Source organism: Pipistrellus hanaki, assembly GCF_964339955.1.
Source record: "Pipistrellus hanaki genome assembly, chromosome: 3".
Classification (NCBI taxonomy): Eukaryota; Metazoa; Chordata; class Mammalia; order Chiroptera; family Vespertilionidae; genus Pipistrellus; species Pipistrellus hanaki.
This window is the reverse complement of record NC_140505.1, coordinates 179,386,941-179,447,888: the sequence shown is the minus strand read 5'-3', so window position 1 is coordinate 179,447,888 and position 60,948 is coordinate 179,386,941. Positions and strand designations below refer to the sequence as shown.

Genomic DNA, 60,948 nt, shown 5'->3' with positions numbered 1-60,948 from the left:
TTCAAAGAGGAAGGCAGAGGGACAAACAACGATGATGAGAATCACTGATCGGCTGCCTCCTGCATGCTCCCTGCTGGGGATAGAGCCCAGTATGTGCCCTGACTGGGAATTGAACCGTGACCTCCTACTTAATAGGTCGATGCTCAACCACTGAGCCACACCAGCTGGGCAGTAATTAAATCCTTGAGGACAGTGTCTAGTCATCCATCACTACACCTAGGATACTTCTTGGCACATACAAAATGCTCATAGGTCTTTGTTGACTGACTGACTGACTGACTGAACATGATCTGGTGTCTGTAAGGGTCCAAGGATCAGCAGAAGGATCTCCAGAACAAATACAAAAAAGACTATGGTGTTCCAGCCATGAGCTCCCCAAAGGTGATTTAGAAGACAAACAGACACTAGCTATGTTGAAATAATGTTTAATGTTTAAAATTCAACAGTGCACACAATACATGTCATAGCAGTAGAAGAATGAAAATGTATGTATGGTGTTTAATAAAATTGACATTACAAAACAAGACCATGTTAAGAAAACCTTAATAGTAGAAGTAAACATTTAGGTAAAAAACCAAATAAACAACATGCTAAGAGATATGATGCAAAAATCCTAATAAATGTAGTTGCCTAAATCCAGACTTGAGACGTTGAGATTTACTTTGCCACTTTAAAAAAAAAAAAAAAAAAAAAAGCAAAAAATAATAATAAAAGCAGAATGCCCTTCATTTAAAATGCATTTTTTAAAAATGTTTGCACATTGTTTTTCCTGCTGGCAATCGCAGTATAATCAAGTATATAAGAATACCAGCTGGATTCCAATCTGATAATTAAAAAGTGCACCTGGTCTTTCTGATAAGTATACAGTTCACCTCAGCAATAACAAGAACAAAAAAATCACACAATACATTACTTTGCTATATTAGACCTCCGCTGCTGCCCATGCCCCAAAATGAGCAGTTGAAAACTTCAATTTAAGAGAAAATGAAAACGAAATTTTCAGCACCTTATGGTTTCTAAGCATAGAAAAGCCCAGGCAGAACAGGAGTACAGGAAGAGGGCGTGCTAAGACCAGCGATGTGCTCCTCTGTAGGTTTCTACTTATAAGCCCCTGCTGAAATGGACAGACTGGATGATTTCTGTATTGGTCATTGTGTGAGAGAAAAATGACTTTCAAAACTTCCTCAGATTTTGGCAGATCCCTCCAAATTGGAGATTGGAGATAATTTATTCACACAATCATTTCCTAGAACTTTGTCGGATAAAGGAGCAGCGCCATCCTGGTGGAGGTCGTGGTGAGGCAAAAGGGGTGAGGAAGAAAGAACTTTCCAGGTCATACCCGCTCTTCCCCAGCAACCTACTGAGTCCTTAGAAAACAAAGCCATCAAAAGGTATTTTAGCAAATAAAGCGCTTTCTCGATTGAGTCCACCCAAATTGAAATGTTTCCTAAAACACTTCAAAAAAATATGCAAATTCCATGACAAGCAGCTTTCTCTAATGACAACCAGTGCCGACTTGGCAAAATTGTTTTATGCTCAAGAATGTCAAATGATAACGATGCTTAGAAGACCACCTAAGTCATAGCAGGGTATGTGTCTAATTAGCACAGAAGGCATTTGCTAGGGAGTTATGTGCTTAAAAAAATCCAAAGTTGAACTCCTCTTTCGTGAACTTCACTGAGAATGGGAATCTCCTGGCATTTCTTTTTCTTGTTAAACTTCCCTTCTTCTTATAGGTAAACCAAATCAAACCATTCCTGCCTTATGTAAAAATATTAAAATCTTATACAAACCTTACCAATGGCCTGAGAAATGCAAAGACATTCACTAAGAGATTTGTGCAAAAATTGTTTCTCTCAGAGAGCAGGATACATTGCAAGAATAAACCAACCTCCAGAATAAAATCTTAGAAGGGATTAGCTTCTAATTTCACTAAATGAACAATGGAGGTTTTATTTAAAATTTGCATACAGCTTTAAAATATATTTAATAAATTTAAATTCTACACAAATACTGACAATTGGTATTATAAAATGTGAACTGGCACAGTTGAGGAATTTTAGGACTTACTATGTAAGTTTCTATTACACATTAATAAAATTTCCTTGTACGTGTCTTTTTTGATTTATTGTTTTTTTCATTGTACATTTTAAATACAATTATGCTTACTTTACATCATGTATTCAGAACATCAATCCCCTTGGTTATTACCACAACTTTCAACCTTTTAAGTTGTACCAATATTAAAATCATTAGGTTTGATAATGACAAATGAGGAAATACAACTCCTTAAAGGTTGAATGAATAAGCCAGATATAAATGTTTAAGAAAACACAAGTATTAGGTGGGTAATGTAATTAATGACAAATTGCTTTCTGATCATGAAAAAACTCTCTTTGAACTTGAAAATGATGCATGAGTAGGGTGTGTATGAGGTGCATGTCTCCTGCCATTCTAACGTTACTGGGTTACACAGGATTGGGCTAACACTGCACCGCCAACAGGACTGAGAATGTTCCGCGTCCGCAAAGCCTCTGATGGAAACGGACTCCGTACTGAAGCCCGTGTTTCCCATCTCTTGTCTGGTGCCAGTTCCTCTTTAGTTAGCAGAAGATGAAGCATCTGTCTTCCCAGTGGCTTCCTCACCAAAGAGCAGCTTTCGGAGTATATTTGCATAAAATGGTCCATACACTTGTTTGTTGAGATTCACAATGTTAGCGTATTGACAACCTAGCACTTCCAACTCCTGCTGAATGACAGCAAGGCCTCCGGGCATGGGAGGCAGGCATTTCTGAGGGCTGGGGAGACCAAGGAGGCTCTTCAAGTATAGCTGGATTCGTTTATCTGGGAGAAAAGAAGATACCTTTATCTGTCCCGTTACTAAAGCACATACTTTTTAAAACATGAGAATAGTAATTACGGTAGGTGGGCTATAATAATATTCCCAATTCTTTACCCTCCTTATATCCATGCCCTTTACAAGGTAAGCTTTGCAACTCTTCCCATTACAGGTTGGAGTCTGTTCCCCCCGGTTTTGAATTGTAGCTGGCCTTATGAATTCCTTTGGTCAATACAGAACACAGCATAAGTGCTGGTAGGTTAGTTCTACACAGAGGCCTGAAGAGGCAAGGTTTGCATCTGCTTTCTCTACCTACCAGGTGAACAAGCCTGGGCCTGATGGAAGACCAGTGCTTCTATGTGAGGCCATTCTAGATCAGCCTATAGCCAACCAACTCTCACACACTTTAGAGAGCCCAGCCAACATCAGCAGGGCTACTTGTCCAAGCCACAGCTGGCCATGGATGCACGTGTGAGTCCAGCAAAACCAAAAGAACTACCCTGTTGCCCCAAAGACTGGCGAGCAATACTACATATTTACTTTTTTGATTAAGTTATGGAGTCTGAGGGTGACTTGTGTGGCAATAGCTAACTGATTAAAATGCAGCACACTTCTGGGGTAAGGCAGGGAATATTTTACAAGAACTCAACATTTAATGCTTGTCACTTTAGTTATGTACACTGAAACAGACTTTATAAACTGGCACTGCCAGTTTGGTCCACATAGGGCTTTTAAAAAAATAAATCACTTAAGGTAAGAGGAATTCATATAGAAACCCAAATTTCTGGTTCCTCTTGAAAAATCTAGAGATCTGGTTAATTTGGGGGCCCAATTACCCCAGGGCAAGGGTGACCACACATCCAGGTTTTCCCAGAGCCGTTGAAGCTTCCACCTGCTGTCTTGGCATAATTAAAAAGAGCACTCTCAAAAGTGTCCTGGTTTGGACAAAAAAATCGTATGTTCACCCAACACGTGCCCAACGATCTAAAGGCACTGAAGAAGTGTCACCCCCAACAGGCACTCCAATTTGCCATCTTCTTCACCCTTTCTGTCCCACTGCTTCAACAATCTACATATAAGACTACTTCACAAAAGCAAGCAAGTGCATAGGTACATGGGGCTGTAGAAGTACTGGACAAACCAGACCTGCCACAGCTCATGCTGCTCTCAGGCCTTTCCTTGGCCTTGGAAACAGAAATCTCACAAAGAAGGCGCACTAAAGAGAATAAATGCCATCAAATGCAGACAACTGGTTTTAATAAAATTCCTCTGAATGTTTCTTCCAAAAGGCACACATTCTAGTCAGATCTGTCCTGGAACTCAAAGTTCCCAATAGCCCATGTTCATGTCTTAGCCAGAATTGCTTCCTCTTACTAGAATGTTCTTCCATCTCATCTCATCTCATCTCCGTCCCAAGTCAAAAGCATCCTTCAGTGCCAGGCCTCAAGTTATTTCCTTCTGTGGCTTTCCCTAACATCTGTCAGACTATCATACCATATTATTGTTATCCGAGAATGTGTCTCTCTCTCTGCTTAGGTGAGCTGAGGGTGAGGGCTACTCTTTATCTTTACTAGAGGCCCGGTGCATGAAATTTTTGCATGGGAGAGGTGTCCCTCAGCCTGGCCTATGCCCTCTCCAATCTGGGATCCCTCTCACAATCCGGGACTGCTGGCTCCTAACCGCTTGCCTGCCTGATTGCCCCCTAACTGCTCTTCTGCAGGCCTGATTGATTCCTAACTGCTCCCTTGCCAGTCTGATCACCTCCTAACTGCCTTCCCCTGCCAGCCTGATCACCCCCTAACTGCTCCCCTGCTGGCCTGATTGCCCACAACTGCCTTCCCCTGCAGTGAGCCGCCTCCTCTACCAGGATGCACCTTCTCTGCACGAGGTGGCGGAGATGCTGGAACTGGCCTCCTCTGTGCTGTTCAGAGCCATGGGACACCTAAGCTTCACTATGTGGAGCAGCTGCTGGGTTCTGCCTCCGCTGTGCAGAACCTTGTGGCAGCCACCTTGTGATGACGTTGTGTGAGGGCGTGACACCACCTGGGCTTTTTTTTTTTTTTTTTTTTTTAATATATTTTATTGATTTTGTACAGAGAGGAAGGGAGAGAGATAGTTAGAAACATCAATGAAAGAGAGTCATCAATCAGCTGCCTCTTGCACACCCCCTACTGGGGATATGCCCGCAACCAAGGCACATGCCCTTGATCGGAATCGAACCCTGGACCCTTCAGTCCCCAAGCTGACGCTCTTTCCACTGAGCCAAACCGGTCTCGGCCTGGGCTTTTATTATATAGGATACCCTAGTCTAGCATGTGGCAGGCGTGTCACAAATGCTGACTGAATTTAAGAAAGAATGGAATAAAAAGGGTCTATAAAGATCAATGCCAAACTGAAAAAAGGGGGAGTCAGGGAAGAAAGGGGGCTGGAAAAGGCAGTCAAAGGTAACTTGAGCCTTTCCCATAATTTGTCACAAGAAGAAATTACTCATGTATGCACAGCCCATGCAAATAATACACAGTAGATAAGCCACAAATAACATATACCTGGTTTTTGGTATGCATTTTTTAAACATTAGCTTGAAAGACAGCTTTTCTAATTATCTTTTTAAAAGTCTAAGAACACAGCTGAAACCGGTTTGGCTCAGTGGATAGAGCGTCAGCCTGCGGACTGAAAGGTCCAGGGTTCGATTCCGGTCAAGGGCATGTACCTTGGTTGCGGGCAAATCCCCAGTAGGGGGTGTGCAAGAGGCAGCTGATCAATGATTCATCCATGTTTCTAACTCTCTATTCCTCTCTGTAAAAAAATCAATAAAAATATATTTTAAAAGTCTAAGAACATGGTAGGAGTTGTAATTGCCTTGTAAATAAACAGCACACCAACTAGGAACAAAAGAAAGCAGACCATGGTGGGTTCTGTGCGCAGGGAAGGAGAACCATGGCTAATGCTGGTAAAGCCCTTTTATGTCCTCTCAGGCTGCATTTCTCCTAACTCCTCTGTGGGCAGGACATGAAGAATCAATCGTGTACTAATATCCTGTTAGACTGGTTTCCTGACTCTCCAGAGCCCAGGTCTACTGTCATCACAGATATGGTCCAAATAGTTTCCCTCAAGATTGCTTAAAAGATAAAACTCTTTCAAAACTGTTACTATGCTGAGAAGTGGCTCTGTCTCCACAGTGGATGAGTCAGTTTTTAGGCCAAGACTAAAATGACAGAAGCATTTGTCCAGTTAGAAGCAGCCAAACCGACTCCCTGCCAAAGGCGTGCTCTTGGCTTCTAGAGTCGCAAGAGAGTCGCTCAAGTGAGTCATTCAAGTTGCTAGGCAACAATACTTTGAATGAGGTTTAAAAAACGCTTACATTTTTAAAAGAACGGGAAAGTTGGGCTGGGGAGAGAGGTGGAAAAAAGTCGCTTTACCAGCTTCCTCCTCTCTTATGGAATTGTGAGCACCTCCCTTACATGAAGCAAGGGCACAGAGGACACTTGGATGGTCCGGCCACCTTGCCAACAAGCAGCAGGGCTCCGGCTCCGACCAGAGCAGTAAAGAGCATGAGCTCTGGTGTTTCACAGGCTCAGCAAGACTCCCTACTCTGCAACCAGCTAGTTATGTGACCTTGGGGGAGAGTCGCTTAACCGCCAAGTCTCCTCTGCCTTCGTCCTTTCCATAATATTTATTGTGTCATCTATGGGCGCAGCATTGGACGAGGACACAGCAGTGTACAAACATGCACCCCATCCTGAGGCCTGCACACCTGTGGGGGACAAGCGACATGTGGCAGAGACTGCAGTGTCTGCCCCTCTTCCTCTGAGGAACACCATCTCCCAGGTATCAGCTCTTCAGCTAGAGGTAACGGGCTGTACAGACAGACTTGTCCCAGTGAAGGTTATGCAGCAGAGGGCTCAGCCACAGGTGGCTGTGGTCATGCCGTGCTTGTTACTGTGACCAACTGCCCCTGCAGCAGCCTGCGGTGCTGCACACCAGACCTCTCTCTTCTGGGGAGGGCTGAGGCCTCGAGCTTTTAAGTGGCCTGTGTAGCCTAGATCTCAAGCATTCTGTGTCTCCAGGGATAAGGATGAGAGAAACTATTTGAGAGCCTCAAATAAACAATAACAAGTATCTGTATTCTTAGGGAAGACAATGTTGTACTTAAAAAACTTGCAGATTAGTCCCAGAATGTAGTTGTGTTCTATGCTACACTCCCTTCTTCCTTCTAGTCTTTATTTCTCACTCTTGATAGTAGACACTTGCTTTGTGTCCCATCACCTGCTCCCTCTTCTTTTGACCACAGCACTCGATTTTGTTTGGGGAAAACCACCTGTCCCCTATTCTTAGACCAGGTGTTATAGCAAAAGTGACTCACCCTGGCTCCATGGTGAACATGTGTCATGGACCCTAAGTTCCTTCCCCTCTGGCCACCAAGACTCAAGAATGGGACATGACCCACAATCAGGCCAACTGGAGCCAATGAGCTGTCAGGGAAGCCAGCTCCTTGTTTTAAACAGGGGAAGAGTCCTGGCTGGTGTGGCTCAGTACCAAAGGGTTGTCAGCCCATACACCAAAGGGTTGCGGGTTCGATTCCCAGTCAAGGGCATGTACCTGGGTTGCAGGTTCCATACCAGGCCCCAGATGGGAAGGGAGGTGTAGAAGGCAACCAATTGATGTATCTCTCTCCCACCGATGTTTTTCTCCCTCTCCATCTCTTCTCCCCTGCCCCCAACTTCCCATCTTCCACTTTCTCTAAAAAGCAATGGCAAAGATATCTCTGGGTAAGGATTAACAAAAATAAATAAATAAAATGGAAATAAACACGAGAAGATAAAGGCTTGGGCTGAAGCTGTCTCACTGTGTGGGAAGAGACGGCCTGTGAGGCAGCCAGCCCCGAGGAAGGCAGTGCCGAGGGCTGGAAATGGGGAAACCAGTGCTGGGGACACAGTTTGAGCTCTGGTTAAGCTGCACCTGCAGACAGCCCTACCTCTCGTCTTTTCAGTTACGTGAGAAAATACATTCTCTTTTTGCTTCAGCTAGATTCTTAGTTACAAGCAACAGAAAATGTCCTACTTGATACATCCTCCACTTTCCCATCTTACCAACACAGCTTGACACCCAGATATTCATGTTCTTAGCAAGCAAGTACAACAAAAGCCCACCCATTATGCCTCCCGGTTCCATAGTGTTCTCCTTCTTTGTCTCCTTATGCCTGACCAAGAAAGGGGCTTTGGTTGGCTGAGGCTAGCTCACTTACTACTGATGTCTACTTTCATATAGATCTAGATTTTAACATTACTTGGCAGCATTTTGTTATTTTCCTCGTAAAAATCTACTGTCTGCATAGTAAGATAGAAGGCTCTGAAACATCCCTTACTCCACTACATATATACACAGAATCAGCAGCAAGTCCCAAACCTTTTAAGATATTAATACTATCTTCATATTTTCAATATTTATTCTCCAAAAGGAGCAGGTAGATTGTTTAAAACCAAATGTTGACTGACAGTTAACATTAGTCAAAACCAGCAAGTTAAAGCAAATTGGAAATGAAGAAGATAATGATAAAAATATGAGGACCCACCAATCAAAGACCGGATAGGATTGTCGTCCTTTTCAATGCTTGAAAATTGACCTATAAGATTAGCTTGAACCTCTGCATTTAAAGTGGGTAGGCCTCTCTCCACCAGAGTCTTGTTAACCTCAGCACAAGTCTGAACACCAACAGAATTCAGGACTTCCTTCAAGTTAAAGGTCCTACAAAACAGAAAACAAAACCCCATCAGAAACAATTTTTGTCCCCCAGTTTATTGTTGTTGTTTTTTAAAAAATATACCAACATGCCGGGCCAGCGTTACTCAGTAGTTGAGCTATGAACTAGGAGACCACAGTTAGATTCCCTATTAGGGCACATGCCCAGGTTATGGGCAAGATCCCCTGTGTGGGACATGCAGGAGGCGGCCGAACAATAATTCTCTCTCATTATTGTTGTTTCTATCTCTCCCTTCCTCTCTGAAATCAATGAAAATAAAATATACCAACTTATTTTAAACATTTACCCATTTTTTTCTTATACAAACAACAATTATCTCTATTAGAATGAACTCAGACTATAGTAACTCCTCCCAATCACCAACACTTTGTAGTTAAGATTTTACATGCTTAAAACCACTTAATTCTCTACATAGTGTTTATATGGGAAAGCACAGGCAGAAAAATGTGGTCCCTGAAAATAATCCTATTTTTATCCAGAGAGCTATTAGAAAAGGAAAGAAAATGCCAATTCTTAAAATAAATCTTTGGTCTGAGTGGATTTCATTCATAATGTTTTTAAGCTTGGAAAATGAGGTAAAATCAATTCCTTTAGCTATGCCTGAGCTGTAACATCAATCAAAACAAGAAATGAAGATATTTAGTGGTCAATTCCATAAAAGGCAAATTACCTAAAACTCTTGACCTATCATGACCCAAGATAAGAAGCTCCTTGTCGCCGAAACCGGTTTGGCTCAGTGGTAGAGCGTCGGTCTGCGGACTGAAAGGTCCCGGGTTCGATTCCGGTCAAGGGCATGTGCCTTGGTTGCGGGCACATCCCCGGTAGGGGGTGTGCAGGAGGCAGCTGGTCGATGTTTCTCTCTCATCGACGTTTCTAGCTCTCTATCTCTCTCCCTTCCTCTCTGTAAAATATCAATAAAACATATTTTTTTTTTTTAAAAAAAAAAAAGAAGCTCCTTGTCATTGCTACTTTCAAGCAACTGATCAATAATACAGAGTTCAGAAAACTGTATAAAGTAATTAGCAGTTGGTTATTTAATAGGTAAGGAAAAAGGTAGCTAGAAAGTGCATTTGTTGGGTCTACACTATTGGGGAATAATGACTGAAAACTGCATCTCACTAACCAAAAAGGATCTTTAAAATAATGCTGTTCAAAATAGGAATTAAAGGATGATAGGAGGCAATGTATTGTGGTTATAGCATAAGCTGTGGTGTCACACAGACCTGGGTTCAAATCCTGACTCTAACGCTAAACTTGCAATGACATTTTATTAGTTCTTGGCAAACTGTCAGGCACATAGTAAATGCTTAAGAAGAAGAAGAAAAAAAAGACTTTATCATTATTGCCATCATGAACAACAATACGAGCCTGGCCAGTGTGGTTGAGTGTTGACCCATGAACCAGGAGGTCACAGTTTGATTCCCAGTCAGGGGACATGTCCAGGGTGCAGGCTTGATCCTCAGTAGGGGGTGTGCAAGAGGCAGCCAGTCGGACCAGGGCTCGGACCTTGCTTTGCCCTTTTCTGGCTGTGCAGCCCAACGCAAAACCTTGGGCTTCTGTTCAAAATGAGAACGTTGGATTTTGTAACCACTCAGGATCCTTTTGGCCCTTAATATTCTAGGATTTTCTCAGGTAATTTATGTGCCCTTTGAGTAATGCGCAGGAATATGGAAATAGGTGCATCTCCCTCCAATGACAGGAAGAGAGCCCGTGTCCCTGAAAACACCTTAAAGAGGAAGCAACCAGCAGGAGGCGCTTAACCCATACAGGACCCATGGAAAGGTGGCCACTGACTAAGATTAGCAGTTTTCTGACTTGGACAAGATTCCCAGCAGGATGACCTAATTGCAAAATCTCAAGGGGATTCTAGTATTCAATGAAGGTATGATTCTGGGAAATGAATTTCACAAAAACAAAACCTTCAGTGAACTGGTGTAACATCTCTCAAGGACAGAGAGGTCACTACTTCTGAAGACTTCACAGCTCGTGGGATCAGTAAAGTTGGCAGACACTTTATTACAGAAAAATGCTGGTGGCAGAACTACTTAATTGGAAAGCCTCTTTGATGGGGCATCCTGAAGACTGAGCCAGTTGGATTTCTGGCTTTTGTTTGTGGGATTTTTTGTGTGTTTTTTCTCCAAAGCACCGTCAAAGAAGGGCTTTTGCACACACCCATCCTCAGTGGAAATACTACACTCACCCTGGCACTTGTCATGGAAAAGACCTCTCCCTTTCGATGAAAGGACACCCAATTCTCCAGAGGTATTAAAAGAAATTCTAGCGCGGCAGGCGTGGCTCAGTGATTGAGCATTGACCTCTAAACCAGGAGGTGACAGTTCAGTTCCCGGTCAGGTCATAATGCCCGGGTTGCAGGCTCGATCCCTAACAGGGGGTGTGTAGGAGGCAGCCAATCAGTGATTCTCTCTCACCATTGATGTTTCTATCTCTCTCCCTCTCCCTTCCTCTCTGAAATCAATAAAAATATTTTTTTAAAAGAAATTCTAGAAAAAGGTATGAGATAAGCTTCTCTAAAGCACAGTTCTGAATGTCACATCCAAACGTCCAAGGTTACTCACGTTCTCTGAAATGCATGCAGAGCCTAAGGGGAACAGAGGAAAACACGTGGAACTTACTCTTTATTCATGCCTTCGAGCAGAACAGCCGAGACCCTCTTTAACCGGTCTGCCAGCTCAGGGAGGCCTTCTGTGATAGCACCCAACATATTGTTGGTAATGAGGGACAGGCAGGCAATAATTTTCAACTGATTCAGCTTTTCTGTCAGTTCCTGAAGACGTGCTTCATCCGTGATCAGTGTCTAGCATATTTATTTAAAATGGAAAAGTAGAAAGGGAAGTTCAATACCATGAAAGTGTGAAATAAGCAATATTCCATCCACACTCCCGTTTTTATCTGATTTCAGTGAAGTCATTAAACCACCTGACAACACAGACAGACTAGCTGATTCATAGTTATAATGGAATGAAAATAATGGAAAATTTGAGGGAAGAAAAAAAAATCACTCACCTCTGGAAATTCTTTTTTCTGGTAATCCCACTGCAACAGTTTCAAATAACTGTTGTTTAGCACCAGTGTAGGGCTCAGGTGTGGCTTGGAGCTGGTTCCGGCCCCAGGAGTTAAACCGGTCTCAGAAACAGAAAGCAATTCTTCATTTATGGATTCTTTTATCCACTTGGTAGTTTTATCCAGAGCACCTACAAGTGAAAAGGCCACACATTTGTCCTACAGCGGATGGACCGCTACATTCGTGCATTCTTCAGACAGATGCTTGTTAGGTGCTGGCACGAATGAAGACAGTCATGGCCCTCAAGGAGCTTACATTCCAGAGGGGAGACAGACCTGCACACCAATAATCACAGCAGAATATAAAGACTAGAAGGCACAGCGGGAATGGAGGGAGCAGAGGATGCCCAGAGCAGAGACTGAGAGAAAGAGCAGTGACACTGGAAGACACACAGCAGACAGAGGAAAGGGCTGTCACCCCATGCCAGGAGAATGGTCCATACAAAACCCGAAAAAGTGAGAGAATATGGCACATTCTGGATGCTACAAGCAAATCTGTTACCGCTGGTTCATAAAGAATTAAGGGAAAGAGAGTGGTAGCACATGGCACTGGATGAGCAGACTTACCAGCTCACACACGACCTTGCGTTTTGTGCAGAGAAGGTGTTTTAAATAAAAGCATTGATTATTAAACGTGTTGGGGTCCTGAACACCTCTCAGTGTCTGATTAGAGCTGTCTTTCCCAAAGTGCATATGCATGCTGCTGTGTACACTTTATTTTACTTCCACCCAGTCCTAAGGTTTCCCACTGGAATCAAGTTGCTTTTTATATATTACCTACCTCTCTCTCTCTCTCTCTCTCTCTCTCTCTCTCTCATTAATGTTTACTGTTGAAAGTACTATAGATGTCCCCTTCATTTGCTTGTTTTTTTCAATTGACCCCTTCCACCCTGTCCTAGCCCCTCCCAGGCCTTAACCACTCTATTCTCTATGTCCATGGGTTATGCATATATGTATATAAGTTCCCCTGTTAATCACTTCGCTCCCACCCCACCTCCCTTCCCTCCGAAATTCATCAGTCTGTTCCATGCTTCTACGACTCTGGTTCTATTTTATTCATCAGTTTATTTTGTTCATTAGATTCCATATATGAGTGAAATCAGGAGATACTTAAATCTTTCTCTGACTGGCTTAGTTCACTTAGCACAATACTGGATCTCCAGGTCCATCCATGCTGTTGCAAATTGTAGTTCTCTCTTTTTTTTTACAGCTGTGTAGTATTTCATTCTGTAGCCGTACCACAGCCTTTTTACCCACTCATCTGCTGATGGGCACTCGAGTTGCTTCCAAATCTTAGCTACTATAAATTGAACTCCTATGTTCATAGGAGTGCATATTTTCTTTCTGATGAGTATTTCTGATTTCTGAGGACATATTTCTAGAAGTGGGATCACTGGGTCAAACGGGAGTTCCATTTTTTATTTTTTGAGGAAATTCCTTACTGTTCTCCACAGTGGTTGCACCAGACTGCATTCCCACCAGCAGTGCAGGAGGGTTTCCTTTTCTTCACATCCTCATTTCTTATAAAGCTACTGGAGCCCAGCGTGCGATGAGCCACCCTGCAGGGGGCTGGGACCCACACCTGACTTGCAGTGTCCCCCGGCCATCCAAGCCACTGTGCAGGCTCAGGCAGACATGCCTCTGTCTCTGTCTCTGTCTCCGCCCTGGGCCTCACCTGCGCACGCAACCTCCTCCCTCCTGTCTGGTAGGGAGTCCCGGCCTAATTTGCATATCGCCTCTTTATAATATAGATGTATTTAATAGAATTCATCAGATGGCAATTGCTTAAAAATACAGCCTGAGAACAAGTGCAGATTTAAAAATAATAATAATCCAGAGAACAAACTAAAGAATAGTCACCCTGAAATTGTTCCTCAGACCCAGCACTTAAATAGGGGTAATTTATCAGCAGCTCTGTTTGCCACACTAAGAGAACACCACCCCCAGAATTTCACAATTTTGTTTCTCCTCAGTTGGCAAATGTTGTTCTTGTTTTTTCTATTTCTGTTTATAATGATGCAAATTACTTGCGGTCTTTTATTTAAAAGATACCCAACAGAGAGTGTGTGCAGAAATCATCATGGATATAATTACAATGTGGCAACAATAAGCATTTATACTGCAAGCGTAATCATTTACAGCTGACACGTTTAAAAGGCCATTTAGTTAGTTTAAACAAAAGCAAGAGTGTAGCATAGTGGTTCTCAATCCTTGCTGATTTTAGAATCATCTGGGGAGCTTTACAAAGAGAAAAAAATGATCCTGGGCACAGCTCCTGGAGATTCTGATTTAATCAATCTGAGATGGGGCACAGGCATCTCTGTTCAAACACCCCGAGTGATCCTATTATGTAGCCAGAATTGAGTATAACTAGTAAAGCAGTAAGAACACGAGTTCAGAGTAAAACATCAGGTTTTTCCTAAGGGATCGGCTGAGTCTTCACTTCATAAGCTAGTAGCCTGAATGCTGTATGTGACTCTAAAAGCAAGGTCAACTCCATGAGGCATTTATACCGAGGTCTTCCATGTGGACAATAATAAAAGCCTCTCTATCCACTCATTTAACCAATGGTAATTGAGCACCTTTACACGCCAGGCACTGCACCAGTGCTGGAGAATCAGAGGTGAGTCAATACAGTCCCTGCACTCAAGAAGCACCTAGTCTACTTGGAGACAGAAACACAAGAGCAGGCAATGGCTTTATAGGTGAGTTTACCTGAGAATTTTCCAGGAGCAGTGGAGGCCTAAGAGCACTTATCCATGATATTTGCTCTTTCATGCCTAGCAACACCTCATCTCACTTCTTTTGGTAATCATTTTATTTGAGAAACCATTGTCTCTTGCTCCATGCTTTCTTTTGTGATTATGAATTGAGAGGCCCTTGACCAGCAGTTGGACTGAGCTAGATGCCCAGACTTTTACCTAGACTCTGAATGGTGACTACAGCTTTCAAGGATGACCTGTTCGTGAACTACACATAAACCATCCAGTCTATGGAGCCCAGGAGTCTTCCTTTGGTTTTTTTTTTTTTCCAACCCAGATTCCTGACACTCTCCTGGTTTCTGGCCTTGCTCAGGGTAGGTAGGTAGGTATTTATTTATTTATTTATTTATTTATTTATTTATTTATTTTTATTGATTTCAGAGAGGAAGGGAAAGTGAAATAGATATCTATATAATAAAAGTCTAAGTGACTGTTAATGGCAGAATGACTGGTTGCTATGATGCACACTGACCACCAGGAGGCAGACACTCAACACAGCAGCTGCACCCTGGTGGTCAGTGCACTCCCACAGGGGGAGCACCGCTCAGCCAGAAGCTGAGCTCTCAGCTGGCGAATGCAGCTGCCACAGTGGGAGCCTCTTCCAACTCCATGACAGCACTACTGAGTGGTAGCAGCAGGACCAGTGGGCCAGGATGAGAGCAAGCAGCACGGCACTCAACCCTGATTCGAGCTCCTCCCTGGCTGCCTGCTGCTTGACACACTGCTACATCCCTCAGGGGATGTCCGACTGCCGGTTTAGGCCTGATCCCAGTGCCATTCTCTGTAGAAGGTAGTCAGTCTGAACAACTCAGTGACTCAGGGAAGCACAGGGAACTCAGGGTGAGCCTGTGTCTACGCTTGACTCCCCCACTCGATGGTGTTTGCAGGACAGACCATGGTGGCCCAGCCCGTGCATGTGCAGCAGCTGCTGAAGCTCAATCAGCAGGCTGTGCAGCAGCAGAAAGCCATCCAGCCACAGCCAGCAGGTGGACTTCCCCAGAGGGCTCCCAGACTGCAAGAGGATGCAGGCCAGGCTGAAGGACTCCCCCGCTCAGTGCATGAATTTTGTGCACCAGGCCTCTAGTAGAAACATAAATAATGAGAGAAAATTATTGGTCAGCTGCCTCCTGCGTGCCCCACACTGGGGATTGAGCCTGCAACCCAGGCATGTGTCCCAACGAAGAATGTAACTATGACCTCCTGGTTCATAAGCCGATGCTCAACCACTGAGCCACACCCACTGGACAGGGTAGGTATTTTAGCTTTAGCCTCCATCCTTCCATTCACTTCCTCTTTTGTTAATTCAGCCAAAGCTGGTTTCTGCTGCTTGCAATATAGCCCAGCTGATCTAACACAAAACTGAATAATCAAGTTGCCAAAGCAACAGCTTGGTTTAATCTTGGCTTGGCTATGGGAGACCTGGCTTCCAGTCCTAGCGCCACTATTTATTTGCTGTGTGACTCTAGCTTTGGGCAGGTCATAGCTAAGCATCGCTTTGCTCATTTTAAAAATAAATATATCCTGAATGTCCTGTATGCCAGGCAAATACAACCATAATGCAGTATAATAATGTATTTAAAAAATATATTTCTCATAGAATTTTTTAAAAAGCACTTGAAGTTCATGAGAACATTTTATCCAATGTAAAATATCTAAATTAGTAAAACCTTTTTCTTTCTGAGTATCTTAAAAATTACCTGTGGTAAGGCCCCCTCAGTGGTAATTTATTACTCTTTCCACAGGTAATTTAGTTTTTGGATCTAATCTGATTATCTTCCTGATTCTTAATACATCACCCAATCATTGCCAAAGGCCTTCTTGGGTGTATTTTATTTCATTTTTATACTATCCCATTCTTTCTTTTATTTTAAATATTTTTACATACAATACATACATAATTAACATACAATAAACTGCACATATTTAAAGTGCACAATTTTATGCTTTGATATATGTATACATATACACAACTATGACCACAGTTAAGATAATGAACATATGCATCACCCCAAAAAGATTCCCAGTGGTCTTTCTAATCACCAGTTCTCCCTCCCTCCCATCTCTCCTCACTACCCCCAAACAGACTGATCTGTTTTCTGTCACATCAATTCACTTTGTCTACAGTCTTATAAAAATAAAATCACATATGAACTATTTTTACAATGTAGTGATTAGATATTTATATAACTTATGATGTGATCATCCCATTAAATTTAGTACCCATCTGACACCATACATATAGGGTGAGGCAAAAGTAAGATTACAGTTGTGAATACATGAAACACAGTTCATTCTTTATATTATTATTTTTAATCATTATATTATTTTCCATACGAAAAACTGTAAACCTCCTTTTGCCCCATGTGGTAGTTATTACAATACTATTAGCTATATTCCCTATGCTATACTTTACATGCCCATGACTACTTTTAACTGCCAATTTGTACTTCTCTTTTTTAATCCTCACCTGAGGATATGTTTTTATTGATTTTAGAGAGGAGAGAGAGGAGAGGAGAGGAGGGGAGAGGAGTGGGGAGCGGAGGGGAGAGGAGAGGGAAGGGGAGAGGGGAGGGGAAGGGAGGGGAGGGAGGGGAGGGGAGGGGAGGGGAGGGGAGGGGAGGGGAGGGGAGGGGAGAATTCTCAGTTGACTCTTGTTTGCACCCTGACCAGGGAACAAACCCAAAACCTAGGTATGTGCCCTGACCAGGAATTGAATGCACAACCTTTTGGTGTACGGGACAATGCCCCAACCAACTGGTAAGAGCCCAATTTATACTTCGTAGTCCTTCCCCTCTTTAAAAAAATATTTGTGCCGGGACAGGTTTGGATAGAGCGTCGGCCTGGGGACTGAAAGGTCCCGGGTTCGATTCCGGTCAAGGGCATGTACCTTGGTTGCAGGCACATCCCCAGTAGGGGGTGTGCAAGAGGCAGCTGATCGATGATTCTCTTTCATCGATGTTTCTAACTCTCTATCCCTCTCTCTTCCTCTCTGTTAAAAATCAATAAAATATATTTTAAAAATATATATATATATATTTGTATTGATTTCAGAATGTTCTCTGTATCTATGAGTTTGTTTCTGTTTGGTTTGCTCTTTTACTTTACTTTTTCTTAGATTCCTCATATAAATGAAATCTTGTGGATATATTTTTAAGTAAGGCAGATATGTACATATAAAATCTCTGTCAGTGAAATAAAAAAATTTTTGGAGTCAATTCAGAAACTTAGTACTTCTCTATATGAATTTTCCAATAATTATTTCATAAAAATCATGTACACACAAAAATCCAACACTTTTATCTTTCTGTGTGATACTGTGAGGCTCTTATTTTGATACCAGGGCACAGTGGCCGACTTTTGGCAGTCACTTAAGGATATAATTAACACCCGACATACACTCCGCTCCTGGACTCTTGACTTGTCTGGGAACAAATCTGGAGCCTGGGCAATAATGACCTATATGCACAGCAGGATTTATTCTATTCTTAAATCCCTGAAAATATCCAAGTCAATGTGAAAGGTGCAAGTGAATTACAGGTCACTAAGCCTAGGTTTTAAGGAGAGAAGTAAATCATTTAAGATGAACAAAACCATAATTTAACCCTATATTAAGGAATTTGCTCAAAATTCCAAGCTATTTTTATTCAAAATATGAGACATTTGTACATATGTGTACATGCACACATACACAGGCACACAAACAAAATCAACCACGAAGTCTCAGGAAAGCACTGCTAAGAACAAACTATTGCTCAGATTCAGATTCAGGTTCTATGTGGGGTTCTAGCTCCCTCAATCCTTCTCTTGCTTTGAAACTAAAACAACATAGCCCTGAAGTCATAGCCTTTTTGATGTAGAAGGATCTTGAGAAGTCATCTAGTCTTATATACTCCCTAATGCCACAGCTCCCTCTGACAGGCCCCCAAAGACATTCAATACCGTGCTGGGAGAGAGGCAGTGTTGCAGTGTTCTGGGGCAGAAACATAACTGGGTTATCCAGGCTTTACCATTTACTAGTAGTCACCTAGAGTTAAGCATCTTAACCTTAATTTCTTCCTTTGTAAATAGTGGGTGATAATAGCACCAGCTATTATGAGCTTGAATGGGTTAATAAATGTAGTGTTTGGCAAATGTAGTATAAGGACTTGGTACTTAATAAGTGCTCAAATAAAACATAGCTAATATAGACTACTATTATAAAAGATCCACTCATTCCAATATTAAAACAGTTCTAGCTGCTACTAAAGTCAAAACTGGCTGGCTGCTGCTTCCCTCCCATTGGTCCTGCTCGGCCCTACAGAGCTTAACCAAAATCCTTGAGTGACTATCAATAGGGCAGAGCTCATGGCCCACCTGAGTCTCCTTGTTGCCATGCAGAAGTGCCCAGCTCATCGACTGTTCCTCCTGTGATCTTCCGTGACTCATGCCCTCTTTCCTAGACGTTTACAAGTGGCTCCTGCCTGGCTTTGTGTACATGCTATCATATTGACTATCTTGACAGAAAAGCTCAGTCCACAGGGGTGGAATGAGGTGGGTGGATGCCCTAACTCAGCCTTAGACTGTGGAGAATAAAAGTCCAGAGAATGGTGTCAAGGGTTTGCCAATGAGAGAACCAGTTAGCCCGTCTCTTGCCAGCTGTGAAGTATTAGTTCCTCGCCTGTGAAATGAGGGTATAACAGTATGTACTTCCCTGAGTAATTGTGTGGGTTCAATGAGGTAATACCTCCTTGACTCCCATTCTTTCTTGACCAGTTTTAAGGCCCACTAGTTCACTGACTGCTCCCATCAATGTTATCAAGGTACCAAGGATCCTCATGTAGTCACATCCAGTGGTCAAGCCGTGGCTCTCATCTTTCTTGACTACTTAACAACACTTATCACAGCTGCTAACTTCTTTCTCTTCTGAACACTTTCTTCACGTGTCTTACGGGACACCAGTCTCTACTGGTATTCTTTAATTCTGATTACTTCTGCACAGTTTCAATTGCTAGATCCTTCTCTTCAGCTCCAAATGCTCTAGAGTCCTAGGTCAGACCCCTTCTGTATCTACACTCATTCCCTAGGTCATCACACCCAGTGTAATACTGTGGATAAGAGCATGGGCCGTGGAGCCAGACTGCCTAGGTGAGTCCCAGCTCTATAACGTACAAGCTGTATGATGGAAGCAAGTGATTTAACCTCCCTGTGCCTCAGTTTCCTCATCCATAAAATGAGGAGTGATTTCCTAAAGTTACTGTGAAGATTAAATTAGTTTCACAGGAAAAGAGCTTAGAATGTGGTAAGCTTTTATACATGTTATCTAGTTCCGTGGCTTCATCTACCATAAATATGCAGGTTCCCAAATATATATTCCCATTCTCCAATACTCTAGGCTCATATCTAAAAGCCCACTTGACATCTTCATGTTGATGTCCAACAAGATCTTAGTGATCATATTATCTAAAACTAAACATGATTCCATAGCTTCCCCCAACCTTCTTTCCCTTTATCTCTCCCATCTCACTAACAGGTATCACTGTTCACCCAGGTGCTCAGGTGTGACCTTAGAGTCATCCTCAACTCCTCTCTTTTTCCCCTCATCCAATTTTCAGGAAATCTTGTTACTCCATTCCAAAATACATCCAGAATATTACTTCTTCTTACTACTTCCACCACTACCACCTGACCAGACCACCATCATTTCTTGCCTGAGCAACTGCAATACCATATAAATGGTACCCTGACTTCCCTCTTTGCTCCATGGAATCTATTTGTGGCCTAGTGCATGAAACTCATGCACTCAGGGTGGAGGGGGGTCCCCCAGCCTGGCCTGTGCCCTGTCACAGTGTGGGAGCCCCACGACCCATTGCCCCAAAGAGGTAGCCCTGCCCACCATTCCGGGGCTCCTCGATTGATTGCCCCAAAGAGGTAGGCTGGAGCAGGGAGAGGCCTGTAGATTCCCAGGTCAGGCCTCCATGCACCTGTGGACCCCCATTTGGGCCCGCAGGAGAGGGGCCTCTCTGGACTCCCGGGCTGGCGCAAGGGGACGGGGACACAGCCTGCTGATTGGCCATTTCATGACAGCACCCCAACCAATTTGCATATTATCCTATTATTAGATAGCTTCTTTACCCAAGAGCCAGAGTATTCTTTAAAAATGAAAATTAGATGATGTTTCTCTGCTCAAACTCTCCAAGGACTTCCCATCACTCTTGGCATGACATCTAAATTCCTCTCATTTCCTAATAAGGCTCAATGTGACCTGTCTACCTCTTGGCCTCATCTCCAGCCATTCTCTCCTTGCCTACTCTATGCCAGCCACGCTGCCTACGTATGTTTGTCCAACGTCACAAACACATTTCTGCTTCAAGACCTTTGTGTTTGCAGCTACTTCTGGCTGGAATATTCTTCCTTCACATCTATACATCCCCTTACTCATTCCTTTGCAAACTCTGTTGAAATGCTACTTGTGTGAGAGAGAGAGACCTTCCCAGTCCACTTCATCTAAAAAACAACAACAAACACTCCCCACTTTTATTCCTGCACCATTCCTGTCTGCCCTTTTATCTTATTTTTCTTCATAGCACTTAACACAGCTGATAATATAAATTTGCCTACTAGAATATCTGCTCCTTGGTGGTCACAACTTTATTGTTTTGTTCACTGCAATGCCCTAAGCAGTGTCTGGGATACAGCAGGTGCTGAATAAATATTGTTTTCTATGCATCAAGAAATGAATAGTGCTGGCACAGTTCCTGGGACATAGTACACAGCTATATATTTGTGATGTTAAATTTAAAAGTAAAAAAAAAAAAAGTTGAACAGAAAGGCCAAAATTATTTAGTGACATTTCTTAAGATGTAAAAAATAAAATATCATATTTTCACTTAATTTCAATATAAATATACAATATCTTGTACTTACTTGGAGTTTCTTCTAAAATTTCCTGGAACTTGGTTCTCTCATAATCCACCAATTGGCGTTGAAAATGTGGTCTAAAACTCCTAATGAGAAAATTGGCCATATCCATATTCATGAGGTCCAGGACATGGAATATTTGCCTAAAAATTTTAGAGTTAAAATATTTAGCGATGTGATTAAGAAATTAATCCAAAATTCATTAACTTTTACCTATTATCCAGTCTGGCAAAAAAAAAAAAAAAATAAACATCCCCAAAATGGTTTTTAAAGTCCAATTGCCATTTGGCAAAGTCATTTTTCATAGAAGGCATTACACATGCATTCCAAATGTATTCTGAACAGCTCTCAAGAGTACTTGTTTTAGCAAATATACTTCCAGCTGAGCCATTGCATCCAGTCTTCAACTAACAGAAAGAAGCTAAGAATTGTATACAATGAGTCTTAACAATGAGACAAAAAGGGTTCAAGAAGCAATTTTCACTTGAAAGCCCCTGAAATGTTAAGGAGTCTAAACATACTGTATATGGTTTTTATTCCTAAGAGATTGAGAAAAAAAAGAAAGTAAAGGATGGGGGGATGAGGTATAGGGGGAAAAATCGTTCCTTTTAGAGTGGGGCAGCTTGGTGCTCAAATCCAGCCTGTGGCCAGGCCCAGGTTAATCTCTTTGAGCCTGTTTCCTCACCTTTGAAAGGATAGGACAAGGTCAACCTTAAAGGCATGTTGTGAAGAGTCAATGAGATAATGAATGTAAAATGTAGGGGACAGTGGCACCCAGTGGGTGCTCAATAAATGACCCAGGTGAACACCACAGATTTGCTATTACACGTGATAAGACAACTAGAAATGAAGATCCTACATCTGAAGAATTCCAATTTGCCAGAGCTGAGCACAACTCCAAGGATACATAAAACCCATTTTACAGGTGGGGAAAGTGACTTTGAGAGCTTATCACCCAGTTACCTGCTACATGCACTTTCCCTTCTTCTATCTTTCCAATACTACAACCTAAAACTTACATATCAATGTGGCCATATTCACACACACACACAAAGAAAAGTTCCCTTCAATCACAAAAAGTGATGCAGACTTCTCATTCCTCTGGGCTCACAAAGGAAGTGAGAATCTAATATGGCTTTGCAGATTAGATTCTCACTTCCTTTGGGAAGCTGTGGCAGGGATGGTTAGATCCACAGTGTGGATTTGTGGCTGGGAAATGCGTTCCTAGATGGCAACCACATTTCTCAGGCCTCCTTTAATCTAGGTGGGACCATGATACTAGTCAGTCCGTACTAGAAGGTGTCACTATGGGCCGAGGTGGTTGAACACTGGGTATACTTTCCCCATGATCTCCTCCCCGTTTTCCAGCTGAATGTAAAGGATTCTGAAAGGTGGAGCCAATGCAAGAAGGAACCTGAGTCACTGAATGGCATGTGGAAGGTTTCCTGACCAAAAAAAACCCTGGCCTGGATTGTGACATGAAGAAGAAACAAATTTTTATTGGTTAAGTCATTGAGAATTCATGGTTATGTGTTATGACAGCTAGCATTACCCTAATAAAGAGACCTTTCTAGATCCTTGACTAGGTCCCCCTGCTGGAGTCTCTATGAACCCTCTACTTCCCCTTCCACAACACTTATCACAATTGTAATTCCTTATTCAAGGTCTATCTCCCCACTTGACTGTAAACTCCCTGGGGTCAGGGACTGTCTCTGTCTTTTTCATCACTGCATCCCTGATGCCCAGCACATGTCAACTAACAAGCCTGTGAGATCATTCTACCTGAAAACTCTATGGACACAGCAAGTGACTGACTTAAATGCTTGTTTGTTTTCCTATGACCAAGGAGTCCCGAGAGGCCAATTATTACTCTGTCCCTCAATCCCCACACGTCCTCTCAGAGGTACTCTAAGAAAAGGCAAGCAGCACAAGTGCTAACCTCAGCAGCTCCACGATGTTGCCAGTGGCCTTTAGCTTTCTGATATCGTCATCTCGCACTGGAGCGCACAGCTTGCCCATTGTGCTGATGATATAGTTGGCCAGGCCTTGGATGTCAACGGCACCATGCTCAGCCTGCTGCCTAATGAGGTCCGTGTCCAAAACTTCACAGATCTGGTTGCGAAGCCGGTTTCCACTACCAGGAATCAGAAAGGAGAGAAGAATCTACAAGGGGAAAGGAAAGAAAAATTAGCAGCAGCATTACATGAATAAAGGTTGCCACTTTTTATCTCAGTGTCTAGATGACCAAGCTCCCACCCCGTATTTTAATGCCCTGGATGCCACAGAAGTTTATAGGAACTGGGTAGTAGATCAGAGCACTCTGGTGTCTCAACCCTAAAAAGAAAGATCTAGCTTCTGAATTAAAGTCTCTACCTCTCCCCCGCATATCCTCAGCTTCCCTGCCCCTGCTTTTCGTGGAAAATTACTGATTCTCTCAGAATGAAAGCAACTAGTAAGGAAGCAATGTTGCTGAAATAACTTCCAGAGAGTTATAGATAATCTGTGCAAAGAAAGAACAAGTTGCAGATCGTGGCTCCAAAAGAATCCATTAAAGAAGAGCAAATGGAATCCTCCCATGGGCTCCATTAGTACAATATATTCAGTACATAGCGGTCATGGTACTTATACACATAGCACATGGGCAGAGCCCTCTGAGCCAAAGTGCCTTGGTTTCCACCCCTCAAAGCTGTGTGACCCTGGGTAAGTGCTGGAACTTGGTTTCTTTACATGAAATGACAGGTGTAACTACCTCACAGTGTTATGGTAAGGATAAATGGACAGTCTACTGCTTGGCACAGAGCAAGTGTCTGGTTAATGTTGGCTAAAACTGTAACTGTCACTTTATTTAGTCCCTACAACTACCTTGTACGTACTCAGGAAGTAAGACATAAAGAGGGAGAGGCTGTCACCAAACCAGGACTATCTAAGTCCAGAGTCTGTGGTCTTAACCACTATTCTGTGCGCTAAGCATCACCCCGAGTTCTCTCTACTGCCCTATTTTCCCAGCCTCCACCCTACTCTAGGAGGTGCAGGAAAATCCCTCCCAGTGAGGGAACTTGCTTAGTTTTTCAAAAAGAGTCTCTAATACTCTTTGAAGTACATGAAAATAGTCTTGGGGGGAGGGGGGGGGGACAATTACTAATTAATACAGACAATGTCCACCTGCCTCTCTGATTTCTTCAAACAATTTGATGGCGTGGTCATACTCAGGAGGGTCAGCATTCAGTTCCGACTCCAAGACATCCCAGTAGGCCTGGTGGACGATGCGCTTCACTCGGCTGGCCAAGCTAAAGAAATGAAATGGACTATTTTTTAAAACGAGCACTGTTTTGCCTGTTTATAAAAGGAATATATTCATGGTAGAAATCTTAGAAAATGGAGAAAAACAGACAATAAAAATTGGCCATCATCCCACTATTTCCATTTTTTAATGTATTGTTTTAACATAGAGCACCTAGGATGTACAATATTATGTATTTGTTTCATTGAATATTCTGTCGTGTTTCTCCTAAACTTTTTAAAAATATATTTTATTTATTTTTTATAGAGAGGAAGGGAGAGGGACAGAGTTAGAAACATCTATCACCTGCCTCTTGCACACGCCCTATTGGGGATATGCCCGCAACCAAGGTACATGCTCTTGACCGGAATCGAATTTGGGACCCTTGAGTCCTCAGGACGATGCTTTATCCACTGAGCCAAACCGGTCAGGGCTCTCCTAAACTTTTAAAATGCTTCCTTATAGCATTCAGTAAGTTCATAAAATTCTCATCTAAGGAGATGTCAGAATTTACCTATCTATTCTTTTACACAGATTCTTAGACTTGTTCTAGATTTTTGGGATGAGATGGCAAAGTTGCTCTTTCCTCAACAGCTGAGATTTCATGGCACAGAACAGAACAGATTGGCCCCAAGGAGACATATATTTGAAAGCCTGCCAATTCCAGCTTCCATGCCCCATTTAAAGTTAGCCAGCCCAAACTGCTGAAATAGGAGCTTCCTAGGGAAAGCTCACAATAGAATAGATAGCCGCCTTGCTTCACCCTTATGTCAATGCCCTAAAACAGGTACACACTAAAGCGCACATCCCTCCTGAACGACACAGCTTTGCAACAGCACCTATTTCCCTGCCCTGGAATTACTTACCAGTCTCTGCCCCGCTCACCCAGAGCTGGTATAAACAATCATGATGAAGTGCAGGTACCATAGAAAACCAATCAGACACACCTACTTTGGCCAGTTATCTTAAACGATATTAAGAATTACTAGGGCAGAAACCGTTTGGCTCAGTGGATAGAGCATCGGCCTGCGGACTCAAGCTACAGACTTTAACAAGGGGATGTCATGCCAGTGATTCCGGTCAAGGGCATGTACCTTGGTTGTGGGCACATCCCCAGTGGGAGGTGTGCAGGAGGCAGCTGATCGATATTTCTCTTTCATTGATGTTTCTAACTTTCTATCCCTCTCCCTTCCTCTCTATAAAAAATCAATATATTAAAAAAAAAAAAAAAAGAATTATTAGGAACAACATCCCCAGGAGCAGGAAGACTATGATCCACATTTTATATTTTAAAAACTTGTTTACTACTGTCCTACTTCAAAACAAACAAACAAAATTCTGAATGGAATAAATTATTATAAAGTTGGCTTAAGTGTTAGAGAGAATGCCTCTGGGTTTATAAATGGCACTCACTGTGAGGTTGAAGGCTCAGTGCCATTACCTATGAGCCAACTTGGCCTCTAAAGATGATTTAGCTGTAGTCATTGCCACAAGCCTTTCTCCTCGTTGGCCCCACCACTGAAGCCAGAGAGGGTGAGAGAGGGGATAAGAGTGTCCGTAACTGAAGGTGGCTTGCCGTGTGGGGAGCCTGTGCAGCTGTGATTCCCTCATCCAGAGGCTTCTGGGTAGTCTCTTTATAGCACTTTGGCAACTCAACCGCATTTCTTTAACAATGTAAATACCAGTTTTTAATAAGTTGATCTGCATATATTTCTTGTACATGTATTATATGCCAGGTACTGTGCTAGGTAATAGGGATAGAGCAAGCAATATAGACATAGTAACTCCATTGATGGTGCTTTGGGTCCAGAGAGAAAGACAGGCATTGAACATAATATTGTATCTTAACAATGGGGAGTAGAGGGAGCTACAGGAGACTTTAACAAGGGGATGTCATGCCAGTGTTTCCCAAAGTGTGGTACACGTACCCCCAGGGGTACGGGAAGAGTTTGGTGGGGGTACGAGTCGCACCGGAGTTTGGTGGCGATATGCACTGCACTGTGCTTAGCTGCGCCTAATTCTACGTTCTCATGAGTACGAGGGGAACTCAGCACTACAAAAATTATAGAAGGGGTACACGTATGTCAAAAGTTTGGGAAACACTGAATGGGCTCAGGAAAGTCAGGTAAAGCTTCACCCAGAAAGTGACATAAAAGCTGAGTTCTAAAGATTATGGGTAATACATACCCCAGAGGAATGGTTTTAGATTCAAGTACAGGGCTTTGTTAGAGAACCAGATAATGTTTACGCCCATTCGACCTTTCACAAGGATTTCCAGGAATCAGTGTGAATATGTGCGTGCATGTATATGTGCATGCGCACACATACACACACACAATCTGTAGTACTGTTTATGCACAACAAACATCTCTAGGTTACCTGTTCTCAGGGAGGGCATCCTTTTTCAACTGAAAGTTCTCATTTACAGCAATTTCATGAACAAGAGTCATGTTTTCTAAGTTCCTTGCTGCACCCATCACTTCATCAAAGGTTACAACCCTGGGAGGGCTTGCTGCTGAGAAAAAAGCAAAAACCAGTGAATGTAGTGGAAGAGAAGTTGTCATCCAGCGAAACTTCCTTATGCAACTAGAGTGTAAGTTATTCCAACATATATTTTCAGGGTTTTGTAAATAAGGAGACTATATACTAAAATAGGTGGATTCCCCTGCTTAATATTTAAGACTTCAAAAATTTAAGAACTCCTTTGATAGCTTCAGATACTGAATTGATTAAGTTTTCGATGTTTTTGAGATGATCTTATTAACATAGGCTAAGTTAAATTTTAAATTAAATCATATCATGTTTGTGCCTATTACATATGTATTTATTACATATACTATATAGGAAATTGATGACTACTTTTTATTTTGTAATTCATAACTCTCATTAATTGAAGCAGACTTAATATGAAATAATTTTATAAAACTGTAATTTCTAAAAATACAGGCAGTATAGCAAAATGCTTAGGTTTGGTTCTAAGTTTTGCCGATTGGTAGTTACCATTTGACTTCACTGGGGCCTAACTGACCTCCTCATAGGGCTGATCTGGGATGATTAAATAAGGTAATTTTGGTAAAAAAAAGAACACAGTAAGGACTCAATAAATGCAGATAATTAAAATAAATCTAATAAGCTTCTTAATGTACTTCTCAGAAAGAAGTACTAAATAATCTATTTCTAAAGATTGTTCTTTAAAAATTACTCTAATAAATCATGCCCTTATGAACTCATTGTTGGAACTCTTAACTCCTATTAGCTAAAAATCATTACCTCACATAACAGTACTGACTAGCAATATTTTGCTACCTAAGATAATATTAAGAAGAAAAGGATGAGGAGGGGGAAGAGGGAATGGTGATATAGAGAATTAGTAAAAACCTTCTTCAGAATTCTTAGGTACCTGTTTAGAGGCATCAATCCTGCATTTAGTATAAAGAATATGAAAAGGCACAGAAAACAGGGTGGCTGCTTCTTTTGCCAATTCTTTTGCCAATTCGCTGTCCCAGTAAGAAATCTCTTTAAGCCCTAGCTGTTTTGGCTAAATGGTTAGAGCATCGGCTTGCTAACCGAAGGGCCGGGGTTCTGTTCCAGTCAAGGGCATGTACATTGGTTGCAGGCTCCTCTCTGGCCCGGGTCCTGCTTTGAGAGCATGCAGGAAGCAACCAATGGATGTGTTTCTCTCACATTGACATTTCTCTCTGTCTTTCCCTCTCTCTTCCACTCTCTCTAAAAGTCAATGGAAAAATATCCTCGGGTGAGGATTAAAAAAAAAAAAAAAAAAGAAAGGAATCTATTTAAAAATGTCTGCACCCTTTGGCCCAATAATCCAATTATATCAAAAGAATTCCTGAAAAGGCTTTATGCACCACCAAGATATTCATAAAACACTGTAACAACAAAACAAAACAATAAGACAACAAAAAACTAAATGTCCAATGATAAATCAATGACTAAATAAATATAATCATATTCACTTGATAAAGTAGTAAGTAGTCATAAAAACAATGTTTTAAAATTATAGTATTATGAGTAAATGCTTTAGTTATAATTCAAAATGAAATGTCTATGTGAAGAATGAAGATAAGACTGAGCACTGCCAGCGTCATCTTCAAATGGTATCATAGGCACTGTTTTCTTTTCTCTATACTTATCAACTCTCCAATTTCTAAAAATGAGAATGCACAAATTGAAAATATGATAAATACAAATGAATCAATTATTTTTGAAGTGGGCATCTGATCTTATTAAACATTAGTTGTTTTTTTCTGCATTTGCTTTGTCAGCTAAAGTGTTCTATTTTCTATACAAAATGCCAATTAAAAAAAAAAAAAAAAGACAAACTCATCTGTTTATACATCTCTAGCTTCCACACACAAAAAAAGGGGAGGAAAAAGATGTTTCCCTTCAGCAGGGCCACTCGTTTTTCTTTTCTTTTAAAAAAATCTTTATTGTTAAAAGTATTATATATGTTTTCTTTTTCTCCTATTGGCCCCTCCTAGGCCCCACCCCCACCCCAGGGTTTCACCACCCTATTGTCTGTGCCCATGGGTGGGGCCGCTCTTTTACTGCTTTCTCACCCTCCTAGTGTAGTAATTCTCCTCATGGGCACTTTTCTGGGGGATTTGCACAATAGTTTTTGAAATTTCACTTCCTCCATGACCCTTGAATTGGGGCAACTTTCCTTTCATGTAAGTCAGAAATGATCAGGAAAGACCAATATGAATTTATCCTTGAATGTGATCCAAGAAGTCACGTCAAGGACTGTTTTTCCACTTTGGAGAAAGACAGGTGGGGTGGATTTATAGTCAAACAATTGTGCTAGTATGGGTTCACTGAGTGTCTTTAAACCTGAACCAAAGCAGACCAGAGTGAGCAATGAAAGAAAAAAAATGGGCAGGTTGTAAACTTGCATGGCTATTTATTCCTGAGAGTCTGCACAAGGCCCCTGCAGTGCTATTCGAGTAGATCTAGAAAGAAGGGAAGTGTGCCCTCTGATTGCAGGCATTTCTTAGTGTTAGAATCCAGCACGCGGGTCTGGACCCTCCCCAGCTCCGGCCTCTGCCCCGGCCTCTGCCCCGTCGGCTTACAGGCAGGAGAGCTGGACTTGCTGGAGGAGTCGCTTGTGAAGCTCTGCCTGGAGCACTCGTAGTCACTGAGCGAGGCCATGCTTTCGGAAAACCGGGAAGAATCTGAGTCGCTCGCCTGGTCCTCACCCACACACCGCTTCTCGCCACCATTGAAGGGCATTTTGTGTCACTTGAGTGTGGGGTGGAGATGGTACCTGCGCAGACAAACAGACCCTGTGTCAGTAGTCTGTGGTGGCACTTCACCTGTGGTGCCTCCGTGTCGTAGTGTCACAGCGCTGGAAAGGCTCCCAGCAGACGGCCCCATGCTCCCCATAGCACCCCAGCCAGGCTATCCACTGGGCCTTCAAGACCGCCTTCCGGAAGAGGGAAACCACAGCCACAGGTGTGAGCTCGGTGTGCATGTGGACTCAAGTCACCACAGATCCTTAAAGCACAAAACACAGAACGCCATCTTTGCGCCTGGGCTGCGGAATCACGGAAGGCAGGAGTAAGAGTCTGGGCTCCATGGTCAGACTGCCGCTTAGTATAGGAATAGTTATAATGACATGAAATGTCATAAGTAAGACATTTATGAAGGTTCGAAGCTCCTTCAGTCTTTTGTCATGTGGCTCTGAGAGAGCCACTGAACTACCTACCTCAACAGTAAAACTGGGCTGGAAGACTAATCGTACGATTACTTGAAGATGAAACAGGACTCATGAGAAAGTGTTCTGGCCCTGGCCGGTGGCTCTGTTGGTTAGAACATCATCCCATCCCATACACCAAAAAGGTTGAGGGTTTGATTTCCGGTCAGGGCACCTACCTAGGTTGTGGGTTCTATCCCCGGGTCAGGGCACATATGAAAGGTAGATGGTCGATGTTTCTCTCTCCCTTTCCCCCACCCGTTTCCCTTCCTCTCTAGAATATTAATGAAAACATATCCTCAAGTGCGGAAAAGGAAGTTCTCAGTACAGCACTCAAATGTTAGCTATTGCTATTGTTCCTATGTCTTTGTTTGAAATAAAATATTTTTATAATCAGCCTCATTCCTTGTCTGTGAGCCTCCTGGGCAAAGGAGAAGGCTAATTAAAACCTCCAACTGGCCAGTCATTATGTTCTTCTCCATTTTCCCATGAACTGCCAGGATATCAAGAGTAAGGCCTGGTAGTTGGTCTGTACTTGACAATGTACAAAGTGCCCACTACATCCACAAAATCCCTGATTGACAGGCAGGGGGAAGAGACTCTGAGGGACAAGAGGACTTACCCTGCCCTAAAACTAGTCCCTTGATTCTACACTCCTAGGGGGTGGCCGGGCCCAGCCACCCCCTAGAAAGGAGATCCTGGGCACACGGGATGCCCAGGCGTAAGCCCAGGAGCCTGAGCCAGGCCCGTGAGGAAGCTGGCCTTCATATGAGAGTGGTGGCAGCTGACACCGAGGGGAAACCTGGGCTCGAAGAGAAAGGCATCTCAGATCCTAAATGGACAATTGTGATAGCACGGGTTCACCAAGCGTCTTTAAACCTGAACCGGCTCACAAAATGAGGTACCAGGGCTTTCAAAGCTGCCAGAACGTGAAACCACAACTACGCACAGTATGCCTAGAAATGCCGGCACAGTTTCTTCAATGATTCCTTTCGTATTTATGGAGTGCCTACTTGTGTGCACTGGGAAAAGTAATAGTGAACAAAACAGACAGGGCCCTGTTCTCATGGCTCTCAGGTCCAGTGACCGAAACAGTGAGTGCCAGATGCCAGAAGACAAGAAGAGGCAAAATACGGCATTGCTGAGGAAACATGAGAGAGGAGAGGCAGGCGGGGTTGGGACTTACGGGGAATCTAGCCTTTGTTGAGAGAAATAATGCCACTCTTTATCTCTTGGGTAGTAGAGACAGGGATGGGCCTGAAAGGGACTTAAGGGTCAAAGCCATTTGCACCTGAGCTCACCCAAACAAACGTCTTTAGACCTGCCACTCAGAAATGCACCCTTGCTTGGCCCACCATTTTCGAAAACAGAAAACCACTGACTCGGAGGCAGCCTCTGCAGACCGAAGGGCAGGAAGTTGAGTATAGCCGCCAGGAAGCTACCAGGTAAGAGAGAGTCACCTTATCCCGGAGTCCCAAGGCCAGCCACCGGACCACCGGTTATAAAATAGCCCTGAACCCCGGCACCCTCCCTTTCCCCGTGCAAACTAGATTGGACTTGAGCTTTAATTCCCACCGGAGGATTAAAAAAAAAAGCCTGTCTAATCCTTTCACTTCCATCAAACCCCAGATCCGAAAGGGAATGAATGCTTGCCTTCCCTCTAGCGTTCCTCTTTGCCAATATTCTACTTCTCATGGATGGCATTTCTTGAAAATGCTACTTCCTCCAGGAAGCCTTCCCTCCACTCCTTGGCCAGTTTCTTTATACACCTTCTTTATACATTTGTTTCATCTTCCTGTATCTCCATGAGACACACCTGTTTCATTTTCCTGTATCTCCATGAGAGTGGTTAGTCCCTCATACAGTGACTTTCCTCTCATGGCTACTTCCAACTCTCCTTCATAAGGCAAGGGCTGTGGCCCGTCCATGCCAGGGTCAAATATGTGACAAGTATTCATTCAGTGTCAGCTGAATTGGAGTCACTGAATCCCATCTGGTGCAGCTTCAACCAGAACATTTGCAAACTGATATCACGACACATTTACAGGCCTGGTGCTGCCCAAGCTCAAGCACTAGAATAGAGAACCTGCACCAAGACCTACCTCACTGGGGTTGAGACTTAACATTCCCTGGTCCTTATCACACTCTTATCTGAATATTTTAATATATATATATTTTATTGATTTTCTACAGAGAGGAAGAGAGAGGGATAGAAAGTTAGAAACTTTGAGATGAGAATCATCGATCAGCTGCCTCTTGCACACCTCCTACTGGGGATGTGCCCGCAACCAAGGTACATGCCCTTGACTGGAATCAAACCTGGGACCTTTCAGTCTGCAGGACGACGCTCTATCCACTGAGCCAAATCGGTTTTGGCTTATCTGAATATTTTAAACATTGTTTCACTCCTCTCCCCTAAGTCATTTCACTGTAACTATTGTGCCATGTATTGGCCTGCTCTTATTTCTCTTCACTTTGGCTGTCTTTTCCAAGTAAAGGTGAATAAAAGCTTCCATCCACTGGAATTCATAAATTAGGTTCATTCATATATTAATCTATTGGATTTATTTAACCATTAGAATTTATGAGTGGTCCATTTTTCCTACTCCAGCTGAACAGCACACTTCATAGGTTTTTAAATTGTTTTACAAGGCAGAAAGTACAAAGATTTTAAAAAGTGAAGATCTAGGAGTGGCTCAGTTGGTTGGGTGTCGTTCTGTCCACCAAAGGATTGCTGGTTTGAATCCTGATCAGGGCACATGCCCAGATTACAGGCTCAATCCCCCATTGGGGGGCATGGCATGCAGGAGGCAGCCAATTCATGTTGCCCTCTCACATCAATGTTTCTCTCCTTTCCTCTCTCTCTAAAAATCAATGAACTATTTATTTAAAAATAAATAAATGAACAAAAAGTTTAAAAAATAAAAGATCTAAATTAGACATTGGAAGTCGAGGAGATAAGGCCTGCTCTGCCATTAGTTTCCTGTGTGACTTCCCGCACATCACATCTGCTCCCTCCACCTTGTTTGTCTGAGGGGGTTGAGCCAGGTATTGAAGTTCTATTTCAGTGAGGAATTGCTAACATGCTAAACCCAGAGTTCCATGAGGTATCACTAGAAGTTTTGAGAAATTATGTTCTCATGGCAGACAGAATTAATAACATGCAACTATGCTTTCTTCCAACAGTTCATTGAAGGTAGAGCTCTTGGCACAGGGAATACAAGAGACAATTTAAAAGCTTCAAAATGTTTAGGAACCTGTTTATTTGACAGGAGCCTCTCTTGGGTTTTAGTGGACCTCAGCAGAAACTTTTCTTTAAAGCCAAAAGGCCCATCATTACTTTATTAGGCAATTGCCTGTTTCCTCATGTAGGCATACTAATACTACCTAGCTCATAGGGTTGGTGTGAGACTTTGTTTAGCCAGTGTATGGAGAGAGTTTGGAGCAGTGTCTGACCCAGTGTAAACAGGATCCAGATGTTTGCTATTATTAATAGTATTTACATTTGTTGTTTATTATTATCATTATTTTAGGCATTAAAAACTTTAGAGGGAAGAACAGTTGTATCCCAGGATGAGAAAAGCATGTCCCCCTACAGCAGGCGTGGGAGCCTTTTTTCTGCCAAGGGCCCTTTGGATATTCATAGCATCATTCAGGGACCACACAAAATTATCAACCTAGCCGAAACCGGTTTGGCTCAGTGGTAGAGCGTCAGTCTGCGGACTGAAGGGTCACAGGTTCGATTCCGGTCAAGGGCATGTACATTGGTTACGGGCACATCCCCGGTGGGGGGTGTGCAGGAGGCAGCTGGTTGATGTTTCTCTTTCATTGACATTTCTAGATCTATATCTCTCTCCCTTCCTCTCTGTAAAAAAACAATAAAATATATATTTTTTTAAAAATTATCAACCTAAAAAATCAGCCTGCTATATTTAGTCGAACATTCAATTAACTCACCCCTAATGCCTTGGCAGGGCCAGACCAAGTGGTTTCTTGGGCGGACCATATACAATCCGGAGTCAGACGTTCCCTACTCCTGTACTACAGATAAAGAAGTCTGGGAGTTAACCTAGGACAGAACTACTGCACGTGTTTGAAATACAAAAGCCAAAAACAAACAAAACAAAACAAAAAGTGGCCATCCTGGTATAAATGGTCTTCTGTAGTAAGTTCCTTCACATCTGTTCTTACTTTTCTTGGTCTCGGGTTTCCATGTAAGTCATCTAGGGACAATGCTACTTGATTCAAAAAAACATTGAGGGTAATTAGGTTGCTTTGAAAACTATTTTGGATTCCCTCTCAGAACAAGTAATAATGAAAGCAGGCTGATCCAGAAACTTAGACCTTCAACACTACAGCTCACAAGCAAATACAACTTTTCTGGAACAATGCATCTCAAACCAAAGATAAAGTCAAAGGTGAAAACAGAAGATCACTCCAAGCAAACCTCCCAATACTACACTGGGTCGATATTCAAGGAGGATCACATTTTTTATTGCAAGTGTCCCATATTTAATAATAATAAGTGCAATATTCTTTCATTCCTCCCAAGGCCAAAGACTGGGATTCAGCAGACACTTAAGTATTTTCTTGTTGAGTGAATAAATAGATGAATGAATGGCGGATGACCACTAATATTTTAGAGAGGAAGGAATGGGTACAGGAACCTCAAGGGTTCATAACAGATAGAGGGAAGACAGGTTTTAATTGTTGTGAAGATAATTTAAATAGTCAAGTACTTAAGCTCCTAGTAATAGATTATTGACTATTATGTTATTCTTACTAAAAAAAAAGTTATGAATTAGGAAAATGTCAATGTTATAAAAACAAAGAAAGGCTAGAATATGTCCCAGATGAAAAGATACTTAACAGTGAGTACAATAGATGCTCCTAGACTGGATCCTGCACCAGAGGCAGGGGTAGAGGATGGGGAGAGGACATTATTGGGTCAATTGAGAACATTATTACAATACTTGAATCTACCTCTGTATTACAGCATTAAATTTATTGAAGTTGATAAATGCACTGTGAATATGTATCTATATATATAAAACTCTAATATGCAAATAGACCCAATGGCAGAATAACCGAACAACTGGTCACTATGATGTGTGCTGACCACAAGGGGGCATGTGAAACAGAGCTGGTGTTGGCCACAGTATGATGGTGGAGCAGGTGAGTGGGGGTGCCAGACCAAGGCAGGGTGTCAGTCTCTGTCATCAGGGCAAGCTTCTGGTGGTTACTGAAAATTCTTTTGCCCCCATGCACCACAGTCACTGTTGGTGCTGCAGGAGTTGCTGCTCACACCCACTGCCATCACCCAGTGCCAGTTTTGATGGCTCAGGGCTGTCATTGGGTGTGAGCAGCAGCTGCTGGCTCCAATCATTCCTGGGGGCTTCTCTACCTCCCCCTGCTCCTGAGGGGCAATTAGGGCAGCAGCTGATGGTACTGGCCCTGCTCACATCCGCTGCTGGTGCTGGCCCCAATTGCTCCACGCTGTCAGTGGATGCTAGTGGTGCTGACACCATCAGTGCATGGGAGTGTTGGCAGTGGGAGCAGGGCTGTTGGCAGACAGGGTAACCAGGGAGCCATTGCAGGAGGGGCCGGGTGAGGGTGTGGAGGATGGGACAAGACCCGCCCCTATGCCCACTGCAGCCTCATGGCCCACAGTTCCTTTCAAGGCCACAGATTCATGAAATGGGCCCCTAGTTTAGAATAAAAGGCCATAATGTATGCAACTTTCTCTCAAATTATTCAAATGAGAAAACAATAAAACATATGGACCAAAATGTTAATAGGTGAATATAAGTAAAAGGTAGACAGTAGGGAGTGCCTTGTATTATTCTCCCAACTTTTTCTATAAGTTTGAAATTATTCCTGAGGAAAAGGTTAAAAAAGACGAAAAAAGTACTACACTGAAACTTCAAATAATTCGAAACAGTCCAATCTCCTGCAGATTTTAGATTTTGGTTGCTCCCACCACTGTGATAGCTTAGGTACCACTTATTACAAAAGTCCTTCTACACAGTCCAACTTGTCCCAAAGTCCTTCTTGAAAAGTGGCAGAGAATGAAACAGGAAATAGGCCAGAGCCCTTACAGAGAGGAAAAAATAAATCATCCTTTTTAAGAGTCCTTGCCATGTGGTTTTCCTTCTCTTAAGAAGTCTCCTGGCGGTGGTTTATAATCCATCTGTGATCTGGCCTCTGCCCACCGCGTCCTGGTACCGCTCTCCAGCTAACCCTTCCTGCTCCAGACACACGGTCTTCTTTAGGTTCTGCAGACAAGCCAAGCTTCCTACTTTAGAGCACTTGCACCTGCTATTCTCTCCTCGCGGGATGCTATTCTCCCTGATCACACGATTGGCCCCTTGTCATTCAGATTTAAAATTAAATGTTACAACTTCAAAGTCACTTTCCCTGATATCCCCACTCATTCCATCTAAATGAGCCGCCCTAGGACAGATAGAGAGCTCCATGAGTATCATTGAAGGACAAATTGAGCCACGCCTCTATTCATGAGACACCCTGGGGTTTCCTTCTGTTTGGCCTCACTCGCATTGCTTCTATTTTCATTATGCGGTCACCTAAAGTACTATGGTTGTTTCCGCATTTCTGTTTCCCCACTACATTTTAAGCAGCTTGCAGGAAGAAGCTGTGTATCTGCTCTCTAATTCCCAGTGCCTTAGAAATGTGTTGAGTTTATAAGGCACCAATAATTCAAAGTAGCAAAGACACAATTACATTGTGTCTTTCGCCCTCTCAATACTCAGTGGTAGCAAATAATAACAAGTAAAGCTAATGGTGAGTAAGTGCTTATTTTGACCCAGCCCCCATGAAAAGGGCTTGAAATGTTTTATCTCCTTGAATCTTCACTGCAGCCTTGCTAACTGAGGTACTGCTATTATCCCCACTTTATACATAAGAACCTAAGGCTCAGAGAGGTTAAATTTCCTGCCCAAGTATTCACAGCAGTAGCAGCAGCACAACTCAAATCCAAGTAGTGGATCCCTAATGCCCATGCTTCTATCACTCTAGGACAGCTGGAGAAAATCTGGTGTGCCGCTCATTCTTTCCACTCCCCATTTTGCCATATCGATCTACCTGTCACCACGTGAACATGCGCACATGTGGTCGCAAGCTGACCTTACCCCAGGGTGGCTGCTCAAGTGCCATGCGGTGAAGGGCATCTCTGCATGAGTCTATTGTCCACAATAACTCTAACCACCCCACTGGAGTGACCAAAAGTCCTCCATTAGGGAGTCATTCTTTAAGCACTGCAAAATCCCGAGTCAAAATGCAAATATCAAAAGGGTTAACTGCTTTCAAACCAAAAAGAGTTTGGAGTGGATTGATTGTTCAGATTATCCAGCAGGGCCCTGAGGAATGAAACCCATCCCCCCTAAGGTTATCACAGAACAAGAGACATTTCTAGAAACATCTAATGGGCATCATCTTTGAAGACCCAATCAAGGCCAGGTGCCAGGACAAACATTCACATATGTGTAGTAAGGAGGAAACATTGCAGATGGTGTGGAAAACCTCCGTCTTCTGCAAACCGCTGCTTTAGAACCAATCCCACACGGCGGCTCTAAAAAGTATTCATCCTTAGCAAAGCAAAAGCCACAGAGCAAGAGAGCTAGGTGCTTGCTCCAATCAGCTAGAGAATCCGGGTCCTCACCAAACTAGAGACAACAAAGAGCCAGATAAAAGACAACAAGCCGGTCATTGTCTAACACGGCAGATGTTCGCACTACACATAACATGACAGCATCAGGGAAGAGGATTTCTAGGCTCTTTCCATCCTTGAAAACACTGCTCCTCCCACTCCCACTGCCCTGTTTTAGTACCTGTGCCCTCTGGGGCCCTCCCCCCTTCTTCCCCAATGGCAATGAAGGCGCTTCCACACATGACTGGGTATCTTTAGCCCTGGGCCACTTCAAGTCAGGCCACCTCTGCGGGCTGCCAGGGTGATGTATGAAATCCCTGGAGACGAGAGGAAAAGAGAGGCAGGGAGCCCCCTGCAGTGGCAAACACGGCCATAACCTCATTACGGTTGGCAGGTAGCCAAGGGCAAGGTCTCTGGGCTGGAGGATCAGTAGACCACGGGGATCCTGGGGACTGGGGGGCCCCTTGGGGACAAGGACCGTTTGTCTCGTTTCTTCAAAATAAAAGGAACAGGACAGCCATCCAAGGCCGTAGTTCCCAAACTTGAGTCATTTGGGTACCACTCTTCACGACGTTCCCATGTTGTCACCCTCCCCCCATATGCTAGTTTATCCATCACTCCTCTTTATCTCCGCTAGATTTTTGCATGTAAACACATTCCGTTGAAAAGGAAACTTTATATCGTTGTGAAATCGCTCGTTTGATGGAACAGCTTTTCCTAATACTGAAGAAAACGCATAACCATGTTTGTCCGCGTGCCATCTCAAATCACCACTGTTAACCCCGGAGGTGCCATAAGAGGGGCAGCTTTGGGAAGCTCACGCCACCCCAGGAGAGGTTAAGGGGTTGGACTCCGGGGCCGGAATGGCATTCCCGCCTCTTTCCCCTAGAGAGGGGGAACCTCGAGGGGTGCGAGGGGTGCACCGGAGTCTGCACAGGCTACATCCCCACCCCCACCCCTCACAGATCCTCCGACTTGCACGTTTCCTGTCAAAACAAACCCTTGGGGGAGGGGACGGCGGAGGGCCAGCCGAGTGCCAGGGAAACCCCGGCAACAAACCCTAAACAGACACTGCGGGGCCCGCCTGGCCTTCCCCGAGGTTCGGTTCGCTCACTCCAGCCGGGCCGAGGGGTCGCAGGCGAGAGGGTGTCCCTTTCCCGGAGCCCAGATGGTGGTGGGAAGCGGCTGGCAGAGCGGTCGCTGGCTCGGGCCCAGCAAGATGTACCCAGCGGCCCAGCCGCAGCGACCCGGCCGCCTCCGGGGCCCGACGCCCGCGCCCACCCGGACACCCGTCGTGGCTCCTCGGCGCCCGCGCCCCGCACCCACGCGGGACGGCGGTTCGAGGTCAAACAAGAGGATTGCGATTGCGGGGGGAGCTTGATCGCTCTGGCCCTGGCGTCCCAGGACTGAGTTCTCACGTGGGACAAAAAGCTCCGGGCTGCCCCACGCCAACATGTCGCCCCTCCGCCGGCCTGGGCCCAGCACCCCAGAGCCCGCGACCCTCCCCCGGGGTGGATACGCACCGGGCCAGCGCGGAGACAGCGGAGGAGAAGAAAGGCGACTGAGTGAGCCCCGGAGTCAAGGGTCTCCGGGCGTCCCCTCACCCAGCACACGGCACAAGCACCTGGGAAACTCACCCGTCCAACCACCCCCAGCCTCCCCGACCCCACCCCCCACGCGGTATTTAAAGGGCCGGGACGGACTCTAACGAGGCAGCCACGGCGTGGCCACAACAACACCGGAGAGTGGGGGGGAACAGAACGGGGGAAAGGTGGGGGAACCAGGGAACTCCTGGCTCCGCCAGCAAAACTCTGACAGATCTCCCAACTATAAGCCACATTTGCGCACGTTCGGATGAAAGGAACTGAGGAGATGCTTGAACTGACGGTGTTTTAGATGCATGGGAAAAGCCACCCCCCCTCGTTCTAGAAGTGGTGCAGTCCGGGCGCTCCGAGGGGCGGGGACAAAAGTGTTTACGGAACTGGGGCAGCGGTGCGGCCGAGAGCCGCCAGCGCTGGGGGCGGGGACTAAGGGGCGGGGCCTGTCAGGGCCTAAGGGGCGGGGCCGAGACTGGTGAGCCAAACTGGGGGCGGAGCGGGGGAGCTGGGGCCGCGGCGAGGGCACAGGCGGCTGGGCTCCTAGAAGCGCCTGAATGACCCCCACCTAAGGGAACCCCGGGTGCGCAGCAGCATGTGGACATTGCTGCAAGCAAGCTCCTCTGCCGCGGGTGGAACTTTTACTGCCCAGACACCCCTCGTGTAGACGGGCCGATCCAAATGAGGTGCTCCCTGTCACACCGTGGACACAGGGACAGCCCAAAGGACGTGGCTAGTGTGTTTCCACGCGCGTCTGCAACCGACAGTGTCACCCACGTTTGTGTCTCTGCACCTCCACATAAACACGGGTCCAGATTTGCATGTGGCTGGACTAGAGACGATTAACTCCTGGGAGTCACGCCTACGCAGGCTCTCTGGGGAGTAAACTTGTGTGTGTGCGCGCAGAAGATAAAGCATCTTACTTCCTCTAGGGTTTTTTGGCAGCACCTAGCTCTACGGTCCGGGAGACATTTCGACACTGGCTAATGTAAATAAGCAGGGCCAGGATGGGCTCTGTGCGGGCAGGCCAGCTGCTCAGCCCTTGTGGGGCATGCTTCAGGGATCCTCAAACTTTTTAAAGTGGGGGCCAGATCACGGTCCCTCAGAGAGCTGGAGGGCCGGACTATATGAACTACTAATTCCTACTGTAACACCTCGGCTGTGCTCACTGCCCAAAAAACCTGGTGGGCCGGATCAGACTCCTCTGCGGGCCGCATGTGGCCCGCGGGCCGTAATTTGAAGACCCCTGCCAGGGTATTCAGAAACACCCTTCCCGATTGGAATGGGGGGTTGAGCACAAATACGTGATACCTTAATCAATAAAGAAATTTAAAAAAAAAACCTTTCCCCAACCTCACCCATGAAAAACCGCTCTGTCTTTAGCCAGGTATAATCTGGTGTTATTTAGGAGATAGTTTCCTGCAGGGATATAAATGAGTTTTATATAGACTGACGTATTTTTATTTAGTGCTGAAATCATATCTGGATTGTGGAGGCAAAATTGGTTCTGGAAACAAACCAGACAGGCAACATTTTAAAGGAGGGTAGAAAGCCAGTTATCCTGGATGGGAATAATTCAGTGTTACAATAGGGACTTGTCTTGGATTCAAACCCTGGCTCTGATAATTACTACCCAGGCGATATGACCAATCAGGGGCCATGACAATGGTAACTGTCTCATTGGGTTCTTGTGAGGAGAAAATGAAATAAAGTATGCGAAGTGGTTAGGGCTGTAGAGAGTAAGCACTCCATGAGTGTTAGTTATGGAAACTGTTTGACAAACCACTCTGAACACACTTCTCTGGGGATCTACATAAAGCTGTATTTGTGTCTCCTTACGCCATTCTCTCCTCCCTCCTCTAAAAATATGCCAACTTGATACAAATCAAGAGATTAAAGAGAAAATGCTGTTGCCACCCAGGTCCTTTCAGGCCTTTGTTTATAAAGGTTGCTGGAATCAGCAGTCAGGATAACAGACGCCTCCAATTTTCAATTCTTGCCCAATAACCACCACACAACCACTATCAACACCCTAAAATCTCCACAATAGAAAGATTAACCAAAAATATCCTTCAAACTTCTGGACACTGTGACAATGACACATTCCGTTTTGCTTCCTTTGTTTAGCTTTGTAGGAGCTTAAATGTTGTTTTTGCTCTGTTACATAACTTGGAGCAGGTGAGCATGAGTCAAGAGAGTTGACCATTCTTCCTGGGTGACCCAACTGCCTGACCCTGGGCATGGCACTTATTTTAAAACCCACATATGTAACTCTCAAGACCACAAGGAAGCAATTTTTGTCAAATCAGGTGAGTCAAGTTTCAACATGGTTTGGGTTGAGAACCTTGAGGTGGGAGAGGTTGGGTCACATTAGAGACCCGAGCCAGGGAGAGAAAATATCCTGGAAACACGAACTTCTGTGAGTTCGACATTAAATAGCTTGTTACCTGGAGACCTTTTGGTCAGTTACCTAACCAACTGCCCTCAGCCTGACTTGGATATAAAAGCCCTTTGAAATAATATATATATAGCCCTAACCAGTTTGGCTCAGTGGATAGAGCATCAGCCTGTGGACTAAAGGATCCTGGGTTCCGTTCTGGTCAAGGGCATGTACCTTGGTTGCAGGCACATCCCCAGTGGGAGGTGTGCAGGAGGCAGCTGATCGATGTTTCTCTCTCATCAATGTTTCTAACGCTCTCCTCCTCTCCCTTCTTCTCTGTAAAAAAAATCAATAAAATATATTTTTTTTAAAAAAGAAAAGAAAAGAAAAAACATATATAGTGCTGCAAAGTATTAGGCAGATCCTTTACAAAATGGGCTTTGTATCACATTCTTGCACAGAGAGCTCAGGCAGTCATAGAATAAAATCCTCATTGCTCAGATTATGTTCAAGACCTTCTGGGGGGGGGGGGGATGTCTGAAAAGGCCACCTCTTTAGCAAGTAGAATGATTAACTTTTTATTTTAAGAAGGTATTATCACACCTAATTTTTCTAGCTTTTTTGGGGGGAGGACCACTTAGAGAACTCATGGTAATGCAGCTTGTTTTTTCCTATAAACCACATCTATTTTAAAACTTGATCTATTGCTTTTGGCAAGTAATTAAGGACCGGTCAAAGTTTTTGCTTAGTAAAGAAAAGTAAATACGAATTATCTTTTTACACATCCGAGTTTTAACATTTAAGTTAAAAGGAATCCTTGAGAATATATAGAAAAAAAATCTATAACTGTAGTGTCACTGTGGATTTGCAACTTCTCAACCCCTTGACTTGCCTAATGGAGCTGCACATTGTGCTGATCTAGCATAATGTACAATAAGTTGAACTATACTGCGCAGTTGGGAATGTGGAGCACAGAGAATACTTCAAACTCTGACAGTGACCTTGCCCCTATTCTCTGTATGGGAGTTCTGAGGCTTCTCTTCCTGAGTTGACCTCAGTTTCTCATTATGTTCCAAGCTGCTGACCCAGGACTGGCTTCGTGGATGTACAACCTGTAAAGCTGCACAAGACTCTACCCTTGGAAGACCCCTAAACTTTAATGCTCTGCTAGTGCAGTCTTGACATCCGTAATTTTTTAACAAGGAGACCCACATTTGCATTTTGCATTTGGACCTCACAAATTATGTAGCTGGTCCTGATCTCACCACACAGATGATGAATCTAGTGTTTACAGATGATTATTTTCCTTTAATCTGTCCCCAAATGCAAAGCAATTATTTTATCTAGTTGAAGACACATACATCTGTTTCAATGCTGTAGATGTATCCCAGGACTCATGGCCCATTGAAGGAACTATCAAGGATAATTTTGATTGCAAATAATTTTGACCTTACACTGTTCCTTTAGAACCTAACCCCTCACATAAGATATGACTCCACTGTAAGTAGGAACATGGGCTAAATGGAACCTCATCTCTCTTTTTCTCCCCTGTTCATTTTAAGGTACTAGGAAAGGTTAAAATTCAGTAAAGGGGGGGGGGAGAGGAGGACAATATAAAGTGAAAGAAATAAAAATAATTTGGCTAATACACAAACTAGAAAATGGTCACTGAATGTACAAAATGTAACCACACCTTTTTGGCAGATTTTTGTCATTTTCTTCTTTTTGTCTTGAATATAAGGCAGAATTAGATCACTGACCAGTTTTGAAGTTAATAAAAAAAGTTGATACTTGATTAAGTATCCAAAGCACCAAAACCAACTTTTCTCTGACTCCACTGAATTGAATTAGTATAAAATTGGAGGTTATTTCTCATTCCACTTGTTTGTATCCTCACACCTAGGACATAGCTCCGGATCCTGACCCCTCACATACTAAGAGGGGGAAAAAGCATTCTCAGTACCTTCCCTTCACCCTCCACGGGCCCCCTCCACTTACCTGGAAACCACTGTTGTCCCCTAGAAAGCAAAAAAAGAATGAGGACCAGCAGCAGTGGAGACAACTGTGGGCAGGAAGTGGGAGGGGCCAAGCAGAGCTGATGCTCACAGGAGCACCTAGGAGAAGCCAAAGAGATGATTCAGAGCCCTGACCAACACAGTCATGCTCTTTATCCCACCTCTGAGCCATCAGGCAGTCCTCTTCTAAATGCCTTCATAGCTCAATCATGGTTGAATAATTTGATCTTCACTTTAAACATCAATTGGAAAACCAGAGGGGGAAGAGCTCCTAAAATAAAGGGCACAACTTAGAAGACATAAAGGAAAAGATTAAGAAAGGTGTCTTCAGATAGCGTGTTCAACATAAAAAAAAAACCACTAGTTAGAACAATGATTATGTAGTGATACCATTTATAACTCGAGAAAGAACTTGTACTTGAGAGCACAAATCATGTATTTTATACATAGGAAATGCAGAGAAATGGATGAAAACATTACCCTCCAAACGGTTTAAGAGGCAAGTTGGGAGAAGTTTCTTGTTTAGTTTATATATATGCAAATGGCTTATTTCTTTTCCAGTAAGAATGTATTCATTCAGATGTCACTAATATAATTTCATGGTGCTAATACAACCACATCACTTTTATCATTGTATGCTCTCCTAAATATACCTTAGTGGTGGTGGACCCTTAACACTCACAATAAATATTATAACTTTCCCATCTCTCTTTTATTCATTTTTTTTAAGTAAGTCATAAAAAACAAAAGGAGCTTTTCATGTAAATTACAGAAAGGGATATATTTGCAAAGGATCCTTATTTTAAAAAGATAAATTAATTTACAATTCTATGGTATGTCAGCATTACTTAAGCTGGGTGGGAAAATACTGATTTTTACTTTTTCAGTAGTTCTTCTCAAGCTCAGTTCTTATAACGTCAACATGTATGGCATTTACTTGCATTTTTAAAACACGTTTTGCCCAACGGGCGACTTCTAAGAGTTTCCTCCCTTTGATGATAAACTGAACAGGCATTCTTTCCCAAAGTGGCATAGGACTTTAATTATAGTAACTTTTGAGAATGATAAAGTGGGAACTCTGAATATTCAGATGCCTGTAGTATAGCTGTTAGCTGAGTTCCTTGGGGTTCTAGTATTGAAGGGAACCAAAATTGTTATTATTTTTTGCCACCCTGAAGCTGCCTTTGGGGGATATTGATTTTAAGTTGTTTATTAAGAAACAAGACTTTAGCCAAAACTGGTTTGGCTCAGTGGTAGAGCGTCAGTCTGCGGACTGAAAGGTCCCAGGTTCAATTCCAGTCAAGGGCATGTACATTGGTTGCGGGCACATTGGTAGGGGGTGTACAAGAGGCAGCTGGTCGATGTTTCTCTCTCATCTACGTTTCTAGCTCTCTATTTCTCTCCCTTCCTCTCTGTAAAAAAATCAATAAAATATACTTTAAAAAAAGAAAGAAAGAAAGAAAGAAAGAAAGAAAGAAAGAAAATGGCAAGGAAAAAAAAAGAAACAAGACTTTAAAAGAACATTCCACCCTCCCCCTTTTCCTGCCCAAGAGATTCAGACAGAAAAATCTGCTTCAGGAAGGAAATCTTAGGATGTTCACCTTAGCCGAATTTGATTTAAGTAAGATAAATAGGAGGGCTTCTGACAGGAAACTATTCATTAGATATCCCTCATGTCCTGTTGTTTCTGAGTTGTCCAGCAAGAACTTCCCTGCTAGGCTGAACTGGTTTGGCTCAGTGGATAGAGCATCGGTCTTTGGACTGAAAGGTCCCAGGTTTGATTCCAGTCAAGGGCATGTACATTGGTTGCGGGCACATTTCCAGTAGGGGATGTGCAAGAGGCAGCTGGTTGATGTTTCTCTCTCATCGGTCTTTCTAGCTCTCTATCCCTCTCCCTTCCTCTCTGTAAAAAAATCAATAAAATATATATATAAAAGAACTTTCCTGCATGAGTGTCCCACCCTCCCACAACTACCTGCAAATTGCCCGTTCTCACTTCTGAAATCTAATACCCCTCCCTCCCCACTTTCTCCTTTGTCCAAGTGCCTTATGTATCCAATGTGGCCTCATTATTTTTGGAATTTTCAAGCTTATGTGAATTTCCCAGGCACATGTATTAAAATTTTGATTTTCTTCTGTTAACCTGTCTCTGTCAATTTGATTATTAGCTTAGCTAAGAGAACTTAGAAGGTGGGAGAAAATGTTGTGTTGTTTTATTTTGCTTTGTTTTGTTTAGCTCCCACAGTTTATTAGGGCACTGAGGGTTTGGGTGACCCAAGGGATATTGAGTGACTCACTGAATTAGCAGGTCAAGAATAGAAACCAGAACACATTTCGTGGCTTCTGTACACGCACACATACACATGCAGTGTCACATGCAAAGTATTCCCCATTGGTGTAATTATCTAATTTCCATAACAACATGTCAACAAGCATTATATCAACTAAGTGCCCAAAGCATTTGTAATCACATTCCACATTCCATTCCTCTAGAAGGGTTCTTGGGCCAGGTACTGGGGTGGCTGTGCCTTCCAGAAAGCAAGAATGAAATGCTGCCAACTTCCTAAACTATGAAGCTGTTTCTGCTTCTCTGCTGTATGTAGGAAGTAGAGGGGAAAAAGAAGTGAGTCTTGGTACAAGAACATTTGGAGTAAAGAGCAACAATGAGGCATTTCTGGGTGATTTCTAAAGAGGGATTCTTGGCCATGGCTTTGTTCATGTTACACGTGCAACTGCAAGCACATAATCAGCAAATCCTGAAAAGCTGGGTACAATATAATTGTGTACAAGGGAATTTTAATGCTTACGCTGAATTCTTTATTTAAAGGAAGGCTACTTTGATTATACTTGTAAAGTTAAAAAGGTATTTTGTTTTTTTAATTTACAAGTATATGTAGATCAAAGTTTTCAAAGAGCAAATCCATTAAGGCACAAACTAACAGTATATATAAAAAGCGAATGTAGTAGGGTAGAAAGAGGTTGTTTTTTTGGATTCAGACAGACCAGAGGGCTCATAACCAAGTTCCACCACTCATTACACATATGACCTTATTTTTACAGATGTAAAATGGGGGTGTTGTGGGGACCACTTGTCATTTTGGTGATCCAACTTCCCAAATGGTAGTCCCATTATTACCATTTAATATACATGCAGTGCCATTTGATAGAACTTTTCTAATCTGGCTTTGGGAGTCACACATTGTCACTTCCACCACATTCTATGGGTTAAAAGACCATTATATTCAAGGAGAGGGGAATTAGGTCCCACCCTCTGTGGCAAGAGCTTCAAATAATTGTTAGACACATTTTGAAATGACCACAAACCCCACTTATGCTTTAGGGACACTAAACCACCCACTGGTCCAAGCCTTTACCTATATATACCCTGCCCTTTTCTTGCTTTGCCCTTGTTCCCACAAATTTACCTCCCAACTTTCTAGTCACCATTTGAGATTCAGCTTCGATGCTATCTGCATATAACCTTCTACGGCCCCACATTTGGAAGTAATTGACCTTCTCTGTTCAGCCCATGGCCCTCTTTCAATTTCCCGTAGGTGACCTGAATAGTATTTGTTGAATGGATAAGTAGAATAATAAAATCTCAGGTGTGAAAGTGACCTCAGGTGTTACTAAGAACATCCTTTATGAACTTGTTTTCTATTCGTGTTCATTTTCCCTTCTGGATTTTTTAGTGTCTGGAAGGTAGGGGTCAAGTTTGACTTACCTTTCTAAGTATGCCCACCCCCGCCAACCTCTAAGTCACCCAGGAGTACTTCAGCCTTAGTAGACTTTCAAAGACTGTTTGTAGCGGTGTTTCTCTCTTTTCCGCGTCCAGCACTGAAAAGGAACGGGTCTGGTTTCTGAGTAGAGGAGCTGAGAGTTGAGAAAATATAAGAAAGCAAGAAAGCAAGATGCAGAAATAGAAGCAAGCCAGGTGGGACGCTGTCACTCTGATGGAGGAACAGGACCCTGAGCCCATGCATCGCATTTATTTTATACCCCCAAATACCAGGAAGTATCATCAAAACTTAGGATCAAAGGAGTTTGTTTGCATTATTGAATAGGCCCTAGCATTCTGGTGCTTGACTGGATTTACATATCTAAGCCCTCTACCAGGCGGACACCTGGGCTGATATGAAGGCCAAGCTGATAACACTTTTTGCCTTCTTGGGGAATGTGATTCTGAGAGGAGAGGTGGCTCTGCCACTTGCCTCAGACTCAGCTGACAACAATTAAAGAAATGTCCATGTGCCTTCCCAGGTGCTGTCTACAACTGCTAATTAAACGATCAAGCCTGCCTCCCAACACACACACACACACACACACACACACACACACACACACACTTTATTCATTTGCTATTTTTCCATTAAGTTGGTTTGAGGCAGGTTGGAACCACTGGAAGAGATAATCTTCAAATGTTGAAAGGGCATGAAATGCTCTTAGCTCACCAGACACCGTAGGTCAGAATGAATGGTCTTTAGCATGGCTTCCCTCCAACAACTACTTTTCTGGCAAAGATGGTGCTGTTGTCCCAAACCAACCAGGGTCACCTTCAGCCATCCTTTCATGCCCCTCCCTTCCCTGACTTTCTCTTCTCCGAAAGCAGAATTGTCTGGGCCACAGTAAACGGATTGACCCAGATCATTCCACTCATTGTAAATATCAGTGCTAAAGCTAATACTAGTAAACAAAAAAGCAGCTCACCTCACTGTTGGGCAGTTTCTGACTTATAAACAAGGGATGTTCCAAAAATTTTCAGGGCTTACTTTGCAAAAAACCTGGTTGCACACAAAGAATTTAAAGCTCCTTAGGTGACCCACAAAACACCATTCCAGCAATAATATCTTCAAAACACCGATTCATTGCAATGAAAAAATAATACAATCCTAGTAACTAAAAAAAAATATAGTTTTTGAAGCAAATCTAATATGCTGATGTTTGAGGGGAAAGCTAATTTAAGGAAAGTGAGAAAGTAGTTGCAGAATTTGGGGTGCATATACTAAAGACTTCCTGACCCTCTCCATGACATTGAAGAGTGATTTATCCGGTTCTCTTTTATATCTAACTCTGATTGCCAACTCATGCTCTCCCCCCTTCCCCCCACCTCCAGGTATAACTCAGTAGTCCCAGCCCTCACAAGGGTATGAGCAGAAAATGAGGTCACATTTCCATTTTGCACTCAAATTATGATAGTCTGCCTGCCCACAAGTTTTCTGCATCACTGGAAATAAATCTCCTTTAAAGCATCCCCCAGTTAATCCTGAGCAGTCACGTGTGCCTCCGAGCTTATAGACACTGCATGGCACTAGGCCTGCTTGTCCTCTCCTACTCAGATTCCCATGTGTCCAGGTCAACTGCTCACACAGATGCTTGGACAGTTCTGCCACTGTAAGCCATGCGGCAGCCCAGGTCCCTGCCAAACAGACAACCTCTGGATGCCTCCAAACCTTCTAAACTTTGTGCTGGGCTCAGTGCAGAGCTGGGAGCTGAGCCCCCTCCCTGGCCTTGTACACACTCTAGGTTGCTCATGCTCCGAGCCTCCCTAGGTCTTTCATCAGTTCCAGCACAGCTTGGCCTCCAGCGATGCTTCTGTTAGTGCACAACCCAAGAACTTGGGCACTAGTCAGATTACTAATCAGACCTGACTTAAAAAAACAAAACAAATCTATATATGTTTTCCTTCAAGGGACTGAAAAGAGAAATGGAAGCCAAGCTTTCCTGAAGATATTATTATAAATGTCAAAAGAGGATTGGAGAGCAAGAAGAGGCTTTAACAGAATGTCTTTGTGTGAATGTCCCATCTTGGCCGTGGAGTGAGGTAGTCAGCAAGTTACCATTCATTCATTCATTCATTCAGCAAAAGTTTTACTAAGCAGCTACTATATGCCAGGGACTGTTTGTATACAGAGGGCCAAGCAGTGAACAAAGTAGGCAAAGTCCCTGCACTCAATGAGCTCATGTTTTAGCAGGGGAAGGCAGGCCGCACAGAAATAAATAAATGGATCTGCATAATTTCAGGTGTGGCAAGTGCTATAAAGCAGGATAAGGAGATGGACAGACAGGCATGGGGTGCTATTTTAGGTAGTTTGGTCAGGCAAGGTACTGGTTCAGGTAGTTTGGTCAGGCAAGGAATCCTTCAGATTCCTCCTAAAGTTATATTTGAGCAGGAATCTGAAGGAAATGAGGGTATAAGCCTGCAGGTGTCTGGGGAAAGAATATTCTAGGTAGTGGGAATAGCAAGTGCAAAAGGCCTGAAGTAGAAGCACAGCGGCATACTTAAGGAACAGCCAGGGAGCAAGTGTGGCTGGGGTGTGGTGGTGAAGGGGATGGGGGCAGATGCACATTAGAAAAGAATATTCTAGGTAGTGGGAATGTGCATCTGCTCCCATCCCCATGTGGCTCTTGAGCCGTGGTCGGCAAACCATGGCTCGTAAGCCACATGCAGCTCTGTGGTCCCTTGAATGTGGCTCTTCCACAAAATACCACCGCCTGGGAGAGTCTATTTTGAAGAAGTGGCATTAGGAGAAATTCAAGTTTAAAAAATTTCAATCTCTCTCAAAAGAAATTTCAATCATTGAACTGTTGCTATTTGGCTCTGATGACTAATGAGTTTGCCGACCACTGGGTTAGAGCTAATCTGGGGCCAGGCCACAAAGGGCCTGTAAGGGATGAGAAGCAATTAGAGAGAAGCGACAGATGTTTTAAAAGAATCACCCTGTGAGGAGAACAGAGAGGGGAAGCAGGGAGCAGGGAGGCCAGTTCAGAGGCCGTGGCAGTATTCAGACTAGAGATGGTGCTGGATGTCTGGGGTTGTGCTGGGGGCCTCCCCCTGTGGATGGACTAAGCCTGTGCATAGCAGTTGGGTGTTTCCTCTTCACTCCTGTCCTGAGGGTACACTGTCAGGTGCAGCTTTCTCACTGCCTCGTCTGACAGTGAGAAGGAGATTACCTGGGATGGATGCAACAAAATGGTACATGAGTAGGAACATAGTGTCATAAAGGTCCTTGGGTAAACCCCCAAGTGGACGCCAAGACTCTGCTATCTCCTCAAAATTAAATTTTCCTTGCCATGGGAACAAATGGGGCCAGTGGATGACAAGCATTGCTCTTAAGGAAGGGCATGCCAACATGACGGCTGCAGTTTAGTTTGGATGCTATTAGCCTTGAGGAACAAAAAGCCAATTCACACTGGCTTAAACAGTGAGCAAATCATGGCCCATAATAGGAAGTCCAATGGTATTGTGCTTGCTTCCACATTTTGATATGTATATATTTATAGCCGTACTAAAGGCGTGGTGCACAAAATTTGTGCACGGGAGGGGCATGTCCCTCAGCCCAGCCTGCACCGTCTCCAATCTGGGACCCCTCAGGGGATGTCTGACTTCCTGTTTTGGAAATCTCTCTCACAATCCAAGACTGCTGGCTCCCAACCACTTGCCTGCCTGCCTGCCTTCCTGTTTGCCCCTAACTGATTCTGCCTGCCAACCTGATCACTCCCTAACTACTCCCCTGACAGCCTGATCTATGCCTAACTGCTCTCCTGCTGGCCCCATTGCCCCTAACTGCCCTCCCCTGCTGGCCCGGTCACCCCTAACTGCCCTCTCCTACAGGCCTGTTACCCCCTAACTGCCCTCCCCTACAGGCCTGTTACCCCCTAACTGCCCTCCCTGACAGGCCTGGTACCCCCCAACTGCCCTTTCCTGCACGCTTGGCTGCCCCTAACTGCCCTCCATGCAGGCCTGGTCCCCCCCAAATGCCCTCCCCTGTAGGCCTGCTCCCCCCCAAATTTCCTCCTTGTTGGCCCGGTCAACCCTATCTGCCCTCCCCTGCAGGCCTTATCACCCCAACTGCCCTTCTCTGCTGGCCATCTTGTGGCAGCCATGTTGTATCCACATGGGGATGGCCATCTTGTATGTTGGAGTGATGGTTAATTTGCATATTACTCTTTTATTAGATAGGAGGATATGACCAGCTCGACTCTTTCTTTTCCCCTTCCACTATGCTACAAGATGTACTCACTTACCATGCTTATTAGCATTGCCTTTCTTCCTCCATTAGAATTAAACGCTCGGAGGGCAGGGCATATCCTAAGTGCCTAGAATGGTGTCTGAATCTGTATACACACACTTTGAATAATTACAAAGGCAGTATTTATTAAAATACATTTCATTTTCAAAATTGAGCTATCAGCTGCTAAAGTGTGTATACAGTTTTTTGGGACACCCAGTATTTGTTGAATGAATGAGTAAAAGCATGAAATATTTTCCTTTGGATCCCAAATGAAGCAAAAGGAAGGTCATGATGGCCTCTCTCTGCTGGGGAAGTAAGAAAAAAGTCAGGAAACTCTCCATTTGCTGGGACAACTTCCTTGTGGCACCGCAAAGGACAAGACTGTAAACTACAAACCAAATCCCAAAATTCATTCATCAAACAAATCTTTATTTTCCAATCATCGAATGCAAAATGCTATGTTCAAGATACTTGGAACGATCTTCAGACTTGACCAGATGGTGGATATCACTTGGCAATGTATTTGATAAAGATTTAAAAGTGTGTGTAACCCCTGACTGGCCTTCGCCTCTGGACTTGGTGTCTTGACCAATAGCACCCGACTTTGGCAGGCCCTGCACACATGAGAAAAATAGGAAGCATGTGGCACTATGTCCTAGAGGCTGTGACGTGGTTAGCTCATTTTAGTTCAGATCTGCTTATTATGCCTCATTTTCCTATGTTCTGGGCACTATGGAAGATGCTAGAGGTGTAATAGTGACCAAGGCTCTCAAGTTCATGAGGTAATTTAGTGAGGCAGCCAGTGTAGTGCAAGAGACAAACATAAAAACAGACAATTATAATGAAACTAGAGGCCCGATGCACAAAATCCTTGCACCTGGGGGGAGGGGGTCCTTCAGCCTGGATTGCGAGATGGCTTTGGCACCCCACTGGTGCACAATTGATTGGGGCCAGGGAGGGACGTGGGAGGTTGGCCAGCCAGAGAGGGATCGAGGGAGAGTTTCAGGGCATGTCCGGCCCTTCTCACTCAGTTCTGATAGGCCGACCCCAGCAGCAAGCTAGCCTACTGGCCGGAGCATCTGCCCCCTGGTGGTCAGTGCACATCATAGTGAGCGGTTGAAGGGCCTTAGCATATCATTAGCATAGTATGCTTTGATTGATTGAATGGCAGACTGGATGACTGAATACTTAGCATATTAGGCTTTTATTATATAGGATGTCACTGTGATATTGGATGTTTATGCCAGGCAGAGTAGGAAGGCATGAATGACTCCATGTGGAGGGAACAGATAAAACTACAGAAAGGAGGTGATTCTTAAGTAGGGTTTTGAAGGTTGAATAGGAATTTACCTATAGGCAAACATGGCGTTGAAAAGGGCAGACTGACAATCCAAATGGAAGGTACAAATGCATGAATGTACAATATAAAGCAGCACTGTCTGTTTAGAGAGCTACAACTGGTTATGTATTTCTGGAATACATGTACCAGTTAGGGAATTACTAAAATTGAGGCTGGAGAGTTGACCAAAGGCCAGAGTATTAATACTTTGCATTAAGAGGTTTGTGGCTTATTTTAAGTTATGATTTTTCATGAGGAGAGTGAGACGATCATATTTGTATGTAGAAAGATCACTCTGGCATCCAGAAGCAAGATGGGTTTGAGAGGACTAAATAGATATAGTCAAGGAGGCCCACTCATAGGAAAAATAATATCGCTTGGCAGTTTCCTACACTGCCCAGCAGGTGGAGCAAGTAGGCCAGAACAGCTTAGTTGCTGGCTGGGGGGTATGTAGAAAGGATAAAATAGGAGAAAGCACCACATATAAGTGAGACCATGTGATATCTTATATGTGGAATCTGATGAACAAAATAAACTGATGAATAAAATATTCTAGTAGCATGGATGCATGGAATAGAATAACATCTCAGTGGGGAGGGAGGTGGAGAGGATGGGAAGAGATTAACCACAGATCATATATGCATATGTGCCTAACCCATGAGCACAGACAATAGTGTGGGGAAGGTCTGAGGTGGGGCAGGGGTTGGATGGAGGGGGAAAATGAGAGACATCTGTCATACTGACAACAGTAAAGAAAAATTAGGAGGAAGCACCAGTAGGTAGAGGACTTTTCATAAACAGGAAGCTTCTAAGTCAGGTAGGTGCTCATAACTCTGTAAATTACTGTATTAATTTTAAAAATTCTCCAGGAAAAACTAGAAGTCACCAAAATGTCCACAAATAGAGGAAACATTAAATATCACTAAACATTTGCATACTGGATTACTAGGAAGCCATTTAAGGGAATAGCTTTGTATGCATTCAGATGAAAAAAAAGTCTAAGTGAAAAAAGCAAGTTGTAGAATAGTGTAGAATATGATCCCTTATGTACAAATGTCTAGAAAAATGATCATGAAATTGATATGAGTGGTAATTTCAAGAGAGGGTTTGGGGGCTACTGGCTCTGTGTGTATGTAGCAGCTTTATTGAGGTATAACTGGCATACAATAAGCTGCACATATTTAAACTGCACAGTTGAATTTCCAATAATAATAATGACTATAAAAAATAGCAAATATAGCCGGGACTGGTTTGGCTCAATGGATAGAGCATCGGCTTGGGGACTGAAGGGTCCCGGGTTCGATTCCGGTCAAGGGCATGTGCCTTGGTTGCGGGCATATCCCCAGTAAGGGGTGTGCAAGAGGCAGCTGATTGATGACTCTCTCTCATCGATGTTTCTAACTCTCTATCTCTTATCTCTCTCCTTTCCTCTCTGTACAAAATCAATAAAATATTAAAAAAAAAAAAAGCTGTAAGAATAGTTTAAAAAAAAAAAAAAGCAAATATATCCATCACCCTCACAAGTTTCCTCACATTTGTGTATAATCCCTTCTGCCTTCCTTTTTTTGTCCCGAGGCAACCACTGATCTTTCTGTCACTCCAAGTTTGCATTTTCTAGAATTTTACATAAATGGAATCATTCAATGTCTTATCTTTGGTCTTGCTTCTTTCATTGAGTAGAATGAATCTGACACTCGTCCATGTTGTTAAGCATCACTCACTAATTCCTTTTCATTGCTGAACAGTATTGCATCGTATGGATGTGTCATGATGTGCTTATCACTCACCTGCTGATGGATATGTGGATTGTTAACAGCTTTTGGCTATTTCCAGGAAAGCTGCTAGGAGCGTTCATGTGCCAGTTTACTATTTGTGTATGCATCCATCTCTCTGGAGTAAATACCTAGGATCATACAGTAGATGTGTGTTTAACTTTTTTTTTTTTTTTTTAATATATTTCATTGATTTTTTACAGAGAGGAAGGGAGAGAGAGAGAGCTAGAAACGTTGATGAGAGAGAAACATCGACCAGCTGCCTCCTGCACAGCCCTCACTGGGGATATGCCCGCAACCAATGTACATGCCCTTGTCCGAAATCGAACCTGGGACCTTTCAGCTCCTCTGATTTTCCTTCTGGTTTTCTCCCTCCTTCCTATTGTAGAGTTTTCAGTCAGTCGACTACCTGTAGCTCTGGGCAATGTCCACTCTACATTTTAGTTGTATTCCATTGAAATTGTTGTGAGCTGCTGCGGCTAGGTGTCTACCCGAGCAGCCATCTTGGATCCTCCTCTCAATGACCCGAACCTGGGACCTTTCAGTCCGCAGACCGACGCTCTACCGCTGAGCCAAACTGGTTTTGGCATAAGTTTTAAGAAATTGGTTTCCAAAGTGATTGTACCATTTCCCGTCCCGCCAGAACTATGTGAGCACTCCAGTTTCTCTGTATCCTTGCCAGTCACTGGCATGATCAAACTTTTTCATTTCGGCTCTTTAAATGGGTGGTTGAAATGTTCATTTCTTTAATGATTAAAGATGCAGATTTTTCACATACTTATTTGCCAGCTGTAGAGCTTTGGCAAAATATCTATTCAAATGTTTGTAAGCTATTGACATTTATTTCACTGTATACTTCATAAAGTTTTAAATTTTTATAACAGCCCTGTATCTGCCGTATAATAAAAAAAATTTAATTAAAAATATCTCAACCCAGAATACAACAATAATTACAATTCGAACTTTAAGCTTAATAGTAGTATACTATGCTAGGGTGAAGGCAGATCCTGATTATATCCTTAAAAGATAAAATATTTGGTTCCCAGTCTCAAATTATGAGGAAATAACCTCAAAGCCCTTATGATTTTTATTTCCAGAGGTTATTGGTTTGGGGGAGATACCACGAGCTTAGACTCACAGGAACCTGACTGCAAACTCCAGCTCTTCTACTTCTCAGTTGTGAGGTCTCATCGCTTTTTCTTTTTCTTTTTCAAATCTGGTTCGTAGGCTAACATTTGATGCTATATTTAGCCCAATAACTAGCATGTAACATGTGCTCCACAAACATCGGAACTCGCTTGAGTGTCTTGCCAACCAACTGTTCCATGTTCACAATTCAAGCTAGGGCGAGGTAAAGCACAGGCACGGTGTTTTGTAAGGAACTGGTGAAACTAATGTCAAAAGAGGCAACATCCTCTGTGGTAACAGAGGTCACCATCTTTGAAGAATCTAAATGAAGAGCTCTGGTTTGCCTTTGGTTTTGAAAGTGGGGAAAACAAAACAAAACAGGGAACTTGGGTTGAAAAGGGACTTTATTGAGCATGTTAGCACATGTTGACTTCCTCTGAAGAAAACCTCAATATCTTCCATTGCTCAACCCATCCAAGGGCCTTACAGATGCGCATGGCACCCTGCAGAGCTTTTCTTCTGCAAGTTTCCTATTGGGGTGTGGACAAAAGGGGCACATGCTGACCTGACAAGCTCAGAGGAGGCCTGCATGGCGGTCTTGCAAACTCAGAGACCTAAAGTCACCACAAAGGATGGTCTGAAATTAAATTTTAACTAAGCACAGTGATGGTGGGCAGTTACATCCTAGGCCAGTATCTTCACTGATAAGGTCAACCTTTAACTTAACTGAGCTATCTGTCCAAAGCTATCTGTCCTTTTGCATCTATGATAACATACCCTTGAAATGTCTGGGTAACTTGTAACTTCCCTTTTTTCTGGAGCCCCAACCCAATGTGGTGGGCGCCAGGACAGAGACCATAAATCCCTTCATTATCGTGTTAATTGTTCTTGCACCCACCCAAGTATGTGTCCTTCATTTCACTTTTTATCCAATTCCAGGGGTTTTTCCAGCTTTGCTTTATCCCACCTCCTTAATCTATCACCAATGAATTTCATGTAACCCACCTATGTCCCTCCTTTGATGGCAATGTATAAATACAAATGTAACATGCCATTCTTTGGAGCATTATCTCAATTTGCTGAGGTTATGCTTCCCGGCATATGTTGACAGTTTGGCTCAAATAAACTCACAAAACCTCTTTACAGGTTTCAATGTTGTTGTTGTTTTTACATTAAATAGGGGTTATTGTCAAGGTCGAGATGTTGGGGTATTGTGTAATGCAATGGAAAGATTCACGGCAGCCACAGCCGAAGAGAAGCTTTCGGAGGGGAGATGTGAGGAACAGCTGCTGAACCCATGGCTAGAGAAAAGAACTCGGAACTCAAGTCTCCTGTGTGTCTTGGCCTTGATCTCAAAGTGGCACAAATCTTCAGGGGCTTCATCCCCTCCAGCAGGGTCCTTTGCTCCCACCTTCCTTATAGCTCCAATGATCTGGTACGGGGGTTACTTGTTCAAAGCTGTGAGTCTTAAGGAACTTAGCGATGACATTCTTAAGAATTGTTGTTTGCTTATTTTTCCCACTTTTGTACTGGTATATCTTCAGCATCTGGCACAAAGCAGGTTCTCAATTAAAACCATAGATTTGTGTAGCAGAGGAGATACAAAGCTTGCCATCCACCAGCATGAGAAGTGTGGATTCCATTTCTGTGAAAGATCCATTTGTTCAGCTGGGCACCTGCAAGGATCCGGAGTTGAGTCTGAAGGCTGGGACTTGAGGAAGCTGAATACAGTGCAGAACACAGAAAGGTCTGGGGTTGGGTGTGGGGTCACGGTGGGATAGAAAGGGCAAAGGGTGGGAGAGAGGGAGAGGGACTAGTATGATACTCATAGAGCAAAGCAGACAATAAATAATGCATCTCCAGGACCTGGTAGCCAAAGTGTTCTGTTTTCAAAGGGTTGTTTAACATTCATTTTGAATGAATTTCAACAGTGCAAACCTCTCCTTGCCCTCCAGTATCTTTGATAAAGCCTATCTTTGATAAAGCATCCAGATCACCTTATAGTGTGGGTTTTCTTTTATATATATATATGTGTGTGTGTGTGTGTGTGTGTGTGTGTGTGTGTGTGTGTGTGCATTATTGATTTCAGAGAGGGAGAGATAGAAACATCAATGATGAGAGAGAATCATTGATCGGCTGTCTCCTGCATGCCCCTACCAGGGAGCAAGCCCGCCACCCAGGCATGTGCCCTGACTGGGAAGTGAATCGTGAACTCCTGGTTCATAGGTTGATGCTCAACCACTGCGCCACACCAGCCGGGCTATAATGTGGGTTTTCTGTAAAAACACGAGGAAAGGACTGAACTTCCACCCGAGTCAGGGCCAGAAGGGTGAGACCATTTCCTGAATGAACTAGTTCAGTGGAGTCAGGAGTTGGAGGCAGAAGCAGCCACATGAAAGTAAACTTAACAAAATAAGCAGAAATCGCAGGGAAGGCTTTGAACTTATCCAAAGGCAGAAATGTGGGAATTCCCAGCTCATCTTGTCTTACGGTGTAGAGAGATTGCAAAAGGAAGGAGAGGAAGAGAGGGAGGAAAGAACCAGAGTGAGAAGATGCCCTTCCTACCTCCAGGCTGTCTGGCCTATTTGAGAGTGTAGATTCTGTAAATATGAAAAGATAGCCATCAATGTAAGAGTGTAAGAGTCAATGAAAGGGAGCAAATACCAGTGTAAGATCTTAGGGACAAAAAGCCGTTCTCATGAAAGAAGTAAGCCTGGATGGAACTGGCCTTGAGGGATGAACTGGCCTACTGCTTAAAGGAAGTTTATTTTAGCCCTAACCGGTTTGTCTCGGTGGATGGAGTGTTGGCCTACAGACTGGAAGGTCCCAAGTTCAATTCTGGTTAAGGGCATTTACCTTGGTTGCGGGCACATCCCTAATAGGGGGTGTGTGGGAGCAGCTGATCAATATTTCTAACTCTCTATCCCTCTTCCTTCCTCTCGGTAAGAAATCAATAAAATATATTTAAAAAATAAATAAAAGAAGTTTGTTTTATATATGTCTAATTACATAAATATAGTTATACGTTAATTATTTATCTATTGTCTTCTCTTATTGGGGAGAGTGAGTTGGATCATGTGTTTTGGCTCTGAAATGAAACAGACCAGGCTCTAAATTCTGACATGGAGCCTCAGTTTTTTCATTTGTACACTGGAGATAGTAAGAGTGAAAGGGGGGAAGGGCATGTAATAGGAACTGGACCCCAGTATGGAGTGATTATTCACATTACTAACTATAGAGAAGAGGTTTTCTTACAGACCCTGGGAAACTGGAGGATTCAGCTACAAGAAGAAAAACAGAGCTGTAAAGATGCCTGGGGTTGGATAGGTCCATTGCTCAGAAAAGAAAATAATGTTTTGAGAACAAAGGACAGGAAGCACTTTGATTTGGTTGCTGTGCCTGGACCCTGACCCTCTCCGGGGAGTTTTCCTTAGGAATGCTGACCATTCTCCAGTCCCAGGAACACCATTGAAAGTTAACTAGCTTGTTACTGGAATTTTAAGATCCTAGAAGGAGACAGGGACCATGGATCCTGCAGCCAGTATTCTGCTCCCTCCTCCCCAGACACATGCAGCTTTCTTCTTTATCCCTATTCTAGAGGCCCAGTGCACGAAATTCGTGCAAGAGTAGGCCTTCCTTCCCCAGTTTTCAGTCAATGCATGATTTAGGTGGCCTTTTTTTCTTCTTTTTGTATTGCCAGTCATTCTGAATATAAAACTTAGATCCTAATTAACATCCATTCAGCATAGAATTTCCGCCCCCCCCCCCCCCAATCTATATCATAAAAGGCCTGTGGCCATAACACCGTGATGCCATAATGACCAGATGGGGAACCACGGGGAACCAGGTGGGTGGCGGTGGTGGCTGGAATGAAGCAGCCTGGGTCACCTAACCCTAACCCTAACCTCTTGGTCCCTTCCCCTGGCCCTCAAGCTGCCCGTGGTGATGGGGCAGGATTTTCAGCTCACGCAGGGCGGCCCACAGCCTCTGACAGCAGCAAGGCTGGTGGCCAGCAGGTGGGCGGGGAGGCGGGCAGGTGGGGCATGGAGAGGCGTATGCAGCAAGGCACGCATGGGTGGGTGGGGCTGTGCAATTTTGCTTGATGGGCTTCCTAGTCTTAATATAATCTCTTTAAGGCATTTTTTAAATGACTGGGATACATTAAATTGAATTTGTATATAGTAATTAATCATTCTCCTATTGTTAGACATTTGTGTGGATTCCAAGTGTGTGTGTGTTTTTTTTCCCCCCTAAATAACTCAGTACTAAACAAGTCTGGACATAAATCTCTTCCTTTATTTTATACTAGAGGCCAGGTGCATAGATTCCTGCACTGGTGGAGTCTCTTGGCCCGGCTTGAGGATCAGGCCAAAACCGGCTCTCCAACATCCCCTGAGGTGTCCCTGACTGCAAGAGGGCACAGGCCAGGCCAAGGGACCCCACCGGTGCACGATCAGGGCTGGTAAGGAATCATGGGAGGGCTCCAGGGCATGTCTGGCCCAGTCCTGATCAGCCAGACCCCAGCAGCAAGCTAACCTACTGATCATGCACCGGTGGGTCCCTTGGCCTGGCCTGAGCCCTCTTGCAACGAGTAGGTTATATGGTTCGATTCTTGGTTCCCTGTTTTTGGCTGCTTTTCCAAGAGGAGGAGGAAGAGGAGGAATGTGATTAAACAAAGGCCCAGGCCCTGATTGGGTCATCCAGGTCAGTG

The 60,948-nt window shown here is 43.6% G+C and overlaps 1 protein-coding gene across 3 annotated transcripts; it reads right to left on the bottom strand.

Moving 5' to 3' along the window:
• Nucleotides 1–409: 409 nt before the first annotated feature.
• On the bottom strand, nucleotides 410–39,670 carry TCP11L2 (t-complex 11 like 2). Of its 3 annotated transcripts, none has more exons than XM_084880135.1 (10): nucleotides 39,520–39,670; nucleotides 29,708–29,901; nucleotides 27,000–27,132; nucleotides 24,507–24,627; nucleotides 23,280–23,503; nucleotides 21,347–21,483; nucleotides 11,625–11,812; nucleotides 11,234–11,415; nucleotides 8,412–8,584; nucleotides 410–2,844 (listed from the first exon to the last, which is right to left on the bottom strand). In XM_084880135.1, the coding sequence occupies exons 2-10, from the start codon at nucleotides 29,865–29,867 to the stop codon at nucleotides 2,600–2,602; spliced, it is 1,563 nt and encodes a 520-aa protein (XP_084736261.1). In that variant the 5' UTR covers nucleotides 29,868–29,901; nucleotides 39,520–39,670; the 3' UTR covers nucleotides 410–2,599. The 3 variants fall into 3 exon arrangements, 2 of the variants coding, with proteins under 2 accessions (XP_084736261.1, XP_084736260.1); XM_084880134.1 differs by having other exon boundaries at nucleotides 27,000–27,135; nucleotides 39,520–39,661; XR_014794717.1 differs by lacking the exon at nucleotides 410–2,844 and adding an exon at nucleotides 2,855–5,007 and having other exon boundaries at nucleotides 5,719–8,584; nucleotides 39,520–39,661.
• Between the last annotated feature and the right edge of the window lie 21,278 nt (nucleotides 39,671–60,948).

What these genes read in the sequence shown, in the direction of transcription:
- TCP11L2 (XM_084880134.1), bottom strand. Translation starts at nt 29,867, where the DNA reads ATGCCCTTCAATGGTGGCGAGAAGCGGTGTGTGGGTGAGGACCAGGCG. An exon ending in TGTTTGAAGAAATCAGAGAG is followed by an intron (nt 23,504 to 24,506) that starts GCAGGTGGACAT and finishes TTCCCCTTGTAG; the next exon opens with ATTCTTCTCTCCTTTCTGAT. An exon ending in CTCGAAGGCATGAATAAAGA is followed by an intron (nt 8,585 to 11,233) that starts GTAAGTTCCACG and finishes TCTGTTTTGTAG; the next exon opens with GACCTTTAACTTGAAGGAAG.